The sequence below is a fragment of the Arachis hypogaea genome, chromosome 4 (assembly GCF_003086295.3).
Source record: "Arachis hypogaea cultivar Tifrunner chromosome 4, arahy.Tifrunner.gnm2.J5K5, whole genome shotgun sequence".
Classification (NCBI taxonomy): domain Eukaryota; kingdom Viridiplantae; phylum Streptophyta; class Magnoliopsida; order Fabales; family Fabaceae; genus Arachis; species Arachis hypogaea.
In genome coordinates, this window is record NC_092039.1 from 30,935,592 (window position 1) to 31,007,680 (window position 72,089).

The 72,089-nt window shown below is 38.0% G+C and overlaps 1 protein-coding gene and 1 non-coding gene across 9 annotated transcripts in view; both read left to right on the forward strand.

Annotated features, from left to right (window-relative positions):
- The window catches only part of LOC112794785 (uncharacterized), a 14,847-nt gene extending 3,287 nt beyond the window's left edge, over positions 1–11,560 (forward strand). For 4 of the 8 annotated variants that reach the window (XM_072235487.1, XM_072235490.1, XM_072235488.1 and 1 more), the window contains 3 exons: positions 4,236–4,686; positions 4,914–5,040; positions 5,536–6,110. In XM_072235487.1, coding sequence (XP_072091588.1) covers positions 4,238–4,686; positions 4,914–5,040; positions 5,536–5,550 — 591 coding nt within the window. In that variant the 5' untranslated portion in view covers positions 4,236–4,237 and the 3' untranslated portion in view covers positions 5,551–6,110. Of the gene's footprint in view, positions 1–91; positions 4,687–4,913; positions 5,041–5,535; positions 6,111–10,511; positions 10,620–10,715 lie in introns of those variants that run through there. The other 4 variants (XR_011881059.1, XR_011881060.1, XM_072235486.1 and 1 more) reach the window with 3 other exon arrangements.
- A 29,449-nt stretch (positions 11,561–41,009) lies between these two features.
- On the forward strand, positions 41,010–41,113 carry LOC112798761 (small nucleolar RNA R71). Its single transcript, XR_003200358.1, has one exon. It is a non-coding gene; the product is annotated as a small nucleolar RNA R71 (small nucleolar RNA).
- The last annotated feature ends 30,976 nt before the right edge of the window (positions 41,114–72,089 follow it).

Sequence of the window (72,089 nt, forward strand, 5' to 3'; positions counted from 1 at the left end):
ATAAATTATATTGATGATAAGATTTTAATTTATTGTGGTTTCTCATTGAATAAAAAAATTAAAAAGTGAATATTATCCTTTTGATATGTAGGAAATTAAATTCATTAATAATGGAAAACCAGAACCGAAGTTGGATGTATGATAGAACGTATGATCAGAGGCGGGGTCTTAAACCCAGTTTTATTAAAGGGGTAAATGAATTTGTGGATGTGTGTACTAGAACTCATGAATTTCTCAGAGGAGGTTTAGTTAGGTGTCCATGTGCCAGATGTCAATGTGGAACGTTTAAACAGTTGATTGACATTAAGATTGATCTATATACTCATGGGTTTAAACCTAATTATTGGGTTTGGATAGAGCATGGAGAAGAGATACCCACAGAGAATCAAATTAGGATAGAAGAAGATATTGAAAGTAGCTCTGAATTAGGTGGTGTTACATGGGAAGAAAATTTTGATCGTTATCATGAGATGGTTGTTGATGCTTTGCAACCTGAGTTTCACATGTACATGCAACCAACAGTGGAGGAACCAAATCAAGATGCTAAGAGATTTTATGACCTCTTAGATTCAGTTAGTAAACCCTTGTGAGAAAATTGTATCCATTCACGATTGTCACTTGCTAGTAGGATGCTGAGTATAAAATCAGAGGGAAACCAATCCCAGGGATCTTTTGACCAGTGGACAACTTTGTTTAGAGAAATACAAACAACTCCAAATGAAATTCCTGCTGATTACTATGAAGCTAAAAAAATTGTTTCCCAACTTGGGTTTAAGGAGGTTAAGATAGATTGTTGTGTCAATGGTTGTATGATATATTACAAAGAGGACAAAGATCTTAGTCAATATAAATTTTGTGGGGAGCAGAGATTTAAGCCTAGGAAGGGAAAAAATAAAGAGGTGCCATATAAAAGAATGCATTATTTGCCATTGATTCCAAGGCTACAAATATTGTATGCATCAATGAGTACTGCCCCTCATATGTTGTGGCATCACCAAAATCGCAGAAATGACGACGTGATGACACATCCTTCCCATGGTGAAGCATGGAAACATTTTGATACCAAGCATCCTCATTTTGCAAGCGAACCGCGTAATGTTAGACTTGGACTTTGTTCTGATGGGTTTTCTCCTAATGTTCATTTTAGCATACCGTACTCTTATTGGCCTGTTATAGTTACCCCTTATAACTTTTCACCTCATATGTGTATGAAAGACCCTTTTTTGTTCCTAACGTGCATCATACCTGAAAAAGAAAATTCCAAAGAAAAAATTGATGTTTATCTTCAACCATTGATAGATGAACTTAAAGAGTTATGGGATGAAGGCGTCCTAACATACGACATTCATAGCAAGAGGAATTTTCAGTTAAAGGCTACATTAATGTGGATAATTAACGATTTTCCTGCTTATGGAATGTTGTTTGGTTGGAGTATGGGGGGAGATTAGCGTGTCCAGTATGCATGGAGGATACCAAGGTCTTTTGGTTAGATTATGGCAGAAAGAATTCGTGGTTTGACTGTCACAGGAGATATTTACCTGAAGGTCATCCTTATAGGCGTAATAAAGTTGGTTTTAAGAAGAATGTTGAGGAGGATGAAGAACCTCCTATTAGACTTAGTGGCAAACAGGTCTGGGAAAGAGTTAGACACTATCCTAAAATAGTTGACACAAGAGGACAAGTGAGATTAAGCGGATATGGGGTGGAACACAATTGGACCAAAAGGAGTATATTTTGGGATCTCCCATATTGGAAAGATCATTTGGTTCGTCATTGTTTGGATCTAATACATATTGAGAAGAATATTTTTGATAACATAATGAATACCGTTATGGATATTGAAAGAACAAAAGACAATGAAAAGGCAAGGTTAGACATGGCTGTGCTTTGTAAGCGACCATATTTGAATGTGGTGCAGGTACGCGAAGGTCATTAGGCAAAGCCTAAGGGCAACTATGTCTTGACACTCCAACAACAAAAAAATGTTTGTAAATGGGTACAAAAGTTGAAAATGCCAGATGGATATGTTTCAAATTTACAAAGGTGTGTCGATGTCAAGGGAGGAAAATTGTTTGGGATGAAAACTCATGATTGTCATGTATTTATGGAGTGTTTGCTTCCGTTAGCCTTCAAAGAGTTGCCAGACCACGTGTGAAAACCGTTGACCGAAATAAGTCAATATTTTAGGGACCTTTGTTCATCTACTCTTCGGGTTAGCGATCTTGTACAAATGGAAGCTAATATTCCTGTTATTTTGTGCAAGTTAGAAAGAATTTTTCCACCTGCCTTTTTCAACGTAATGGAGCATCTACCAGTTCATTTGGCATATGAGGCACGTGTTTGTGGACCAGCTCAGTATAGGTGGATGTATCCATTTGAGCGTGAAATAGGCACGTATAAGAGATCAGTGAAGAATCGGGCTAGAGTAGAGGGTTCAATTTGTCAAGCATACTTAGCTAGAGACATCAAGTTATTGTTCTTATTACTTTGAGCCACATGTCATGTCTAAGAGAATAAGGCTAAATCGGAATGATGATGGTGGTGTAAGTTCATCTGAGCCTACCCTTTCTATTTTTGATCAACCGGGTATTGCTGGGGGAGCCAACAAAGACAGATGGTTAACTAGTATGGAAATAAAAGCCGCTCACTTACATATCTTGTTGAAAATTGTCCTGAAGTCGATACATTTAGAAGTCAATACAAGCAGATTCATGGGAGCAATAATTCTTTATCCAACTTTCCATCATGGTTCCATAAGCATGTAACTTTTTACATTTTGTTGACTGTATCAAAATATGTCAAAGTAAATCTTGTTTTTCTAAATACTATATTTTGTTTGACAAAATCAGGTAAAAAATCCCAATAATGGCATAACTTGTCCTCATTTATTGAGTTTAGCATTCGGGCAAAAAACTAGGGCCACGAGTGTTGGTATGTTCAAGGTTAACGGGTATAGATTTCATACTCCTGAGCATGCATCTGGAAAGAAGACAGATAATACAGGCATATATGTTAAAGGTGATGAAGGGAATGATGCATCTGATTGGTACGACACTCTTAAAGAGATTTTGATTGTTGAATATCCAAGTCTTATAGTCTTGTTTTATGGGACTCGAGGAACACGTAGATACAAAGACTACAAAATAATTGAAGTATTACCCACTAGGAGAAATGGGAGTTACGATCCATTCATCCTTGTGCAAAAAGCTAGACAAGTGTATTACATGCCATATCCACAAGGCTGTAAGTCTAATTGGAAGGTTGTGATTACATGTAAATCACGAAAAATAATGGAGGAGGCATAAAATGAATATGAAAACGAGGTGTATCAGAATGATGAGCCTCCACATGCTAGGATCATTTCAGAAACCGAGTTTTCACCATCATTAGCATCTACGTCAGGAGATGTTGATATGATACAACTTCAAGTAGCTGACCTCCAGGTTCCTAATGTAAATAATGAGGAGGACGATGATGCTTACATTGATGATGATGGAAGTTCAGAATTCTCGGATTGAGGTTTTAGTTGTAAATTCTTAGTTTGCAAATTTGTTAATTTACTTTTAAATAAATTATATTTTAAATATTTGTTGCTGTTTCATAGAAGATTAGAATCAAGTAGGAGTTGGTAAATTCTTCTCTTTATGTTGATTTGGCTGTAACTTGATTTCATACTACTTTTCTATTGCCATTTACACTTTGATTTTGGTCCAAAGGGACGAGTGTTTATGTATAGGAGGAACAAATTTTTCTTTGCTATTGCCTTGTATTTATTTTCACTTATGTATGAAAAATAGCCTTAATTAAAACTTAAAAAAGGATTTAAATGGAAAATTTCAATAGCTAATACTCCTCTTACTGCTGCTGCTTCAGTTATTTTATTTCTTTCAATAGCTAATACTCCTCTTCTTGCTGCTGCTTCAATGAGCTGGCAGTGCAGGGTTAGTATATGCTGTAAAAAATCATGCAGCCATTGATTCCTTTAAACTTTGAAGCATGCATTTTCTTCTCATCTTCCTACTCTTCCTTCCCATGCATTTTCCTTCCTACTCTTCATACTCTTCCTACTTTTTACTGAATTCAAATCCGCAAAAGCATTTTACTACTAGCTAATGACACTACTAGCTGATTTTACTTTAATTGCATATTTCTAATAAATTTGTTAATTTGTTAATTCATATATCCTGTATCGGTTATGTTCTGGATAATAACTTGCTTATTTTAACGTGTACAAGATATGGTTGGTAGAGACGGAGATCGCGGTCATGGCCGTGGCCGTGGCCGAGGTCGAAAGGGGAGGCCTAGGCTTTCTACTGGTCATCCCCTTGACTTGCATGCGGATCCATACTCTCTCGTTGGGTCATCATCCGACATGACTGCTCTGACCAATGGGAAACCGCCATCTATTGCTACTACTACCCCCTCCCGTCAGGAGCCTCAGATACACATGATGCCTACTCCGGGTGTGCCAAGATCATGCACTCAACAAGCCAATGAACCTTCCAACACTGCCTCACATGGTGTGCAGAGTGATCCAGCTATTGTAGCTCCCAGTCGAGCAGGATCTTGTGGGGAAAGACAAACCACATCTAATAGTACTCAAGATGCTCAGGGTCAAGGAACATCCACTATCACTGGTCACTCTAGCACAAGTGCTCCGAAGCTTAGATATGATGGTGCCAAATGGTTTGTTATTTGCTTTAAATTTTATGAACTAAGCATGCACTTTAAATGGTGTGCTTTTATTTGTTTAGTTGGATATTTGTTAATGAAAATATTTGCTTAACTATTTGCTTTGATTCGATATGCCTATCTTCTTAGTTCCTTTAGTTGTTATCAAAGCTAGCTTAACTATTTGTTTCCTGTGTCCAAGATCCATATATTTAAATGGTGTCATTTGATTTTTGATGTAGTTGGCACCCACTTAAGCCTGGATTGAAGCGTATTTCTCAGGTTTTTAGGGAAAACTACAACAAGCCTTGGCTGAGTTTTGATGAGGCAGATGATGATACTCGAAAAATATGGTGGACTGAGTGGAGGGTAAATTCTATCTCCTTATGCTCCTTATGAATAATTTATGCTCCAATCCACATGTTACACCAAGTGCTTTCATTTTTGTTACCATAGTTAAAGGCTTGGATTGGTTAGTTTAGGACTCAATGCTACTGGCATGCATTGCTTACACTCATCAATGTATTTTGCTTTTTTATATATGGATTTTGATTTTACATTATTGCTTTGCTTTCATTTGGATCATCAGCTTTTGATTTCTCTTCATTCGATAGAATGATTACATAAAAAATATTAAAAGAATGATAATGAGAAAGAGATAAAGCTAGCAACATGGTATACACATATGACTTTGGTGAGAGAAAGTAGGTTGTTGATGAGCGGATATTTTATACGCTTTTTGGAGGTAATTTCATGTAGATTTTAGCATGTTTTAATTAGTTTTTAATAGAATTTTATTAGTTTTTAAGCAAAAATCATATTTCTGGATTTTACTACGAGTTTGTGTGTTTTTCTGTGATTCAGGTATTTTCTGGCTGAAATTGAGGGAGCTGAGCAAAAATCTGATTTAGGCTGAAAAAGGACTGCTGATGCTGTTGGATTCTGACCTCCCTGCACTCGGAATGGATTTTTTGGAGCTACAGAAGTCCAATTTGCGCGCTATCAATTGGGTTGGAAAGTAGACATCCAGGGCTTTCCAGAAATATATAATAGTCCATACTTTGCGCAAAGATAGATGACATAAAATGGCGTTTAACGCCAGTTCCATGTTGTAGTCTGGCGTTCAGCACCAGAAACAGGTTACAAGTTGGAGTTCAACGCCAGAAACAGGTTACAACCTGGCGTTCAACTCCAGATACAGCCCAGGCACGTGAGAAGCTTAAGTCTCAGCCCCAGCACATACCAAGTGGGCCCCAGAAGTGGATTTCTGCACCAATTATCTTAGTTTACTCATTTTCTGTAAACCTAGGTTACTAGTTTAGTATTTAAACAACTTTTAGAGACTTATTTTGTATCTCATGACATTTTTAGATCTGAAATTTGTACCTTTTGGCAGCGTCTCGATGAATTAATGCAATTATTTCTGTTTTCCATTCAAACATGCTTGTTCCTATCTAAGATATTCATTCGCGCTTCACCATGAAGAAGGTGATGATCCGTGACACTCATCACCTTCCTCAATCCATGAACGTGTACCTGACAACCACATCTGTTCTACATCAGATTGAATGAGTATCTCTTAGATCTCTTAATCAGAATCTTCGTGGTATAAGCTAGAATTGATGGCGGCATTCATGAGAATCCGGAAAGTCTAAACCTTGTCTGTGGTATTCCGAGTAGGATTCAAGGATTGAATGACTGTGACGAGCTTCAAACTCGCGATTGCTGGGCGTGATGACAAATGCAAAAGGATCAATGGATACTATTCCAACATGATCGAGAACTAACAGATGATTAGTCGTGCTGTGACAGAGCATTTGGACCATTTTTACTGAGAGGATGGGAAGTAGCCATTGACAACGGTGATACCCTATATACAGCTTGCCATGGAAGGAACTTTGCACTTTTGCATGTAAGAAATTATTATGTTGTAGGAATTCAGAGGACAAAGCATCTCCAAAACTCCAACATATTCTCCATTATTAAGTAACAATTATTTATTTTATGCTCTTTTATTTTTCGTAATTCAAATTGATAATTATAATTGATATCCTGACTAAGAATTACAAGATAACCATAGCTTGCTTCAAGCCAACAATCTCCGTGGGATTCGACCCTTACTCACGTAAGGTATTACTTGGACGACCCAATGCATTTGCTGGTTAGTTGTGTGGATTGCAAAAGTGTGATTGCAATTTTGTGCACCAGTTGTCCATTTTAGACTTTAATTTATATATAAGAATTGGAATTACACACATGATAAATGAATATTCCAGAAAGAGATGGTGAATAACTCAATTGGATTCATGAATTGGAGTTATTTGTGCATGACAAAAATGGAAGGACATAATAAATAAAGGTTTCTTCTGCTTAATAATGAAAATAGTTTTGATAAGTTCTATCTAATGAATATTGAATTTATGTCATATATGTCTATGTGTCTACCCAATAACCCAAAAGGGCATTTAGGGTAGTTATGATGTGAAAAAAGAATAAAAAGAGCTAGTCTTTTTAGTTGCTCTGATCCTGGGACATGTTGCACAAACGCTTCTTCTAGTATTAGGGTAGTTTTAATTTTCTACTACTACATATTCTGTACCCCTTGAGCTAGTCGTTCTTGACATTTTGGGACCCTCTAGAGAATTTAAATATTATCTTAGTATAGTTGATGCTGACACAAGGTATACTTGTTTATATTTACTTTACTCTATATCTCAGTTCTTACAAATCTTAATGCAATATAAGAATCTCATGGAAAATGAAACTGGTTGTAAACTCAAGCGTATATAAATAGATAATGCTAAAGAATTTTGAAAAGATACCTTCCTCACTGCCACATTTAAAGAAAGCTTTACTTGCTAAAACTGGCCTTGCTTTACTTGCTACTGCTGATTTACCTAAACAATTTTAGGAAGATACCTAAATAATGTTAAACCTGATTATACTATTCATAAGGTTTGATTCATACTCTACAATCTATATCTTAGCATATGTCGATGATATTCTCATTACATGTGATAATGATTCTACATTCTGCACTCTCATTGCTGATATAAAGTCTTTTTTTGCATTAAAAGATCTAGGCAGTGTTAATTTCTTCATAGGCTTAGAATTTAATATCTTATCTGATCATGATATTCACATCACTCAATCTAAGTATGTTAGGGACTTACTTGAGAGAGCAGGAATGTTATGGTATGTGATATATTACTAGTAGTATACTTACTAGTTAGTTTGGCAGTGTTTCTATCTCAACAATATATAAGCACATCACTACTGTCAAAGCTTTTATGGTATGTGATATATTACTAGTTAGTTTGGCAGTGTTTTTGTCTCAACAATTTTAACATTTATTTTAAGTGATATTGTAAATTGTGATTTTTTTAAATAGAAATGCTTTGACATTATTGATACGGAGGAGGATGATATCTATCAAGCTTGGAGGTTTAGGGATGCCAAGCGCTTGCGAGGTATGCTCCATGCCATTCGCAAAAAAGGTGCCCGTCCATATTGGATCCCACCAGAAGTTCTTGGTGAATTGATGAGACATTGGAACACTGATGCATATAGACAATTACAGGCGAGAAATACAGCTGCCAGGAAATCAACTCGAGGTACTTCCCTTCACACTACAGGAGGCACCACCTTTCCAGAAGCGAGATTACTGGTAGCGCGAAATTGTGATCAATACTTTTCACAAATCAAATAATCCCCGGTAATGAATCCAAAAACTTGGTGTTCAATACCATGGCGTAAACACAACTTCGCACAACTAACCAGCAAGTGTACTGGGTCGTCCAAGTAATAAACCTTACGCGAGTAAGGGTCGATCCCACAGAGATTGTTGGTATGAAGCAAGCTATGGTCACCTTGTAAATCTTAGTCAGGCAAACTCAAATGGGTATGGTGATAAACGAATAAAACATAAAGATAAAGATAGAGATACTTATGTAATTCATTGGTAGGAATTTCAGATAAGCGTATGAAGATGCCTTCCCTTCCGTCTCTCTACTTTCCTACTGTCTTCATCCAATCCTTCTTACTCCTTTCCATGGCAAGCTTAAGCAAGGGTTTCACCGTTGTCAGTGGCTACCTCCCATCCTCTTAGTGGAAATGTTCAACGCACCCTGTCACAGCACGGCTATCCATCTGTCGGTTCTCGATCAGGCCGGAATAGAATCCAGTGATTCTTTTGCGTCTGTCACTAACGCCCCGCCCTCAGGAGTTTGAAGCACGTCACAGTCATTCAATCATTGAATCCTACTCAGAATACCACAGACAAGGTTAGACCTTCCGGATTCTCTTGAATGCCGCCATCAGTTCTAGCCTATACCACGAAGATTCCGGTTAAAGAATCCAAGAGATATTCACACAGTCGAAGGTAGAACGGAGGTGGTTGTCAGTCACACATTCATAGGTGAGAATGATGATGAGTGTCACGGATCATCATATTCATCAAGTTGAAGAACAAGTGATATCTTAGAACAAGAACAAGCGGAATTGAATAGAAGAACAATAGTAATTGCATTAATACTCGAGGTACAGCAGAGCTCCACACCTTAATCTATGGTGTGTAGAAACTCCACCGTTGAAGATACATAAGAACAAGAGTGATCATTGGCTTCGGTCCCAGAGAGGGAACCAGAAGAACCAAGATCTGATCTAAGAACTAGATGTCCCAAGATGAAAATACAATAGTAAAATGTCTTACTTATAGAGAACTAGTAGCCTAGGGTTTACAAAGATGAGTAAATGACATAAAAATCCACTTCCGGGCCCACTTGGTGTGTGCTTGGGCTGAGCATTGAAGCATTTTCATGTAGAGACTCTTCTTAGAGTTAAACGCCAGCTTTGGTGCCAGTTTGGGCGTTTAACTCCCATTCTTGTGCCAGTTCCGGCGTTTAACGCTGGAATTCCTGAGGGTGACTTTGAACGCCGGTTTGGGCCATCAAATCTTGGGCAAAGTATGGACTATCATATATTTCTGGAAAGCCCAGGATGTCTACTTTCCAACGCCGTTGAGAGCGCGCCAATTGAGCTTTTGTAGCTCCAAAAAATCCACTTCGAGTGCAGGGAGGTCAGAATCCAACAGCATCTGCAGTCCTTTTCAGTCTCTGAATCAAATTTTTGCTCAGGTCCCTCAATTTCAACCAGAAAATACCTGAAATCACAGAAAAACACACAAACTCATAGTAAAGTCCAGAAAAGTGAATTTTAACTAAAAACTAATAAAAATATACTAAAAACTAACTAGATCATACTAAAAACATACTAAAAACAATGCCAAAAAGCGTACAAATTATCCGCTCATCAATTACGCTTGGTAAGTTGCTTATAGAACCCTCTTTTTTACTTAAAGACAATCTTTACTTTGATATTTGCTGTTCTAAAAATTTCTTAAGGCCAAACAAGTAAGAAAAAACTCACAGCAATTCTAATATGTTTGTTTACCTTATTTATTTCATTTATAATTTTTCTTATTGGAATATCTGAGTTTTAAAGGTCATGGTTCATCAATTATAATCCCTTGTCCATACCCTGCATGCTGTTATTTCTGCTTGTGTTATGATTTATTGAAACAAAATGAGCTTGATAGATTATTAAGTTGCAACTAAATGTGAGTTTTAACCACTGATTGTGATCTTGAAGTCCATTAAACCATGTCTAGCTTCTTATTGTCACGTCTCCCATTGAGGTTCTAAATAAAATGAGCTTGTTCTATTATGCTTTTGCTTTTATTCTGCTTTTTAATTATTTTTTCCTCATTATGCAACAGTACTATATGCAATTTTTTTCCTCAATCAGTGATAATGTGTCATATTGTTTCTCTCATTATGTAGAATCATTCGCTTGGAAAACCATCACATATGGATGAGTTTTTTTAGCACACTCATACTCGTAAAGAGGATAGGACTCAATGGGTTGAAGAACACTCTCGAAAGACAAAGGTAACTTACCTTTATTAATTGTAACTATTTTGTTATCTAATTGCTATGCCTTATTAATACTTATAGTAGTTTATCAATCATTTCTCCTCATTGTAGGATATATTTCAAGAGCGTATGTTTCAGGCTAAGCAAGAGCGGCAGGCTGCTATAGAGACTGGTGTAACTGATCCACCGCCTGTCTTTGAGGAAAGCATATGGATTGAGATAGTGGGTGGAAAACAAAGAGGTAAGGTATATGGTATGGGTGAGGTAAGGGACTCTTCTATGGTGCGGCCTCGAGTTGATGGGCCAACCACGACCACCAGCGCTGATGTTTTGGATCTTAGAGAACGAATCATAATACTCAATAGGGAAGTTGAACAACATGCCGCTAAATATAGAGAGCTTGAAGACCGCTACCAAAGGGAGAAAAGAGAGTAGCAATAGACAGTTGAATCCTTGCGTGAGGATCTCAACACCAGTAACTCACAGATGGATCAGTTTAGTCATCAATTGAGCAGCTTGACTGAGTATGTGAGGGCCATGGGTTCTAGTAGTTTTGGATCACGTGTTCCCCCACCTCCTCCTTTTACTTTTTCAAGCTCTCAGAAAAGCACAACTCTAGCCCCAGTCCCAACCCCAGCCTCAGGTAGAAAACTCCCACCTATTATGCAGCGACCAGGACAACCACAGAGTTCTCAAAAGGAGGATGATTCTGACGATTTTGATGACTCAGATGATTATTTAGACGAGTATGAGTAGGTTATTTAATTACTTTACTTGGAATATTTTGTATTATTAGTAGATTGCAATTTAAACGAATATAAGTCTAAGTTTAGTTATTTATCTTGTCTTGAGTCTTTATGTTAGAGGATTATTTATTATTTTGATAAGTTTATAAACTTATTATCTAATATTTTGTATAAATTTTATTTTTATATTTAAAAGTTTATTTGTCTTGTTATCTATATTATGTATAAATTTTATTTTTATATTTATTTGCATTAATTATTTATTATTTTTCAAATAAAAAAATAATTAAAACATATCTATTAAAATCGACGGAATAGTTGTCACTTTTTAATTTTAAAATAGACAAGCAAATCCAAATACAGACATAGAATTTGTCGGTATATGAATAATAAAATCGACGGCAACTGCGTCGATTTTATTGGATCCAATATCGACAGTAAAGTTGTCGATTTTAGTAAACATATTATAGACAAAGGTTCCGTCGATTTTATTTGTATCAAATATCGACAGCAGTAACGTCGATTTTATATAATAATATCGACGCCCTTGTTGTCGATTTTAGTAAGAATATAAAATTATCAAACTCATAATATCGACGGCCTTGTTGTCGATTTTTTTAAATTATTATCGACGGCCAGGCAAGCCGTCGATTTTATTAGCATTTTGAAAAATCAACAAGCTTTATAGCGACGAACTCCGCCATCTATTTTGCCGTCGAATTTCAATATTATCGACGGCTTAGCCGTCGATTTGGCCGTTGATTTTAACGACGTTTCTTGTAGTCTCTGTTGCTTAGTACTTTCGTGCTCAACCAACTTGAAAGCAGTTTAATTTTTGTGGTGACCAAGTTATTTATTTATTTTTTGTGGTGAATTCCAGCTTAATCTTTGCTAGATTCACTTGATATTGAAAAGTTAAAATAATTTATGCTCCATTTAGCATGACTTGCAAATTTGTGGTTCTAGATTACATTGTTAACATTTTTTCATGTCAGGGTTAATGCATTGTCTAACTAACCTTGTTGCAGTTTCTAAGGTTGATGGTGATTCATGGTGCAGTTTGCTTTAAGTTTAGTAGCAGGTTTGCTTTATTTATCTTCCGGCTTGCTTGAGCATGAATGGGAGGTTAGTTAGTCTTTGGCATCATATAATGAACCTCAACCATCAAAAGATTTCATTCAAACTTAGGTTGACCACAATCATAACTTAGGCCCTGGCTTATCATGCTTCTTCCATATCTCCATTTTTGTTCTTTCTTTATTTTCTTCTTTAACATGCTTGATAAATTATTTGGATTTTATATTATTTTTAGTATAGATGATGACTAATGGAACTTCTTAATTTCAAGCCTAACCTGTGATTTTAAACTTCTCTAACCAATTCTCCTATTTTGTTAACCAATGATTATCTCTTACAATTCCCTTTACTTTGTTGTAGGGAGCAGCGTTGGTGGTCCTCGCTGGACTTGTCGGGGTCATAAAATTGGTCGAGAGAAACTTAGCTTATCACAAGTTCCTCTTCCTTGTGGCTGGAGAGGTAAAAGTTTAATTATGAGATTGCCTCTTTATGTTTAGGAATTTATGATTGCAATAACAAGATCTTAAGTGAGTTACTTTCAGAATCCTCTAATGATTTTCTTAATCCTGTGACTCGCACAAAATATGGATGAGATTAAGGCATGTAATGAAATGTGTGCTATTGTGTCAGGAAGAGTCACATGCTGCCTTGAATCTTGCATCATATAGAAGTAGTCATGCTTTCAAACTAACTAAGGAAGATATTGTTTTGTATTCGGCCAAGGTATGATAAAAGTAAAGCTATTTAAAGTGTTTGCATTTTGCTTTGTCTAAAGGCTAAAACACGTCTGATATATATAAATAACTAAATCAGTTGGAATGAAATCATATATAGTGATGTTTGTATTCGTGAGCAGAGCACCATTTTTTATTCATATGTTGATTTTTTATGCATTAATTAATGATATGTCCACATGTACAATATATGGTAATATTATTTAAGAATGATAAGAGTTTCTTTTTTTTCTTTTTTTTATTTTTATATTTTATGACTGATTCATTGGGCACAGTGTTCGTAACTTCGTATAGTGCAAATAGACACAGGCAGTATACGGCTGAAGCTATTACTACAACTATGGAATTTCTAGACATACATCACATAAGTATGTCTTCCAGGCTTCTTAGTTAATTTGATCATCATTCTCTTGACATTTAATTTTATTTTTTTCATTTATCTTTTACTTAGGCTTAAGTCTGAGATTGAAGAATGTTTAGAAAAGATCTTTTTATATTGGCGTGTGTTTGGTCTATTTAGTTTCATTCAATATTAATAGATAGTATAAATGTGTATTGTGTTGTGAATTGTTGAACCTTTTAAGTTTTTTTTTCTTCTTTAGACTTTGCTATTGAGATATTTGAAACAGTGTCATCGGCATATGAGCTTTACTTCTTCATTCTTTTATTTCCTTTTTCATTTTTTTTAAAATTATTTCCATATATGTTTGGCAAAAATCATGCATTTAAAGAATGTTTTTCAATTTTTTAACAATGAGAGCATGCATTGAGTTAACTCTTACATGCCCCTATAAGTGGAACATGGTTAGTTAATATGATTTTATTTCTCTTACTGAGTGTAATGGTTATATGAAGTTAGGGTTGCAAACATTGAAAATACTTATATAATTGTGCAGGTATGAGTTCCAAAGTTCACCAGATGCATTTTCTGCTTTAGTTCATGAATATAAAATACCCATAAAGGTCTTTTGGGATTCCATTCATATTTTCATTTTGAGACTTTTATGTAATTAGATGATATTGAAATATTGAAGTTATTGTTTTATTTTACTTTTTAAAGAAAAATAGTAATAGGTATGTAGAACAATACCATATGCAATTATGTTTGGAACTATTGACATTGAATTTTTTTTATCTACACAGTTATACCTTATATCGAGAAATTGTGTTATAAAAGATTTAGTTTTTAAATTTTGATATTAAAAAATAAATTTCTAATTTGAGAATATGTAAATGAAATGATATTAATGAATGATTTGAAATTAAAATAAATAAATAATTACAGGATTTGTGGAGGTTTGAAAATCTCACAAAATAGTTAATTTTTGTTAAATTAAAAAATTAATTTGTGGGAGTTTTAAACTGCCACAAAAGTATGCACTAATTTATGTCAAAATTTTGAACTAATATAAAATTATATTTATGCTCTAACTAAACCAATTTCTGATCCCAAATTTTGCCTTAACATAAAATTAGATTTCTGCACTAACAAAACCAATCTCTGCATCGAAATTCTGCACTATAATCTCAATGCAAAATTGAAACAAAATCCTAAATTTTGCACTAACATGAACTCAAATTCTGCATAAGAAATCTGCACTAATAAAAATTCAATGCAAAATTTAAATTAGAACCACATAACTAAATGTATCACATGTCACATCCTAACGCACAAATTACACATAAAACATAATATTGATTTCAGTAATTTATTTCTTGAAAAGAGATTAACTCTAACTATGCAATATAGCTTTGGCAAATCCAGCTTTCTAATTATGTCCCAGTGACCAAAAATTTTCTCCAGCTAAAATTTTGTGGAGAACTTGAGTGCAATAGAAATAATTTCGTCATTTGTCAAGCCAATTTCGCTAAGCATGTCACCAACCTTTTTTTCTTCATGAGTGTTTATCATAGGCTGAGCAAATGCATCCAAACGATTTTCCTATAGATCAAACACATATTTTAGGGTCTCAGTTAGCTCCTTCATCATGTTGGTGTCCTTCATCACCTTTGATGAGTATGGCTTCTTTCTTTATTTTCTCTCAGAAGATGAAGCCACAGATGTAAAACCCGATTAATTAGCGGCTACTTAACCCATAAATGAGAATTTATTCTAGAAAGCCAAAAATGTGATTTTTATGGCTAAATGTGATAGAGGAGACCGAGACAAGAATTTTGGTACCAATTTCATAGAATTCGGACCAAGATTGGACCGAACGGGCCAAACCGGGCCAATTAGACCCAAAGTGGGCCCTTGGCCCAACACAACTTAACCAAAACCCTAGTTTTCAGCACTCTCTCTCCTCATTTGTTACACACACAAGCTGAAATTAGAGAGAAAGGGAGGAAGAACACTTTCTCAAGTTCTCTCCCTTGCTTAATCTTCAAACCACCATAACTTTTGATCTAGAGCTCCGATTGCCGCTCCGTTTGCGGCCACGCGTTCACCGCGAAGAGCTCTACAAAACTCATACCATAAATCTTGAGGTAAGCCACACTTTATTGTTCGAAATTTCAGCCCTTATTTTCGATTTTCATGGGTGAAATGTTGAGATTTTGGGTTCTTTGATGTTATAGGACCCAACTCTCTTGAAGGAGAAGGTTAATCTTGTCTCCTTGGACCTTGGGTGTGGTAAGATTCTCAACCCTAGTATAATTTTGTTGTTTTATGATGTTTGGATTTTGAGATATTGTGTATGGGTATGATGATTGTGGCTTAGGTTGTGTATATGTGAATATTGGAGCTTGATTGGTGATTTTGAAAAGCTTGGAAAGGGTTTGGTGGTGAAAAATCTGTTCTTGGAGGTGTTGAGGCCTTGAGAGCTTGTGGATAAGTGATTTGGAGGTGCTCCGGTGGAGCTTGGGAAAATCGGCTAAGGTATGGTTTCGGTTTCCCGTATCTAATATGTAATGTGGTAGGAAATACTTAGGCTAGAGGCCCTAAGATAGGCATTGAATGGTTGGTGTTGTTGAATTGTTGATATATATGATGTGGTCATATATGTGATGATGATTAATGATGCCTTGGTGGTATGATGTATGAGAAATATGCATGTTGTGATATATGCTTGATGATTGGTTATGGTTGAATTGTGGGTTGAACCATGTTTATGGTAAGTATGATGTTGATTGTGTATAATAATGAATTATTGGGATTGGTGTTGTTGGATTTGGCATGAGGAAGAGTATATGATATGTCAATATGTTTGAGTTTGAGCCACTTGGGTGAAGTGGGTTAAAATGATGAGATAGTGATTTTGTAATTTGGGGTAAAGTGTCAATGTGTGAGTTGAGGAGGCTTGATGTTGAAATTGATGTATTTTGATTGATTTCAAAGGAAAGGGATGAAAATGGCATGTTTTGATTGATTTTGAAAAGAGTTGGAAATGGCTTGTTTTGAAAATGGCACTTTGTGGTTTTTATGAAAAACATGGTTTTTGGGCATACTTTGGCGGGACATAACTTGGACTACGGATCTCTGTTTTGTACCAAATATTTTTAGAAATGAAATTGGATCCGGAATGTTCGTGCCGTTCGAAGAACGGGTGAAAAACGATTTAAAATGAGAAAGTTATGTCCGTTAGAAGATTGGGATTTAAATTGGTGAATTCTGCAGCTTTTAACTTAGAAAATTTTTAGCAGAATGACCCCTCGCGCGTGGGCGCGCTTGGCGCGTGCGCGCCGTTCTTCCCGAAAATGCCATCCACGCGTGCGCGTGATGTGCGCGGGCGCGCTGATGGTGCTGCACCCAATGCCCAGCCATTTTCCAGAGAGTCATGCCAGAACTGTGCCAGTGTTGTGCTTGGGGCACGAGAACACCCACGCGTACGCGTCGATTGGCAAATTTTTAATCCACGCGTTAGTGTGCTTGACGCTTGCGCGTCGATGAAGTTTTTGAGGCCATCCGCGCGTGCGCGTGGAGTGCGCGTACGCGTGGCCCTGTTTTCGTCCCAAAGTTGATTTTTGAGTTTTAAAAGCCAAATCTCATACTTCTAAGCCTCCGATCTCACTACTTATATCTTAAATCATTATGATATGCCTTGCTATTAGAAAAGGGCTAGCGAATGAGGTAACTTGCGAGTGAAGCAAGGGGAAAATGAATAATCAATGAGGATCATTGATGATTATGTGAGATAGGGAGGATGGTGGTGGAAGTGCTTGTTATGCCATTGGCCGAAGGGCCGTAATTGTTTATGAATTGGCTGGTTCTGGATTGAACCGTGAGCCGGAATAGCTGTGTATGCTATGAATATTGGCTGGTTATGGATTTAACCGTGAGCCGGATGGCTGATATGGATGTTGATCCATGGATGAGAATTCATGCATGTTTATGCTGAATTATTGATAATTGTGATTTGCACTTCCACTATCTGAGATACGAGTTTCCCTGGGTAGTAGCAGTGGCTAGCCACCACGTGCTCCAGGTTGAGACTTGATACTCTGTTGACCTTATGTCGTAAGTGTGGCCGGGCACTGTGAAAGACCCAGATGAGCTCGCCCCCGTATATATTCACCAGTGAGGGTGATGGATATAGATCATGATTATGATCAAGTTTATGACGAGTATAACTCGAGTTGGGGATGCATGACAGAGGGACAGTCCAATGGTTAGCGACCAGGACTTGTCGGGTTGGCTCTATAACCGACAAGATGATATCATCAGCCACTAGGGACAGGCATTCATCATATGCATACTATATGAATTGTTTGAGATTGCCTATTTGACTGCATAATACTTGCTAATTGTCTAAATGCCTTAACTGTTCCTATTTGCATATTCTTCGTTGAATATAACTGTGTTTGCTACTTTATACTCCTGCTGGTGGTTGGGAGGTCTGAAGGAATTGGAAAGGGAAGTGTTAGTTAGACTGAAGAATCTTTAGTCAGATGCCCTTTATGGTTTAGCTTGTTTATAAGCTTTGATATTATCTGGAGGAAGTTCTAGGATTGCCTTTGGCTTTCCTCCATTATTATGTATTATATATGTGGAAGCTGTTACCATGCTGAGGACCTCTGGTTCTCACCCATGCGGATTTTGTGGTTTTCAGATGCAGGACGTGAGGTTTCTCGCTGAGGCATGCTGGAGACTTCTAGATTTGCGAAGATCCTTTGTTCTCGGGGCTATGTTTTGGTTTATATGTTTTGCTTAGATACTTTTATCTCCATTAAATAATACAAACTGTGATGACTCCTCTTATGGGAGAATTTTGGAGAATAGGTTTATGTATTGGTGTCCCTTTGGGTTTCCTTGGGGTTTTCCTTATTTTTATCATATGTATATATTGTTATGCTCGGACCGGTTATCTTCGCAGCCGGATCTTGAGTCTTGATATTCCTGTTTTTGACACTCCTTTGTATATATACATAATCACACGTTGGTTATCCTTGTTCGTTACGTTATCGATCGGAGTGTTGCGCTTTCGAGTTGCGGTTTTTGTTTACCCCTTTTTCTACAAAGGCTCCTAGTTATAATCAATCATTCATACTACTATATGTACTAAACTTTTATTTTAGAGGTCGTAATACCTTGCCATCTTTGAATTATGACTTAAGCATAAGACTCTGTATGGTAGGGTGTTACATTATGGTATCAGAGCAGTTCGTTCCTGTAGAGCCTGAGGGATGGACTGACTATGCTTCTGTGCATTCTCTGTATGTGTGTTATGTGCTATTAGTATATCTGCTTGATATAATTGGCATAAACGTTCATGAGCATGCATTTGGGACTTTGAAGCACTAGACTTCCGATATTGAGACTGATCAACTTAATATCGATTGTTTGGTGTGTATAGGAACCAGATGGCGCCTCGTGGACGCGGTAGAGGTAGTGCGAGAGGTCGTACGAATGCTCGTGCATCGGAGAATAACCCTAATGACCCGGTGAACTTTATGACTGCATTGGAGAACATGGCTGCTGCTATGCAAGCCACTGCTGAGGCTCTTGGTCAACAGATGAACAACCATGGTAATGATGGGGGTGGAGTTCAGGGTCCGATGACACTGGCAAACTTTCTGAAGGTTAATCCACCTAAGTTCAAGGGAACTACTAGTCTGACTGAGGCTGATACATGGTTTCAGGCTATAGAGCGAGCACTGCAAGCACAAGTGGTACCTGAAGGACAGCGTGTCGAGTTTGCTACCTATATGCTCACAGGTGAAGCGTCGCATTGGTGGCAAGGTATCCGACGTCTTCTGCAGCAGGGTGATGACTATATCACCTGGAATGTCTTCCAAGAGGAGTTCTATAAGAAGTACTTTCCGACTTCTGCTAGGACGGCTAAGGAACTTGAATTGTTACAGCTGAAGCAGGGTACTATGTCCATATCAGAGTATACTGACAAGTTTGAGGAGCTGTTCAGGTTCTCTCGTATGTGCCAAGGGACTCCAGTGGAATATGAAGAATGGAAGTGTGTTAAGTATGAAGGAGGACTCCGGAGTGATATTTTCAGTTCAGTGGGACCAATGGAGATTAGGACCTTCTCCGAGCTGGTAAACAAGTGTAGGGTTGCTGAGGAGTGTGTGAAAAGGGCAACTGCTGAGAAAGGGATTCACAGAGGATCATTCCCACAAAACCGAGGGAAGAGTTTTGCACCTAGAGGTCCGTCTTTCAAGAGGGGAAGCTCTTTCAGGAGGCCCAACAACAACAACAATTTCCAAGGGAAGAAGTATGGGAAGCAGCCTCAGAATGATCAAGCTTGTACTAGGTGTGGAGGTCACCATCTGGGAGCACCATGCAAGACCGGATGGGGTTTGTGCTACAATTGCGGAAAAGCGGGGCATAAAGCCGCAAGTTGTCCGGAGAGGCAGAAACAAGGTGCTGGGAAGGCACAACAGACTGGTCGGGTGTTCACCACTTCAGCTGTAGGAGCTGAGGGATCTGAGACACTTATTCGAGGTAACTGTGAAATGGCTGGACAAACTTTAAATGCTTTATTTGATTCGGGAGCATCACATTCATTCATTGCATTTGAGAAAGCCCATGAGTTAGGATTGAAGATTGTAACTTTAGGATATGATCTAAGAGTGTACAATGCTACCCATGAAGCCATGGTAACTAGGCTAGGATGCCCGGAAGTCACCTTTAGGTTCAAGCAGCGTGATTTTGTTCATAATTTAATCTGCTTGCCGATGATCGGTCTTGATCTTATCTTGGGATTAGACTGGTTATCTAAGAACCATGTTCTGCTAGATTGTTCTACAAAGTCGGTGTACTTTATGCCGGAAGATACTGAAGGGCCGGTCGTGGTAAATAATTATTACTTGAATTCGATGATGGTGAACTGTTCCGGAACCGAATGTCAGGGTATCATGTTGTTAACCGCGGGTGTTTCGGGTGATGATCAAAGGTTGGAACAGATTCCGGTTGTGTGTGAGTTTCCGGAAGTGTTTCCTGATGATATTGATGAGTTTCCACCTAACCGAGAGGTTGAGTTTGCTATTGAGTTGGTACCCGGGGCGGGACCAATCTCAAGTGCTCCTTATAGGATGTCACCATTAGAGATGAACGAGCTAAAGTCTCAGTTAGAGGATTTGTTGGGAAAGAATTTTATACGACCAAGTGTCTCTCCGTGGGGTGCTCCAGTGTTACTGGTGAAGAAGAAGGATGGGAGTATGCGGCTCTGTGTGGATTACAGGCAACTGAACAAGGTTACAATAAAGAATAAGTACCCATTGCCGAGAATTGATGATCTCATGGATCAGTTACAAGGAGCTGGAGTTTTCTCCAAGATCGACTTGCGATCCGGTTATCACCAGATAAGGGTGAGGGGTGAGGATATCCCTAAGACCGCTTTTAGGACTCGTTATGGTCATTACGAGTACACTGTAATGTCTTTTGGGTTGACGAATGCTCCTGCAGTGTTTATGGATTACATGAATAGAGTTTTCCGTCCGTTTTTGGATAGATTCGTTGTTGTCTTCATTGATGACATACTTATTTATTCCAAGACTGAAGAAGAGCATGCGGAACACTTGAGGACCATGTTGCAGATTCTAAAGGAGAAGAAAATCTATGCAAAACTGTCTAAGTGTGAGTTTTGGAAGAGTGAGGTGAAGTTTTTGGGCCATGTGGTGAGTAAGAAGGGAATAGCCGTAGATCCAACTAAGGTGGAGGCTGTGATGGATTGGAAGCAACCAACCACCGTAACAGAAATAAGGAGTTTCCTGGGTTTAGCTGGCTATTACCGAAGGTTTATCAAGGGCTTTTCACAGATAGCTTTGCCAATGACAAAGTTAACCCGCAAAGACACTCCGTTTGTTTGGACTCCTGAGTGCGAGGAGAGCTTTCAGACATTGAAGAAAAAGTTGACCACTGCACCTGTGTTAGTGTTACCCGAGCCGAATGAGCCATTTGAGGTGTATTGTGATGCCTCATTGAAGGGTTTAGGGTGCGTGCTGATGCAACATCATAATGTGGTGGCGTATGCCTCACGACAGTTGAGACCTCATGAAGTTAGTTACTCTACGCACGATTTGGAACTCGCTGCGGTTGTGTTTGCCTTGAAGGTGTGGAGGCATTACCTCTATGGGGTTAAGTTCCAAGTTTTCTCTGATCATAAGAGCTTGAAGTACCTCTTTGATCAGAAAGAGCTTAATATGAGGCAGAGAAGGTGGATGGAATTGTTGAAAGACTACGACTTTGAGTTGAATTACCATCCGGGAAAAGCGAATGTAGTGGCGGATGCTTTAAGTCGAAAGTCATTATATGCAGCTTGGATGATGCTTCAAGAGGAGAAGTTGCTCAAGGGATTTGAGAGTCTGAAAATTGGTGCTCGAGAAGTATCCGGAACTTTGTGTTTGAGCCGATTAGAGATCTCAAGTGATTTTAAGTCCGAACTCCTAAAGGCTCATCAAAATGATGAAGCGTTATGGAAGGTGTTACCGGCTATTGAGCAAGGAAAACAATGGAGAGTGTCGGAAGAAAGAGATGGGTTATGGAGATTCAAGGGTAGGATCATTGTGCCGGATGTTGGCACTTTGAGACAAGATATTTTAAAGGAGGCACACAAAAGCGGATTCTCCATTCACCCGGGAAGTACTAAGATGTACCATGATTTAAAGGCGATGTTTTGGTGGCCGGGTATGAAGAATGATGTGGCGGAATATGTATCAAAGTGCTTAACTTGTCAAAAGGTAAAGATTGAACATCAAAGACCTTCCGGGATGTTGCAACCTTTAGAGATTCCACAATGGAAGTGGGAAAGTATTGCAATGGACTTTGTGTCGGGATTGCCAAGGACTAGGGCTGGTTTTGATGCTATTTGGGTGATTATGGACCGACTGACAAAGTCAGCTCACTTTTTACCCATTCGGATGACTTACACCCTTGAGGAGCTAGCACGGCTATACATAAAGGAGATTGTGAGACTTCATGGTGTACCTGCTACTATAATCTCTGATAGAGATCCTCGTTTCACTTCAAGGTTTTGGGGTGCATTTCAGAAAGCTTTTGGAACCCGATTAAGCTTGAGCACGGCTTACCATCCTCAAACAGATGGTCAATCTGAAAGGACGATCCAAACACTAGAGGATATGCTGAGAGCTTGTGTTTTGGACCAACCGGCGAGTTGGGATCGGTATATGCCATTTATGGCTAAATGTGATAGAGGAGACCGAGACAAGAATTTTGGTACCAATTTCATAGAATTCGGACCAAGATTGGACCGAACGGGCCAAACCGGGCCAATTAGACCCAAAGTGGGCCCTTGGCCCAACACAACTTAACCAAAACCCTAGTTTTCAGCACTCTCTCTCCTCATTTGTTACACACACAAGCTGAAATTAGAGAGAAAGGGAGGAAGAACACTCTCTCAAGTTCTCTTCCTTGCTTAATCTTCAAACCACCATAACTTTTGATCTAGAGCTCCGATTGCCGCTCCGTTTGTGGCCATGCGTTCACCGCGAAGAGCTCTACAAAACCCATACCATCAATCTTGAGGTAAGTGGTGGACGAAATTGTGATCACTATTCTTTGTGCTTATATGGATTTATTCAAAAATTGTCTTTATTTGGATTCACAACTCCGTTCAACTAACCAGCAAGTGTACTGGGTCGTCCAAGTAATAAACCTTACGTGAGTAAGGGTCGAATCCACAGAGATTGTTGGTATGAAGCAAGCTATGGTCACCTTGTAAATCTCAGTCAGGCAGATTAAAATAGTTTATGGGTTTTTCGAATAATAGAAATAAAGGATAGAAATAAAAGGGATAGAACACTTATGCAGATTCATTGGTGGGAATTTCAGATAAGCGGATGGAGATGCTGTAGAGCTCTCGGACGCCTGCTCTCCTACTTCTTCTACTCAATCCTTCTTACTCCTTTCCATGGCAAGCTTTGTATAGGGGTTCACCATCAACTGTGGCTACTTTCATTCCTCACGGGGAAATATCCTGTGCGGCTGTCACTCGCACAGCTAACCAGTCTGGAGGCATCACCCATGGCTGATGGCTACATCCCATCCTCGCAGTGAAAACTATGCTAACGCACTCTGTCACAGTACGGCTAATCACCGGTTGGTTCCCGCTCCTACTGGAATAGAATCCCTCTTTTGCGTCTGTCACCAACGCCCAGCAGGTTAAAGTTTGAAGCACGTCACGGTCATTCATTACCAGAATCCTACTCAGAACACCACAGACAAGGTTGGACTTTCCGGATTCCCAGGATCCTACTCGGAATACCACAGACAAGGTGAGACTTTCCGGATCCTCATAAATGCCGCCATCTATCTAGCTTATACCACGAAGATTCTGTTGGGGAATCTAAGGGATACACATTCAAGCTCTGTTGCATGTAGAACGTAAGTGGTTGTCAATCACGCGCGTTCATAAGTGAGAATGATAATGAGGGTAATCTGACTCATAACATTCATCATGTTCTTGGGTACGAATGAATATCTTGGAATAAGAATAAGATAGAGATTTGAATAAAAGAAGATAGAATTTCATTAATACTTGAGGTACAGCAGAGCTCCACACCCTTAATCTATGGTGTGCAGAAACTCCACCGTTGAAAATACATAAGCAAAGAGTTCAGGCATGGCCGAATGGCCAGCCCTCTCTAACGTGATCACAGGATTCAAAATACAATCCAGGATGCCTAATACAATAGATAAATGTCCTATATATACTAGACTAGCTACTAGGGTTTACATGAGTAAGTAATTGATGCATAAATCCACTTCCGGGGCCCACTTGGTGTATGCTTGGGCTGAGCTTGATCATTCCACGAGCTAAGGCATTTCTTGGCGTCAAACTTCAGGTTATGACGTGTTTTGGGCGTTCAACTCCGGATCATGACGTTTTTCTGGCGTTTAACTCCAGACAGCAGCGTGTACTTGGCGTTTAACGCCAAGTTACGTCGTCATTCTTCGAATAAAGTATGGCTATTATATATTGCTGGAAAGCCCTGGATGTCTACTTTCCAACGCCGTTGAGAGCGCGCCAATTGGAGTTCTGTAGCTCCAGAAAATCCATTTCGAGTGCAGGGAGGTCAGATTCCAACAGCATCAGCAGTCCTTTTGTCAGCCTTCTTCAGAGTTTAGCTCAAATCCCTCAATTTCAGTCAGAATTTACCTGAAATCACAGAAAAACACACAAACTCATAGTAAAGTCCAGAAATGTGAATTTAACATAAAAACTAATGAAAACATCCCTAAAAGTAGCTTAAACTTACTAAAAACTATATGAAAACAATGCCAAAAAGCGTATAAATTATCCGCTCATCACAACACCAAACTTAAATTGTTGCTTGTCCCCAAGCAACTGAAAATCAAATAGGATAAAAAGAAGAGAATATACTATAAAGTCCAAAATATCAATGAATATTAATTTAATTAGATGAGCGGGGCTTGTAGCTTTTTGCTTCTGAACAGTTTTGGCATCTCACTTTTTCCCTTGAAGTTTTAGAGTGATTGGCTTCTCTAGGAACTTAGAATTTCAGATAGTGTTATTGACTTTCCTAGTTAGGCATGTTGATTCTTGAACACAGCTACTTTATGAGTCTTGGCTGTGGCCCTAAGCACTTTGTCTTCCAGTATTACCACCGGATACACAAATGCCACAGACACATAACTGGGTGAACCTTTTCAGATTGTGACTCAGCTTTGCTAAAGTCCCCAGTTAGTGGTGTCCAGAGCTCTTAAGCACACTCTTTAGCTTTGGATCACGACTTTAACCATTCAGTCTCAAGCTTTTCACTTGGACCTTCATGACACAAGCATATGGTTAGGGACAGCTTGATTTAGCCGCTTAGGCCTGGATTTTATTTCCTTGGGCCCTCCTATCCATTGATGCTCAAAGCCTTGGATCTTTGCTAAAATTTTCGCCACTTTTTTTTTTCACTGCTTTTTCTTGCTTCAAGAATCAATTTCATGATGTTTTTCAGAACATCAATAACATTTCTCTTTGTTCATCATTCTTTCAAGAGCCAACAATTTTAACACTCATAAACAACAAGATCAAAAATATGCACTGCTCAAGCATTCATTCAGAAAACAAAAATTATCGCCACCACATCAATATAATTAAATTAAATTTACTAATAATTTCGAAAATTATGTACTTCTTGTTCTTTTGAATTAAAACATTTTTCTTTTAAGAGAGGTGAAGGACTAATGGATTTATTCATAACTTTAAGGCATGGTTACATACTAATGATCATGAAATAAAGACACAAAACATAGATAAACATAATATTAAAAACCGAAAACAGAAAGAAATAAAGAACAAGGAATGAATCCACCTGAGTGAGGGTGGCGCCTTCTTGAAGGTCCAATGGTGCTTTTTGAGCTCCTCTATGTCTCTTCCTTGCTCCTGTTGAATGATTTATAGTGATTTTGGTGCTCCTATCCATAGTTGCTCCCAATAGTTGTGTGGAGGATTATTTATTCCCTGAGGTATCTCAGGGATTTCTTGATTTGCAGCCCCATGTTATACCACTGAGCTATGACGGCTTATATTTTCCATCTCCCAAGACTCAGAGGTGGAAGCTTTTGTCTTCCCTTTGAGGTTTTTCTGGCCTTAGGTGCCATTAATGGTAATGGAAAAGCAAAAAGCTTATGCTTTTACCACACCAAACTTAAAATATTGCTCGCCCTCGAGCAAGAAAAGAAAGAAGAGAAGAAGAAGAAGAAGATGGAGGTGAGTGAGGGGAGATGGATTCGGCTATATGGGTGGGGTTGGGTGGGAAAGAGGAGGTTGATGTGAATGGTGAATGGGGTGATTGATGAAGAAGATTGGGAATTGTGACATGGGGAATTCAAATCACAAAAATAGGATTAGGAGGGAAGGTGGGAATATGGTAGGTGGGGATCCTGTGGGGTCCACAGATCCTGAGGTGAAAAGAAATACCATTCCTTCACCATATAGGTGTGTAAATTGCCTTCATGCATCATTCTGGCATTCAAACGCCCATTGGTGCATGTTCTGGGCGTTAAACGCCCATGTGATGCATGTTTCTGGCGTTGAACGCCAGTTTCATGCTTGTTCCTGGCGTTCAGCGCCAGTTTGTCCTCTCTGTGCACCATCCTGGCGTTTAACGCCAGGTTGTTGCTTGTTTCTGGCGTTCAGTGCCAGAATGGTGCACATTCTGGCGTTAAACGCCGGCCAGATGCACCTTTTGGGCGTTGAACGCCAGCCCGTGCGTCCTCCAGGGTGAAAAATTTTTTTCTTCTGTTTTTGACTCTGTTTTTAATTTTTTTGATTTTTTCGTGACTCCTCATGATCATGTACCTAATTCAACACAAAAATAACACTAAAACAAAATAAAATAAAATTAGATAAATAAAATTGGGTTGCCTCCCAACAAGCGCTTCTTTAATGTCAATAGCTTGACAGTGGCTCTCACGGAGCTAAAAGGTGATCAGGTCAATTTTTGTGTAATCCCAACACCAAACTTAGAGTTTGGATATGGGGTCTTAACACCAAACTTAGAGTTTGGTTGTGGCCTCACAACACCAAACTTAGAGTTTGACTGTGTGGGCTCTTCTTGACTCTGAACTGAGAGAAGCTCTTCATGCTTACTCTCTTTTGTCACAGAAGGATGGTGGTGGACGAAATTGTGATCACATCAATATAGCATTAATATATTTATTGTAGGATTGTGGAACTTAGGATTTTTGGTATGAGTGGGCACAATTCCGTTCAACTGACCAGCAAGTGTACTGGGTCGTCCAAGTAATACCTTACGTGAGTAAGGGTCGAATCCACAGAGATTATTGGTTTGAAGCAATCAATATTTATTTTATTGATCTTAGTTAGGATATCAATAGGATTATTTGGATTAAAAGTGAAATTATTGGAATTGATAAAAGAGGGAACAATATTACTTTGATTTGCAGCACTAGGGATTATGTTGGAGTTTTGGAGATGCTTTGTCCTCTGATTTCAACTCTTCCTTGAGATCCTCTTCTCACACGCAGGTTCCTTCCATGGCAAGCTCTATGTAGGGTGTCACCGTTGTCAGTGGCTACTTCCCATCCTCGCAGTGAAAACTATGCTCACGCACTCTGTCACAGTACGGCTAATCACCGGTTGGTTCCCGCTCCTACTGGAATAGAATCACTCTTTTGCGTCTGTCACTAACGCCCAGCAGGTTAAAGTTTGAAGCACGTCACAGTCATTCAATCCCGGAATCCTACTCGGAATACCACAGACAAGGTTTAGACTTTCCGGATTCTCATGAATGCTGCCATCAATCCGGCTTATACCACGAAGATTCTGTTGGGGAATCTAAGAGATATTCATTCAATCTGATGTAGAACGGAGGTGGTTGTCAGGCACACGTTCATGGGTTGAGGAAGGTGATGAGTGTCACGGATCATCACCTTCTCCACAGTTAAGCGCGAATAAACATCTTAGATAAGAACAAGCGTGTTTGAATGGAAAACAAAGGAATTGTATTAAATCATCGAGACGCTGCAGAGCTCCTCACCCCCAACAATGGAGTTTAGAGACTCATGCCGTCACAAAGTATGTAATTTAGATCTGAAAATGTTATGAGGTACAAGAAATGTCTGTAAAAGTTGTTTAAATAGTAAACTAGTAACCTAGGGTTACAGAAAATGAATAAACTAAGATAATTGGTGCAGAAATCCACTTCTGGGGCCCACTTGGTGTGTGCTGGGGCTGAGATTAAAGCTTTCCACGTGCAAAGGCCTTTCTTGGCGTCAAACTTCAGGTTATGACGTGTTTTGGGCGTTCAACTCCGGATCATGACGTTTTTCTGGCGTTTAACTCCAGACAGCAGCATGGACTTGGCGTTTAACGCCAAGTTACGTCGTCTATCCTCGCTCAAAGTATGGACTGTTATATATTGCTGGAAAGCCCTGGATGTCTACTTTCCAACGCCGTTGAGAGCGCGCCAATTGGACTCCTGTAGCTCCAGAAAATCCATTTCGAGTGCAGGGAGGTCAGGATCCAACAGCATCAGCAGTCCTTTTTCAGCCTAAGTCAGATTTTTGCTCAGCTCCCTCAATTTCAGTCAGGAAATACCTGAAATCACAGAAAAACACACAAACTCATAGTAAAGTCCAGAAATATGATTTTTGCCTAAAAACTAATATTATTTTACTAAAAACTAACTAAAACATACTAAAATCTACATGAAATTACCCCCAAAAAGCGTATAAAATATCCGCTCATCACAACACCAAACTTAAACTGTTGCTTGTCCTCAAGCAACTAGATGAATAAAATAGGTTCTAACAGAAATAAAGAAGTAATAATATTCTCAAGTTTTAAATGAAGCTCAAATTCTTATTAGATGAGCGGGGCTTGTAGCTTTTTGCTCCTGAACAGTTTTGGCATCTCCCTGTATCTTTAAATTTTCAGAATAATTGGCATCCTTAGGAACTCAGAATTCAGATAGTATTATTGACTCTCCTAGTGTAGTTTGTTGATTCTTGAACACAGTTATTTTATGAGTCTTGGCTGTGGCCCTAAGCACTTTGTCTTCCAGTATTACCACCGGATACATAAATGCCACAGACACATAACTGGGTGAACCTTTTCAGATTATGACTCAGCTTTGCTAGAGTCCCCAGTCAGTGGTGTCCAGAGCTCTTAAGCACACTCTTTTGCTTTGGATCACGACTTTAACCACTCAGTCTCAAGCTTTTCACTTGGACCTTCATGACACAAGCACATGGTTAGGGACAGCTTGGTTTAGCCGCTTAGGCCTGGATTTTATTTCCTTGGGCCCTCCTATCCATTGATGCTCAAAGCCTTGGATCCTTTTTATTCTTGGCTAGTGCCCATGGCTTGTGAATATTGTGTTATTTAAAATTTTTTTTTTTGAACTGCTTTTTCTTGCTTCAAGAATCAATTTCATGATTTTTCAGATCATCAACAATATTTTTCGTGTTCCTCATCCTTTCAGGAGCCAATATTCATCAAATTCAAAGTACATCTTATGCACTGTTCAAGCATTCATTCAGAGAACAAAAAGTATTGCCACCACATATAATTAATTATAATTTTATTTATTAAGAACTCGAAAAATATAAATTACTTCTTTATTCTAAAAGAAAATCTACTACTTTATTCATGCCTAATGATGATGAGAGAAATAAATTATAACTTAATTGGAAATAAAATCAAAATAGACATCCTAATTACTACTAAATATCTTCTAAGGTCAATTTCTAAAGGGAATAATCACTGCTAAGTTAAAACAGAGAAATTGGAACTCAGCAACCTGTTGTTTTGAGGAGTGGATGCTCCTCTAATTCTTTGGGGTGTGGTTCAAGGATTAATTTTTGCCTCTTCAACTCCCTTAGATCACGCCCTTGCTCCTCCTGTTCCTTTAGCAGTTTGCAAATCATGCTACCTTGATTATTCTGTTCTTCCTTTATTTGATCCATAGCTTCTTGCAATCTGGAAACAGAAGCCTCAAGTTGTTCCCAATATTCGAATTGGGGCAGTTCTGGGAGGGCTTCTTGTGCTCTCCTTCTGACAGGATCCTCTTGTTGCTGTTGCCTGATCATTGATGTTCCAGTAATGGGCTTTTCAATTGGGATATATTCAGTTATTCCCATCTTTACTCCAGCATCTTTGCAAAGCATAGAAACTAGGCTTGGATAAGCCAATTTGGCGTCCTTAGAATTCCTGTTTGCTACTTTATATAGCTCACAGGAGATCAACTGATGGACTTCCACTTCTTTTCCCAACATGATGCAGTGAATCATGACAGCTCTTTTGATGGTAACTTCTAAATGGTTGCTGGTGGGCAATATGGAACGACAGATAAAGTCCAGCCAGCCTCTGGCTACTGGTTTTAGATCTTCTCTTTTGAGTTGAACTGGGATGCCAGTTGTACTGGTAGTCCACTTGGCTCCAGGGATGCATATGTCCTCCAGAACCTTGTCCAACCCTTTATTGACCCTCATCATTCTCCTATTAAAGGAGTCTGGGTCATCTTTCAGTTGAGGGATCTTGAATATCTCCCTGATCCTGTCAGCATTGGTATGAATGATTTTTCCTCTGACCACTGTCTTATGGTCAAAGATAGCAGCTCCAATGATTCTTTGCCTTTCTGTCTGCCATAGATTAGCATAAAATTCCTGAACCATGTTCTTCCCCACTTTCGTTTCAGGATTGGCCAGAATTTCCCAATTCCTGTTTCGAATTTGCTCTTGGATTTCCGGATATTCATCTTCTTTCAGATCAAATCTGACTTCCGGGATCACTGATCTGTGACTCATTATCTTGTAGTAATGATCTGAATGTTCTTTAGTTAAGAACTTCCCTTGGTTCCAAAGTGGCTTTGGAACGCTTTCTTTCTTTCCTCTTGGGGCGGTTTGTTTCCCTTTAGGGGCCATGATCAAGAGACACAATAGTTTTTGTGATCACGGGAAAACACACCAAACTTAGAGCTTTGCTTGTCCTCAAGCAAAAGAGAGGAAAGAAGAGGGATAGGAGGAGAGCAATGTGGAGTGGTGAGGATGAGGAGGGGCCGAACACAAAATATAGGGGAGGGGGTGGGTAATTTTCGAAAAAAATAAGAATGAGATAAGATAAAAGATAAGATAAAAGATATAATTTTAAAAGATATGATCAGAAAAAGATATAATTTTAAAAAGGAAAAGATATGAATCAGAAATTAAAAGATAATTTTGAAATTTAATTTTTGAAGAAGATTTTTAAAGGGAGTTAAAGATGTGTTGAAAACAAATTTGAAAAGCTGATGGCTTAAATTGGAAAGCCATTTGGCTTTTGGGTTAAGATAAATCTAAAAAATTTGCAATCATTGGATTTTAGAAATTAGGATAAAAACTTTTTGGAATTGAAAGTGATAATTTAAAATATTTTTATGCAAGAAATCATGAATTGAAACATAAAAATTTTGAAAAAAAAATGCAAAGAAAAACGAAATTGTACCTCCTCCCATCATCCTGGCGTTAAACGCCCACATGGTGCATGGTTTGGGCGTTTAACGCCCACATGTTGCTTCTCCTGGGCGTTCAACGCCCATGTGATGCTTCTTCCTGGCGTTGAACGCCAGGAGGTCCTTCTTTACTGGGCGTTTTTCTAAACGCCCAGAATGCTAGCAGATTGGCGTTAAACGCCCAGAAGGTGCATCTTTCTGGCGTTTAACGCCCAGAAGATGCTTCTTCTTGGCGTTTAACGCCCAGAAGGCTACCCTTACTGGCGTTAAACGCCCAGTGGGTGCTTCTTTTGGGCGTTTAACGCCCAAAGTATTTCTTACTGGCTTTTTCATGCCAGTGAGCTTCCAAATTTCTCTGTAACTCTTGGGACTTCAATTAATTACTAATTCACCTTTGAAGATACTTGGACTTAAACCTGTAAAGAAAAGAAAATTTATTTAATCAGTGCATAAACTTTGTAAATGGCTGGGTTGCCTCCTAGCAAGCGCTTCTTTAATGTAATTAGCTGGACTGACACTGATATTCAATGTAATCTCAGTCTTGAGCATTCTTGCTCGAAATTGTCTTCAAGATAGTGTTTAACTCTTTGTCCATTGACAATGAACTTTTTGTTAGAGTCACTATCCTGAAGTTCTATGTATCCATATGGTGATACACTTGTGATCACATATGGACCTCTCCACCGGGATTTTAACTTTCCAGGGAATAATCTGAGCCTAGAGTTGAATAACAGAACTTTTTGTCCTGGTTTAAAGACTCTAGATGACAATTTCTTATCATGCCATCTTTTTGCTTTTTCCTTGTAGATTTTCGCATTTTCAAAAGCATTGAGTCTAAACTCCTCTAGCTCATTTAACTGGAGCAATCGTTTTTCTCCAGCTAATTTGGCATCAAGATTCAGGAATCTGGTTGCCCAGTAGGCCTTGTGTTCCAGTTCCACTGGCAAGTGACATGCCTTTCCATACACAAGCTGGTATGGAGAGGTTCCTATAGGGGTCTTAAATGCTGTTCTGTATGCCCACAGAGCATCATCCAAGCTTCTTGCCCAATCCTTTCTACGGTTAATTACAGTCCGTTCCAGGATTCTTTTAAGTTCTCGATTTGAGACTTCAGCCTGCCCATTAGTTTGTGGGTGATATGGAGTAGCCACTCTGTGGTTGACTCCATAACGTACTAGAGCAGAGTAGAGCTGCTTATTACAGAAATGAGTACCCCCATCACTGATTAACACTCTAGGGATACCAAATCTGCTGAAGATATGTTTCTGGAGGAATTTTAACACTGTTTTAGTGTCATTAGTGGGTGTTGCAATAGCCTCCACCCATTTGGATACATAATCCACTGCCACCAGAATATAGGTGTTTGAGTATGATGGTGGGAAAGGTCCCATGAAGTCAATGCCCCATACATCAAACAACTCAATTTCCAAGATTCCTTGTTGAGGCATAGCGTAACTGTGAGGCAGGTTGCCTGATCTCTGGCAACTATCACAGTTAAGCACAAATGCTCGGGAATCTTTATAAAGAGTAGGCCAGTAGAAGCCACTCTGGAGGACTCTTGTGGCTGTTCGTTCACTTCCAAAATGTCCTCCATACTGTGATCCATGGCAATGCCAAAGGATCTTCTGTGCTTCTTCTTTAGGCACACATCTACGGATTACTCCGTCTGCACATCTCTTAAAGAGATATGGTTCATCCCAGAGATAGTATTTTGCATCTGTGATTAATTTCTTTGATTGCACCTTACTGTACTCCTTGGGTATGAATCTCACTGCCTTGTAGTTTGCAATGTCTGCAAACCATGGCACTTCCTGGACGGCTAGTAATTGCTCATCCGGAAAGGTTTCAGAAATTTCAGTGAGAGGGAGGGACGCCCCTTCCACTGGTTCTATTCGGGACAGGTGATCTGCTACTTGATTTTCTGTCCCTTTTCTGTCTCTTATTTCTATATCAAACTCTTGCAGAAGCAGCACCCATCTGATGAGTCTGGGTTTTGAATCTTGCTTTGTGAGTAGATATTTAAGAGCAGCATGATCAGTGTACACAATCACTTTTGATCCTACTAAGTAGGATCTGAATTTGTCAATGGCGTAAACCACTGCAAGTAGCTCTTTTTCGGTGGTTGTGTAATTCTTCTGTGCATCATTTAGCACACGGCTGGCATAGTAAATGACATGCAGAAGCTTGTCATGCCTTTGTCCCAACACTGCACCAATGGCATGGTCACTGGCATCGCACATTAGTTCAAATGGTAATGTCCAGTCTGGTGCAGAGATGATTGGTGCTGTAACCAATTTAGCTTTCAGAGTTTCAAATGCCTGCAAACACTCTTCATCAAAGATAAATGGCGTGTCTGCAGCTAGCAGGTTGCTCAGAGGTTTGGCGATTTTTGAAAAATCCTTTATAAACCTCCTATAGAACCCTGCATGTCCCAGAAAGCTTCTGATTGCCTTAACATTAGCAGGTGGTGGTAAGTTTTCAATTACTTCTACTTTAGCTTGGTCCACCTCTATCCCCTTGTTCGAAATTTTGTGCCCAAGGACAATTCCTTCAGTCACCATAAAGTGACATTTTTCCCAGTTTAAAACCAGGTTAGTCTCTTGGCATCTTTTCAGAACAAGTGCTAAATGGTTAAGGCAGGAGCTGAATGAGTCTCCAAATACTGAAAAGTCATCCATGAAGACTTCCAGAAATTTTTCCACCATATCAGAGAAAATTGAGAGCATGCACCTCTGAAAGGTTGCAGGTGCATTGCACAGGCCAAATGGCATCCTTCTGTATGCAAATACTCCAGATGGACATGTGAAGGCCGTTTTCTCCTGATCCTGGGGATCTACTGCAATTTGATTATACCCTGAATATCCATCCAGGAAGCAGTAGTATTCATGACCTGCTAGTCTTTCTAGCATCTGGTCTATGAATGGTAAAGGAAAATGATCCTTTCTGGTGGCTGTATTGAGTCTTCTGTAATCAATGCACATACGCCACCCTGTAACTGTCCTTGTAGGAACCAGTTCATTTTTTTCATTATGAACCACTGTCATGCCACCCTTCTTAGGGACAACTTGGACAGGGCTCACCCAGGGGCTGTCAGAAATAGGATAAATAATCCCAGCCTCTAGTAATTTAGTGACCTCTTTTTGCACCACTTCTTTCATAGCTGGGTTCAGCCGCCTTTGTGGTTGAACCACTGGCTTGGCGTCATCCTCCAACAAGATTTTGTGCATGCATCTGGCTGGGCTAATGCCCTTGAGATCACTAATGGACCACCCAAGAGCTGTCTTGTGCGTCCTTAGCACTTGAATTAGTGCTTCCTCTTCCTGTGGCTCTAAGGTAGAGCTTATAATTACAGGAAAGGTTTCACCTTCTCCCAGAAATGCATATTTCAGGGATGGTGGCAATGGTTTGAGCTCGGGTTTTGGAGGTTTCTCCTCTTCTTGAGGGATTTTCAGAGGTTCTATTATCTTCTCTGATTCCTCCAAATCAGGCTGAACATCTTTAAAGATGTCCTCCAGCTCTGATTCGAGACTCTCTGCCATATTGACCTCTCTTACCAGAGAATCAATAAGATCAACACTCATGCAGTCATTTGGGGTGTCTGGATGTTGCATGGCTTTAACAACATTCAACTTGAACTCCTCCTCATTGACTCTTAAGGTCACTTCCCCTTTTTGGACATCAATGAGGGTTCGGCCAGTAGCTAGGAAAGGTCTTCCTAGAATGAGAGTTGCACTCTTGTGCTCCTCCATTTCCAGCACCACAAAATCAGTAGGAAAGGCAAATGGCCCAACCTTGACAATCATGTCTTCAATTACGCCTGATGGGTATTTAATGGAGCCATCAGCAAGTTGAAGACATATCCTGGTTGGTTTAATTTCTTCAGCTAAACCAAGCTTCCTGATAGTAGATGCAGGTATTAGGTTGATACTTGCCCCAAGATCACATAAAGCTTGCTTGGTACAAACACCTTCTAATGTGCATGGTATCATAAAGCTCCTAGGATCTTTAAGCTTCTTAGGTAAGCTTTTCAGAATGACTGCACTGCATTCTTCAGTGAGGTAAACTTTTTTAGTTTCCCTCCAATCCTTCTTATGACTTAAGATCTCTTTCATGAACTTAGCATAAGAGGGTATTTGCTCAAGTGCTTCTGCAAACGGGATCTTTATTTCAAGAGTCCTGAGATAGTCTGCAAAGCGGGCAAATTGCTTATCCTGTTCCGCTTGGCGGAGTTTTTGGGGATAAGGCATTTTGGCTTTGTATTCCTCAACCTTAGTTGCTGCAGTTTTATTACCTACAGAAGTGGGTTGGGAAGCCTTTTTGGAAAGGTCAGCATTTGTATGTGACTGATTCCCCACTGGCATTTGAATGCTAGTGGTGGGAGCTGGAGTGGCGTCAAACGCCACTTCCTTGTTTGTTACTGGCGTTTGAACGCCAGAACCATGCTCCTTTTGGGCGTTCAACGCCAGATCCATGCTTGTTTCTGGCGTTGAACGCCAGGAATAAGCATGGTTTGGGCGTTCAGCGCCAGCTTTATCCCTTTCTGGGCTCTGCTTGTCCTCAGAGGGATTTTTAGTAGCCATTTGTTCATTTCCTGTCTTCTTGCTACTTTGAAGTGAGGTATTTAATGTTTTCTCACTTCTTAATTGAACTGCTTGGCATTCTTCTGTTATTTGTTTTGACAGTTGCTTTTCTGTCTGCTTTAATTGTACTTCCATGTTCCTGTTAGCCATTCTTGTTTCCTGTAATATTTCCTTGAATTCGGCTAGCTGCTGAGTTAGAAAATCTAATTGCTGATTGAATTCATTAGCCTGATCCACCGGACTGAGTTCTGCAGTTACTGTTTTAGCTTCTTCTTTCATGGAAGATTCACTGTTCAGATACAGATGCTGATTTCTGGCAACTGTATCAATGAGCTCTTGAGCTTCTTCAATTGTTTTTCTCATATGTATAGATCCACCAGCTGAGTGGTCTAGAGAAATTCGAGCTTTTTCTGTAAGCCCATAGTAAAAGATGTCTAATTGCACCCATTCTGAAAACATTTCAGAGGGGCATTTTCTTAGCATCTCTCTGTATCTCTCCCATGCATCATAAAGGGATTCATTATCTCCTTGTTTGAAGCCTTGGATGCTTAGCCTTAGCTGTGTCATCCGTTTGGGAGGGAAATAGTGATTCAGGAATTTTTCTGACAGCTGTTTCCATGTTTTTATGCTGTTCTTAGGCTGGTTATTTAACCACCTCTTAGCTTGATCCTTCACAGCAAACGGAAACAGTAGTAATCTGTAGACATCCTGATCCACTTCCTTATCATGTACTGTATCAGCAATTTGCAGAAATTGTGCCAGAAACTCTGTAGGTTCTTCATGTGGAAGACCAGAATACTGACAGTTTTGCTGCACCATGATAATGAGTTGAGGATTCAGCTCAAAACTACTAACTCCAATGGAAGGTATACAAATACTACTCCCATATGAAGCAGTAGTGGGGTTAGCATATGACCCCAGAGTCCTCTTGGACTGTTCACTCATACTTACTTCCATAATGGAATACAAGTTGAGAATTTATAGTTTGAAATATAGTAATGGAATAAATAAAAATGGAATAAATAAAAAAGAAGTAAAAAAAAAAAAATTTTTTTTCAAAAAAAAATGAAATTAAAATCTAAAAATTTAAAAAAAATTCAAAAAAAAGTAGTTGGAAAATATAAAATTTTTGAATTTTGAATTTTATGATGAAAGAAAGAAACACACAAAAGACACAAGACTTAAAATTTTTAAATCTAATGCTCCTTATTTTTCGAAAATTTTTGGAGGGAAAACACCAAGGAACACCAAACTTAAAAATTTTAAGATCAAGACACAAGAAAAACTCAAGAACACTTTGAAGATCCACAAGAACACCAAGAACACAAGGAAGAACACCAAACTTAAAATTTTTAGAAAACTTTTAATAAAAATTTCGAAAACTATAAAAAGATTAATAATAAAACACCAAACTTAGAGTTTGGCACAAGATTAAATCAAGAAAAATTATTTTTGAAAGAGATTTTCAAAACTACTGGTGCTCCCTTATCAAGAATATAAACCAATGCTTTAGCCAATTGGGAATAAATATGACACTCGATGTAGATGTGCAATTGACACCAAACTTAGAACAAAACACTAAAACTTCACGAAAATTAGCAATTAATTAAAAGAAAAATAATAAATTTTGAAAAGAAATTTTTGAAAAGAAACTATCCTATCAAGAATTAAAGACTCTATAAAAATAAGAATAAAAATAAAAATAAATTATTCCTAATCTAAGAAATAAAATAAGCCTTCAATTGTCCAAACTCAATAATCCCCGGCAACGGCGCCAAAAACTTGGTGGACGAAATTGTGATCACATCAATATAGCATTAATATATTTATTGTAGGATTGTGGAACTTAGGATTTTTGGTATGAGTGGGCACAATTCCGTTCAACTGACCAGCAAGTGTACTGGGTCGTCCAAGTAATACCTTACGTGAGTAAGGGTCGAATCCACAGAGATTATTGGTTTGAAGCAATCAATATTTATTTTATTGATCTTAGTCAGGATATCAATAGGATTATTTGGATTAAAAGTGAAATTATTGGAATTGATAAAAGAGGGAACAATGTTACTTTGATTTGTAGCACTAGGGATTATGTTGGAGTTTTGGAGATGCTTTGTCCTCTGATTTCAACTCTTCCTTGAGATCCTCTTCTCACACGCAGGTTCCTTCCATGGCAAGCTCTATGTAGGGTGTCACCGTTGTCAGTGGCTACTTCCCATCCTCGTAGTGAAAACTATGCTCACGCACTCTGTCACAGTACGGCTAATCACCGGTTGGTTCCCGCTCCTACTGGAATAGAATCACTCTTTTGCGTCTGTCACTAACGCCCAGCAGGTTAAAGTTTGAAGCACGTCACAGTCATTCAATCCCGGAATCCTACTCGGAATACCACAGACAAGGTTTAGACTTTCCGGATTCTCATGAATGCTGCCATCAATCCGGCTTATACCACGAAGATTCTGTTGGGGAATCTAAGAGATATTCATTCAATCTGATGTAGAACGGAGGTGGTTGTCAGGCACACGTTCATGGGTTGAGGAAGGTGATGAGTGTCACGGATCATCACCTTCTCCACAGTTAAGCGCGAATAAACATCTTAGATAAGAACAAGCGTGTTTGAATGGAAAACAAAGGAATTGTATTAAATCATCGAGACGCTGCAGAGCTCCTCACCCCCAACAATGGAGTTTAGAGACTCATGCCGTCACAAAGTATGTAATTTAGATCTGAAAATGTTATGAGGTACAAGAAATGTCTGTAAAAGTTGTTTAAATAGTAAACTAGTAACCTAGGGTTACAGAAAATGAATAAACTAAGATAATTGGTGCAGAAATCCACTTCTGGGGCCCACTTGGTGTGTGCTGGGGCTGAGATTAAAGCTTTCCACGTGCAAAGGCCTTTCTTGGCGTCAAACTTCAGGTTATGACGTGTTTTGGGCGTTCAACTCCGGATCATGACGTTTTTCTGGCGTTTAACTCCAGACAGCAGCATGGACTTGGCGTTTAACGCCAAGTTACGTCGTCTATCCTCGCTCAAAGTATGGACTGTTATATATTGCTGGAAAGCCCTGGATGTCTACTTTCCAACGCCGTTAAGAACGCGCCAATTGGACTCCTGTAGCTCCAGAAAATCCATTTCGAGTGCAGGGAGGTCAGGATCCAACAGCATCAGCAGTTCTTTTTCAGCCTAAGTCAGATTTTTGCTCAGCTCCCTCAATTTCAGTCAGAAAATACCTGAAATCACAGAAAAACACACAAACTCATAGTAAAGTCCAGAAATATGATTTTTGCCTAAAAACTAATATTATTTTACTAAAAACTAACTAAAACATACTAAAATCTACATGAAATTACCCCCAAAAAGCGTATAAAATATCCGCTTATCAGATGGCCATGTGCCTTAAACACCAGGTAGTCCCCATTCAATTGAAGGACTAACTCACCTCTATTGACATCTATCACAGCTCCTGCTGTGGCTAGGAAAGGTCTTCCTAGGATGATGCATTCATCATCTTCCTTCCTAGTGTCTAGGATTATGAAATCAGTAGGGATGTAAAGGCCTTCAACCTTTACTAGCACGTCCTCTACTATTCCATAAGCTTGTCTCATGGACTTGTCTGCCAATTGCAGTGAGAACAAAGCAGGTTGCACCTCAATGATCCCTAGCTTCTCCATTACAGAGAGTGGCATAAGGTTTATCCCTGACCTAAGATCTCACAGAGCTTTTTCAAAGCTCATGGTGCCAATGGTGCAAGGTATTAAGAACTTGCCAGGATCTTGTTTCTTTTGAGGTAGAGTTTCCTGAATCCAAGTCTCTAATTCACTAATGAGCAAGGGAGGTTCACTTTCCCAAGTCTCATTACCAAATAGCTTGGCATTCAGCTTCATGATAGCTCCTAGATATTGAGCAACTTGCTCTCCAGTCACATCTTCATCCTCTTCAGAGGATGAATAATAGTCAGAGCTCATGAATGGCAGAAGGAGATTTAATGGAATCTCTATGGTCTCTATATGAGCCTTAGATTCCTCTGGATCCTTATTAGAAAACTCCTTCTTGTTTGGAGGGCGTCCCAGGAGGTCTACCTCACTGGGATTTTCGTCCTCCTCCTCCTTGATGCATTCGGCCATGTTGACTAAGTCAATGGCTTTGCATTCTCCTTTTGGATTTTCTTCTGTATTGCTTGGGAGAGTACTGGGAGGAGTTTCAATAACTTTCTTACTCAGCTGGCCTACTTGTGCCTCCAAATTTCTAATGGAGGATCTGGTTTCATTCATGAAACTGAAAGTGGCCTTTGACAGATCAGAGACTATATTAGCTAAATTAGAATTATTTTGTTCAGCATTCTCTGTCTGTTGCTGAGAAGATGATGGATATGGCTTACTATTATTTAGCCTATTGCATCCACCATTATTAAAGCCTTGTTGAGGCTTTTGTTGATCCTTCCAGGAGAAATTTGGGTGATTTCTCCATGATGGGTTATAGGTGTTTCCATAAGGTTCACCCAAATAATTAACCTCTGCCATGGCAGGGTTCTCAGGATCATAAGCTTCTTCAGAAGCTGCCTCTCTAGTACTGTTGGATGCATGTTGCAATCCATTCAGATTCTGAGAGATTATGTTGACCTGTTGAGTCAACACTTTGTTCTGAGCCAATATGGCATTCAGAGCATCAATTTCAAGAACTCCTTTCTTCTGAGGTATCCCATTATTCACGGAATTCCTCTCAGAGGTATACATGAACTGGTTGTTTGCAACCATGTCAATGAGTTCTTGAGCCTCTTCAGGCGTTTTCTTCAGGTGAATGGATCCACCTGCAGAGTGGTCCAATGACATTTTCAAAAATTCAGAGAGACCATAATAGAATATATCTAATAGGGTCCATTCTGAAAACATGTCAGATGGACATCTTTTTGTCAGCTGCTTGTATCTCTCCCAAGCTTCATAGAGGGATTCACCATCTTTTTGTTTGAAGGTTTGAACATCCACTCTCAGCTTGCTCAGCTTTTGAGGAGGAAAGAACTTATCTAAGAAGGCAGTGACCAGCTTATCCCATGAGTTCAGGCTATCCTTAGGTTGTGAATCCAACCATATTCTAGCTCTGTCTCTTACAGCAAAAGGGAAAAGCATGAGTCTGTAGACTTCAGGATCAACTCCATTCGTCTTTACAGTCTCACAGATCTGCAAGAACTCAGTTAAAAACTGATAAGGATCTTCAGATGGAAGTCCATAAAACTTGCAGTTTTGTTGCATTAATGCAACTAGTTGAGGCTTAAGCTCAAAGTTATTGGCTCCAATGGCAGGAATGGAGATGCTTCTTCCATCAAACTTGGATGTTGGCTTTGTGAAGTCACCAAGCATTCTCCTTGCATTATTATCATTATTATTTGCGGCTGCCATGTCCTTCTCTTGTTCGAAAATTTCTGAAAGGTTATTTCTGGATTGTTGTAATTTAGCTTCTCTTAATTTTCTCTTCAGGGTCCTTTCAGGTTCTGGATCAGCTTCAACAAGAGTGCCTTTATCCTTGTTCCTGCTCATAAGAAAGAGAGAAGAAAACAAGAAAAGAAAGAGGAATCCTCTATGTCACAGTATAGAGATTCCTTTATGTTAGTAGAAGAAGAAGGGGGTAGAAGAATGAAGAGGAAAAGAAACACAACTGTGAGGATGGCAGAGATGTGAGATGAGATGTTAGGATATGAATGGAGAGAGGTGAAGAGAAGTGTTAGTAATTAAATAATTAAATAGAATAAGAGAAGAGAAAGAAATTTTCGAAAATAATTTTGAAAAGAGGTTAGTAATTTCGAAAATTAAAAACAAAATATAATTAAAGTTAAAGTTTAAAATAAAAAGAATTTTTGAAAAAGAGAGGAAGAATTTTCGAAAATTAGAGAGGGAAAAGTAGTTAGGTGGTTTTGAAAAAGATAAGAAACAAACAAAAAGTTAGTTAGTTGATTGAAAAAGAGTTGAAATCAAATTTTGAAAAAGATAAGAAGATAAGAGGTTAGATAAGATATTTTGAAGTCAAATTTTGGAAAAGATAAAAATTTTTTTGAAAAAGATAAGATAAAAAGATAAAAAGATTTTTAAGAAAAAGATATTTTGAAAAAGATTTAATTAATTTTTTTTTTAAAATTACTTAACTAACAAGAAACTACAAGATAAGATTCTAGAACTTAAAGATTGAACCTTTCTTAACAAGAAAGTAACAAACTTCAAATTTTTGAACCAATCACATTACTTGTTAGCTAATTTTCGAAAATTAAATATAAAAGATAAGAAAAAGATTTTGAAAATATTTTGAAAAATAATTTTTGAAATTTTCGAAAATTATATAAAAAATGAAAAAGATATGATTTTTGAAAAAGATTTTGAAAAGATAAGATTTTTAAAATTGAAATTTTGATTTGACTTGTAAGAAACAACTAATTTTGAAAATTTTTGACCAAGTCAATCCCAAAATTTCGAAATTTTGGAGGGAAATGAGGAAAAGATATTTTTGAAATCAAATTTTGAATGAAAAACACAAAAATGACCCAAAACATGAAAATTTTGGATCAAGACACAAGATGCATGCAAGAATGCTATGAATGTCAAGATGAACACCAAGAACACTTTGAAGATCATGATGAACATCAAGAACATAATTTTGAAAAATTTTTGATGCAAAGAAAACATGCAAGACACCAAACTTAGAAATCTTTGATGCATGAAAAATATGAATGCAAAAATGCACATGAAAAACAACAAAAGACACAAAACAAGAAATCATCAAGATCAAACAAGAAGACTTGTCAAGAATAACTTGAAGATCATGAAGAACACTATGAATGCATGGATTTTCGAAAACAATGCAAGAAAAATTTTAAAAGCATGCAATTGACACCAAACTTAAAATTCAACACAAGACTCAAAAAAAAGAAACACAAAATATTTTTGGTTTTTATGATTTTCTAATTTTTTTGTATTTTTATTAAAAAAAATTTTCGAAAATAAGGTTTGTAAAAACGAAAAATAAAAGAAAAAAAATTTTTGAAAAAGATTTTTGAAAAGAAAATTACCTAATCTGAGCAACAAGATGAACCGTCAGTTGTCCATACTCGAACAATCCCCGGCAACGTCGCCAAAAACTTGGTGGACGAAATTGTGATCACTATTCTTTGTGCTTATATGGATTTATTCAAAAATTGTCTTTATTTGGATTCACAACTCCGTTCAACTAACCAGCAAGTGTACTGGGTCGTCCAAGTAATAAACCTTACGTGAGTAAGGGTCGAATCCACAGAGATTGTTGGTATGAAGCAAGCTATGGTCACCTTGTAAATCTCAGTCAGGCAGATTAAAATAGTTTATGGGTTTTTCGAATAATAGAAATAAAGGATAGAAATAAAAGGGATAGAACACTTATGCAGATTCATTGGTGGGAATTTCAGATAAGCGGATGGAGATGCTGTAGAGCTCTCGGACGCCTGCTCTCCTACTCCTTCTACTCAATCCTTCTTACTCCTTTCCATGGCAAGCTTTGTATAGGGGTTCACCATCAACTGTGGCTACTTTCATTCCTCACGGGGAAATATCCTGTGCGGCTGTCACTCGCACAGCTAACCAGTCTGGAGGCATCACCCATGGCTGATGGCTACATCCCATCCTCGCAGTGAAAACTATGCTAACGCACTCTGTCACAGTACGGCTAATCACCGGTTGGTTCCCGCTCCTACTGGAATAGAATCCCTTTTTTGCGTCTGTCACCAACGCCCAGCAGGTTAAAGTTTGAAGCACGTCACGGTCATTCATTACCAGAATCCTACTCGGAACACCACAGACAAGGTTGGACTTTCCGGATTCCCAGGATCCTACTCGGAATACCACAGACAAGGTGAGACTTTCCGGATCCTCATAAATGCCGCCATCTATCTAGCTTATACCACGAAGATTCTGTTGGGGAATCTAAGGGATACACATTCAAGCTCTGTTGCATGTAGAACGTAAGTGGTTGTCAATCACGCGCGTTCATAAGTGAGAATGATAATGAGGGTAATCTGACTCATAACATTCATCATGTTCTTGGGTACGAATGAATATCTTGGAATAAGAATAAGATAGAGATTTGAATAAAAGAAGATAGAATTTCATTAATACTTGAGGTACAGCAGAGCTCCACACCCTTAATCTATGGTGTGCAGAAACTCCACCGTTGAAAATACATAAGCAAAGAGTTCAGGCATGGCCGAATGGCCAGCCCTCTCTAACGTGATCACAGGATTCAAAATACAATCCAGGATGCCTAATACAATAGATAAATGTCCTATATATACTAGACTAGCTACTAGGGTTTACATGAGTAAGTAATTGATGCATAAATCCACTTCCGGGGCCCACTTGGTGTATGCTTGGGCTGAGCTTGATCATTCCACGAGCTAAGGCATTTCTTGGCGTCAAACTCCAGGTTATGACGTGTTTTGGGCGTTCAACTCCGGATCATGACGTTTTTCTGGCGTTTAACTCCAGACAGCAGCGTGTACTTGGCGTTTAACGCCAAGTTACGTCGTCATTCTTCGAATAAAGTATGGACTATTATATATTGCTGGAAAGCCCTGGATGTCTACTTTCCAACGCCGTTGAGAGCGCGCCAATTGGAATTCTGTAGCTCTAGAAAATCTATTTCGAGTGCAGGGAGGTCAGATTCCAACAGCATCAGCAGTCCTTTTGTCAGCCTTCTTCAGAGTTTAGCTCAAATCCCTCAATTTCAGTCAGAATTTACCTGAAATCACAGAAAAACACACAAACTCATAGTAAAGTCCAGAAATGTGAATTTAACATAAAAACTAATGAAAACATCCCTAAAAGTAGCTTAAACTTACTAAAAACTATATGAAAACAATGCCAAAAAGCGTATAAATTATCCGCTCATCAGTAAGCCACACTTTGCTGTTCGAAATTCCAGCCCTTATTTTCGAGTTTCATGGGTGAAATGTTGAGATTTTGGGTTCTTTGATATTATAGGACCCAGCTCTCTTGAAGGAGAAGGTTAATCTTGTCTCCTTGGACCTTGGGTGTGGTAAGATTCTCAACCCTAGTATAATTTTGTTGTTTTATGATGTTTGGATTTTGAGATGTTGTATATGGGTATGATGATTGTGGCTTAGGTTGTGTATATGTGAATATTGGAGCTTGATTGGTGATTTTGAAAAGCTTGGAAAGGGTTTGGTGGTGAAAAATCTGTTCTTGGAGGTGTTGAGGCCTTGAGAGCTTGTGGATAAGTGATTTGGAGGTGCTCCGGTGGAGCTTGGGAAAATCGGCTAAGGTATGGTTTCGGTTTCCCGTATCTAATATGTAATGTGGTAGGAAATACTTAGGCTAGAGGCCCTAAGATAGGCATTGAATGGTTGGTGTTGTTGAATTGTTGATATATATGATGTGGTCATATATGTGATGATGATTAATGATGCCTTGGTGGTATGATGTATGAGAAATATGCATGTTGTGATATATGCTTGATGATTGGTTATGGTTGAATTGTGGGTTGAACCATGTTTATGGTAAGTATGATGTTGATTGTGTATAATAATGAATTATTGGGATTGGTGTTGTTGGATTTGGCATGAGGAAGAGTATATGATATGTCAATATGTTTGAGTTTGAGCCACTTGGGTGAAGTGGGTTAAAATGATGAGATACTGATTTTGTAATTTGGGGTAAAGTGTCAATGTGTGAGTTGAGGAGGCTTGATGTTGAAATTGATGTATTTTGATTGATTTCAAAGGAAAGGGATGAAAATGCCATGTTTTGATTGATTTTGAAAAGAGTTGGAAATGGCTTGTTTTGAAAATGGCACTTTGTGGTTTTTATGAAAAACATGGTTTTTGGGCATACTTTGGCGGGACATAACTTGGACTACGGATCTCTATTTTGTACCAAATATTTTTAGAAATGAAATTGGATCCGGAATGTTCGTGCCGTTCGAAGAACGGGTGAAAAACGATTTAAAATGAGAAAGTTATGTCCGTTAGAAGATTGGGGTTTAAATTGGTGAATTCTGCAGCTTTTAACTTAGAAAATTTTTAGCAGAATGACCCCTCGCGCGTGGGCGCGCTTGGCGCGTGCGCGCCGTTCTTCCCGAAAATGCCATCCACGCGTGCGCGTGATGTGCGCGGGCGCGCCGATGGTGCTGCACCCAATGCCCAGCCATTTTCCAGAGAGTCATGCCAGAACTGTGCCAGTGTTGTGCCTGGGGCACGAGAACACCCACGCGTACGCGTGGTTGACGCGTACGCGTCGATTGGCAAATTTTTAATCCATGCGTTAGCGTGCTTGACGCTTGCGCGTCGATGAAGTTTTTGAGGCCATCCGCGCGTGCGCGTGGAGTGCGCGTACGCGTGGCCCTGTTTTCGTCCCAAAGTTGATTTTTGAGTTTTAAAAGCCAAATCTCATACTTCTAAGCCTCCGATCTCACTACTTATATCTTAAATCATTATGATATGCCTAGCTATTAGAAAAGGGCTAGCGAATGAGGTAACTTGCGAGTGAAGCAAGGGGAAAATGAATAATCAATGAGGATCATTGATGATTATGTGAGATGGGGAGGATGGTGGTGGAAGTGCTTGTTATGCCATTGGCCGAAGGGCCGTAATTGTTTATGAATTGGCTGGTTCTGGATTGAACCGTGAGCCGGAATAGCTGTGTATGCTATGAATATTGGCTGGTTATGGATTTAACCGTGAGCCGGATGGCTGATATGGATGTTGATCCATGGATGAGAATTCATGCATGTTTATGCTGAATTATTGATAATTGTGATTTGCACTTCCACTATCTGAGATACGAGTTTCCCTGGGTAGTAGCAGTGGCTAGCCACCACGTGCTCCAGGTTGAGACTTGATACTCTGTTGACCCTATGTCGTAAGTGTGGCCGGGCACTGTGAAAGACCCAGATGAGCTCTCCCCCGTATATATTCACCAGTGAGGGTGATGGATATAGATCATGATTATGATCAAGTTTATGACGAATATAACTCGAGTTGGGGATGCATGACAGAGGGACAGTCCAATGGTTAGCGACCAGGACTTGTCGGGTTGGCTCTATAACCGACAAGATGATATCATCAGCCACTAGGGACAGGCATTCATCATATGCATACTATATGAATTGTTTGAGATTGCCTATTTGACTGCATAATACTTGCTAATTGTCTAAATGCCTTAACTGTTCCTATTTGCATATTCTTCGTTGAATATAACTGTGTTTGCTACTTTATACTCCTGCTGGTGGTTGGGAGGTCTGAAGGAATTGGAAAGGGAAGTGTTAGTTAGACTGAAGAATCCTTAGTCAGATGCCCTTTATGGTTTAGCTTGTTTATAAGCTTTGATATTATCTGGAGGAAGTTCTAGGATTGCCTTTGGCTTTCCTCCATTATTATGTATTATATATGTGGAAGCTGTTACCATGCTGAGGACCTCTGGTTCTCACCCATGCGGATTTTGTGGTTTTCAGATGCAGGACGTGAGGTTTCTCGCTGAGGCATGCTGGAGACTTCTAGATTTGCGAAGATCCTTTGTTCTCGGGGCTATGTTTTGGTTTATATGTTTTGCTTAGATACTTTTATCTCCATTAAATAATACAAACTGTGATGACTCCTCTTATGGGAGAATTTTGGAGAATAGGTTTATGTATTGGTGTCCCTTTGGGTTTCCTTGGGGTTTTCCTTATTTTTATCATATGTATATATTGTTATGCTCGGACCGGTTATCTTCGCAGCCGGATCTTGAGTCTTGATATTCCTGTTTTTGACACTCCTTTGTATATATACATAATCACGCGTTGGTTATCCTTGTTCGTTACGTTATCGATCGGAGTGTTGCGCTTTCGAGTTGCGGTTTTTGTTTACGCCTTTTTCTACAAAGGCTCCTAGTTATAATCAATCATTCATACTACTATATGTACTAAACTTTTATTTTAGAGGTCATAATACCTTGCCATCTTTGAATTATGACTTAAGCATAAGACTCTGTATGGTAGGGTGTTACAACAGAATTAGATTGTTGGAGAAGAGATTCACTGAAATCATGATTTGAGTTAAACATAAAAAATTTTTTGTCATCCATTTCTTCATCTCCATCTTTTTTACTTCTTCTTCAGCGTCATTGCCACTTACAACATCCACTCCACTTGCTCTTTCTTTACAAAATATTTTCTTCAAATGTAGATACAGGGGAAAGGGTTTTCTTGGAGTGTACAACCTTTGTCCTTGTTTCTAGGAAAAGGAATTACAAAAATATCATAGAAGGGTGAAAATAGATATTGAGCAGAATATAAATAATTTATTAAATTCAAACTAGTAAACCAACCTTCAAATATGCAGCTAGGATCTCTTTATTGTCTATAATCACATATTGCTTCACATCATCCCATCTAAAACCGCTACAGGCTGCCATGTCAGCTGCACATTGATACTTCTCTTTTAACTTTTTAACCTTATTCTTACAATGACTTATTTGAAAGCTACCACCTGAAAATGTTTCATTTATTTTTCTAGTAAGATTCTCAAAAAATCTAGGTCTAAACTGACCCGTATCAACTCTTCTTCCTTTGATGACAAGCTTCTCTATAAAACCGACAAATGCATCTGTCTCTTCGTCAGTCCAGACATGTCTGTCTATTTGTCCTTATAATCTAGATTAACTCAATCAAAATTCAAATAAACATTGCATATAAATGATGTCATCATTGTAATAACTTATAAAATATAATACATTTAATAAAGTGCTACATGTAGTTCATATAATTTAAGTTTTACAATTAGCTCTTACAACAAATGTCCAACCAAACAAATTGAAAGATTCGAATAAAACACACATACAACAAATAAATTAACTAATTGATTCAGAAATTCATCCACTCGCTGTACATTTTGTTTGTTAAATTGTCTCACTAAGCAGTCCAATTATTGCTGCCCTCTACACTAAATTATGTCATCATTTCCATCTTCGTTACCACCATGCTTCTCTCCAATAGGCACTTGCTCCTCTTCAAGTAGTGTGTCCTGTTCAGGGTTGAATTTCATATTAACCCGAATAAAATTTTGTAATAGATAACAAGCAATAATTATTCTATTTTGTGTCTTAATTTTGTAGAAACAATGACTCTTCAAAATTTTCCATCTCTTCTTCAGTAAACCAAAATAGTGCTCAATAATGTTCCTAGCATAAGAATGATTCTTGTTAAAATATTCTCAAAAATTCCTAGGAGCATTTCTACCATGAGTCTATTCTTGTACGTGGTATCGAGTATGCCTATATGATGCTAGAAATCCATTGCAATTAGTATAACCCGCATCCACTAAATAATAATTTTCTATAAATTGAAAGAGATACATTATGAGGACTATGGAATTTGAATGAACTAAAAATATTGAAATGTTTTTGGTACCTAAAAATTAAGAATTACATACCAATTAGTATCTTGAGGTTATTACAACGTGAAATGACATCTCTAAGGATTCTTGAATCCAAAGCAGATTCTTCCCATCCATTAAGTATGTACACAAAATTCATATCTCGATTGCATACGCCTAGGACATTAGTTGATATTTTACCTTTTCTTGTTTGGTATCTTAATTTATCTTTTTAAAAGACAGTCGCATCTATATATGTTCTATCTAATGCTCCTAAACAATCCTAAACCAAAGAAATTAAAGTGTCAAGACTATTTCTATACAAAATTATAGATTATACAAAACCAATACCTCAATTATTTACTACATTTACCTTGAACCATTTTCATCTGGTATTTATGCAGTCATCTGGAACAGGAGCAACTCTTGCAAATAATAGACTTTGCACACGTATGACCAAGGATAACAGCTTATTGAAAAACCTACTTATTGTTTCTCCTTACCTATAAAATCCAACTTGAAGCGTGCAATTCTTTTTATGATGAGCTAGTATTATTAAAAACGTAATCACTTGCTCAGGTATACTTACACGACATTCATCTCTTAATTCACCTTGATCTTTTAGTAAGTCACACAATCTTTCTAATATATCTATGCCCGTCCTTAGTTCCCAAATATAATTTTATTGCTCCCTCCTATTATGCGGTTTAATACATTCCATCTTAATGGATTAGTATTAATTTCTCTATTCCTAATCAACAAATGTTCTCTTCTCCTATTTTTCAAATACAAAAATACAAACATCAAAACTAATATCGTAACTACTTTAAGCTCAGCCTGAATCATAAAATAAAATAAAATAATTGTCTAAATTGCTCAGAGCGGTCCAATGGTTCCATTCTTCCCTAATCAACACATAAAAAACAATTTATATAATTAACACATACTAAAAATTATCAGCAACAATAAAAACAGCAGCCATAAGAGCAACGACAACATAACTCACTAATTATTTTAATTTTTAGTTCAAACTAATAACAAGAGATAAATTCAATACAATTTTTTCATTCATTCTTTCATTATGAACCAAATACATCAACATATTAAAATTCAGAATATTTTTTATTCATTCATTCACACTATCATTGTAAACATTTAAGATTCTGTCAAAAAAAGAATGTATCTCTTCTTCTTATATGATTTTTAGATTGAAAAATTATAAAAAATTAAAAACAAAAAAAAGACAAAGCAGAACAAAATTCTTTTGAATAGAAAAATAAAACAAAAATAAGAAGCAATAAGAAAAGAGGCAGAGCAATACTTGGTTATGTGACTGATAAAGAGAAGAACAGGCTTCCAAAAATTGTAATAAGAACAAACAGTAATTGGCTGTTAGAAATATTGTTATTAGATTAACTGCACACAAAAAACCAATGAAAAATAAAAAAGAGAAGAAAATACAAAATCAAAAGAGAGAAAAAAATAAAAAAATAAGAAAAAAATAAGAAAGAGAAAATAAGATACATAATCAGAAAAAGAAGAAGAAGAAGAAAGAGAGACAGAAATAGAGAGAACAAAAAGAAGATATTACTGTGAAAGAAGTGAAAGAATAGGAAGAACAGCACAAAATAGAAGACAATGACAGATAGAGCAAGAAGAAGACGAAGAATAGAAAGAGAGAGCAAAAAGAAGAGAGAGTACCTGGAAACGACGATGCAGAAAAGCTTAGGTTAGGATTTTTCACAAGATAATAAAAATGGGTAATAATGGAATAATAAAAAATATCTATGGACAAAAATAAATTTTCATTAAAAATCTCGTGTCCACTTTTCTATTTTCGTGTCTATCAGTGTCTTTCATTTAGAAGTGGACACAAAAATAAAAAAAAAAAGTGTCCTAAAGACATTCTGTCCAGTGTTCATGTCTCTTTGTCCAAATACTTTTACATATGTACTACTGTCCATGTCTCTATGTCCTGTCTATAGAAACAAATATAGCCTGACAAATGTGTGTTCAACATATATAAAATTGAGTTGTCAAAAAATATATATAAAATTGCAATTTGTAAGTTTTAGTTAAGTTACTCAAATTCATGAATGATCGGTTCAATTAGACTAATCAGAATTAATAGCCACACTGATTTAGTTTAAAATAAAAATTAGTAAAAAAAATGATATACGGATTGAATTGACTTGAGTTTTAGCGATTAGTCAATTTAAAATAATAAAATGATTTTTTTTAAATATTATATATAAATATATTATTTTATTATATCCAGTGTAATCACAGTTAAATTTTAATCAAACATTTGAATTTTTGAACATTTATCTTTTTCGGTTCAATTTTCATAGATTTACTCAAATCATTAAAAAAGTTATTTAGACTCTGTTTTACATTGTCATAAATAACATTTAAGGCATTGTAAAATATTTATTTTTTCTTCATAAGAAATTTAAAAATTTTGATATTTGTGTTTTTTAATTAAATGTTTGCATTTTTCATATCAGAATTGATCACATTATCATTTAATTCGAAATATTAATTTTAAGAACTACAGAAGATAAAATAAAAATAATTTCAGAGCCAAAATTAAATTTAGAAAATTTTCAAAACAAAACAAAAGATATATGGCTGATTTTTTTTCTATATGAAAAAATATTGGTGTATATAAAATATTTATATTGCTATAATGTCAGTGTAAAATATATTCTGTGATTTAATTTTATCTCTTTTGTTATCTTAAACCTGTAAAACACAGGTTGTAAATAGAATTTTATTATTTTTTAACATGCAACCTGCAAAATGAAGGTTGCATTTTACTCTTTTCCTTTTTTGTAATATTAATATTTTTATTATAAAACCTACAAAACACATATTATACTTTGTAAAGCGCATATTGTATTTGATTAAAATAAAATATTTTAATCTGAGAACCTTGTCTATAAATACCATTATCATTCATCTCTCTTTCGTATTTGTGATTTTTTTGGTGACAATTAGTAGAGTCAGTGAGGTGAAGTTGAGGATATGGAAGGTATTACAAATTTACAAGTGTATTATAACGGTGAGATCATAGCAAACACACACGAGGGAGTGACTTTTATATGTGAATATTCGTTGTCTTTTGTTATTCCATACACCATGAATTTTGTAGAGTTGCGAAATGGTCTTTGTGTGAATATACAAAGTCACGTTTTAAAGAGGGTTAGCAACATTTTATACAGGAATCCTATACTAGTATTTTGGTGGGCTAATACAGTTTTAAATAATGTCATCATTAACGATAAATGTATCCAGCAGATGCTATATAATCATCAACAAACCTGATTTTAACGTGCTCATGATAGAGTTGTACGTTGAGTTTAAATAGCATTTGGGGCTAGATGCGGTTGACGAGGAGCGAGGTGAATATGGATGAACTCGAGGATATAGATTGGGAAGGAGATAATAATGACAGTGAAGAAAAACTCGAAGCCAACTATGAAGTCGATGATGAAAACGAGGTAGGCAACTCGGCGGTGCAAAATAAAGCAGATGCAGTTGTCAACCAGCACCCTTTGATGTTCTGTCTTTTATACAAACTCTAGATCTCGCAGTCATGCATGTTCCAAAATTTTCTAGATGTGAGAATTTGGGTATGTTATTAATTAAAGTCACCATTACATTTCTTTATTTAGCCTTGACTGACTAACGGTGATTCACATTTCATAGGTGAAGGTAATATTGCGGTATAATAATAATAATAATAATAATAATAATAATAATAATAATAATAATAATAATAATAATAATAATAATATCAAACAGTACTAACAATGTAACACTTTACCACACGGAACTTTATGCTTAAATCGTAAATCAACGATGGTGAGACACATTATGACCTCTAAAAGAAGGATATACATATAGATATAGAAGGATAATGTTATAACTAAGAGCACGTGAAGAAAAGATAGACCTCAAAAGACGATTAATCACACATGAACATGTCAACACGAGCAGTATACCGAATATAGAATGAAATACATAATAAGTACAAATCTTGACTCGCGAAAACAAGGTCGGCTATAAATATATATATTAAAAAACCAAAGTGTTTAAGATACATCCTATTTCTCCATAAATAAAAATCTAAAAGGGATATACAAATACATATTTAAAAGTGGAGAAAAATACTATGCAAGATAAATTTCAAAAGTAAAGTCTTTGCTTTTGCCAAAAGGACTCTAACATACTCAGCGAGGTGCGTCACGTCTTGTATCTGTAAAATAGATAATTTTCACAATAGGTGAGAACATCATCCTTTCAAGTTTTCAGTAGGGTAATAATTCTGAATAAAGACTATGTAAAACTGTATGAACCCACTAGACAATCCTAATCTCCAATCACACAAGGTTCGAGCCTAGGATTCTTTCTAATTCAAACAAGGTACATAACTAAATCTCAACTACTTTAGTGATATCTAAATCTCAGTTCTTCTCGATACAAGTCATCATCTCTCTCAATGACATAGTTTTCCAATTTCAGTAATTCGCTATCAGAACTTAGTTTTAATTGTATCAATTCATTCTCAGTTTTTTACAAAATCTCAATCACTACAATAGAAACAACCCTCAGTGTCACCACCACCAGCATAAGAAATTTCTCAGTTGTTCAAACACAGACGAAATAATACAAAAAATGCACAAATAGAGAGAACAATTAAATTAATTAGGTCAATTAGCATATAGATACAATTATTCAAGAAGGCAAGCCAAATATAGGATGCACACCAAATCAATACACACATATACAAATGATGTATGTCTGTCCTACTAGTCATGAGCTCACATGTCAGTTAAACTGCTAGAACTCGAGACATCCGGTAGCTAACCTGGACATTATCTTTCTGTTGTGCATCTCCAGGAGGCCTATAATCGAAAGAGAGTACCTTTCCACATATGAAGGAGTGTGCCTTTCCACCTTCTCCTAGAGGAATTACGAAGGAGAATGCCTTTTCACATACGAAGGAGTGTGCCTTTCTACCTTGCAACCAAAGAGAGATGTAGGAGAAATTATACGAATGAGAGTGCATTTCCACCTTTCATTGATGTAAGGGTTTAATAAGAAAGAAAGTGCATTTCCACATTCTCCACATCCAAACTGCGACAAGAGAGAGAATCTGGCATCCTCAACTTGCTTGAACCGTGAGCAAGATGAAACCACCGTCCTCACCGCGAGCGGGATAAAACCACCATCTCCACTAAGTGACTAACACACTGAGTAAGCAGGATGACACCACCGTCCTTGCCAGTCCAGCCATCTAGGCCATACTCAGTCAACATTAATATTTTTTAGCAATTTCAGAGTTTTTAAACTCGCTAACCCTAATTCATTATGAATTCCTCACATTTAGATTCCTAAATCCCCAATTCCTTATCAATTTATCCTTTCCATTATCATGTGAGTGAGATAACATCACCGTTCTCACAACATCAAGCATAATCACAACGCAAGAGAGAGAATTGTTCATCCTCAACTTGTATATCACCGCAAGAGAGGGAATCCTTCATCCTCTACTCGTCTCTCCGCGAGTTCAAATACCAACCAGAAACAAGCGGGACAAAATCACAATTCTTGCATCTACCCCAGAAGTTCAAATATCAATCAAACTCATTCTTATCATCCAATCATATCAACTCATTCTTATCATTCAGTCATATCAACTCATTCTCATCATTCAATCATATCAATCCATTCCTTCAATCATTTTCAACTCACTTCAACTCGATAGGTTCTTTTCCAACACTTTCTACCCTCTAATCCACCATCTCTATACTCGTTACAGGATTTACGAAAGTTTAGAAATTTAAGGAAATAATTTAAAAGCATAAGATCCATTCTAACTCCTAAAAATTAGTTATCAGATCTCAAATAAGAGTTACAGAAGTGAAAAAATAGAGTGGAATAAGCAAAACAGTTAAAATAAATATTCTTAGTAAAACAAGACATTCGTACATATGCATGCCTCGTGCATATGCACGAGTTCCCTTTTGTGCATGCGCATGGTACGCGCATGAAACCATTTCACTTCTCTAAACTCCCTTCATGTGTGCGCATGGGTCGTGCGTACACATGACCTCAGTTTTCTGCAACTTCTGCAGAATTTAATTTTTAACCCCCAAATTCAAACTCTCATAATTTTTTCTACAAAATTTTATTTTCCTTCATCCTTAGATGGTTTTAAAGATCTTTCAACTAACTTTAATTTAAGACAAATTCTCATCCAAATCTGAACTCTGAGTGCCAAGTTATGGCTCGTCGAAGTTAGCTCAAAATCTGTTTTTACCAATTTCACATAATCCTTCAATTTCATCCATTCTCAATTCAATTCAATCCTAAACCATTCCAAAACCATTTCTACACATTCTAAACACTTATTCATCAATTCTAAACCATTCCAACCCTAAATTAACCCACTTTCAACTTATTTAACCCATTCTATCAACCTATCCATATTCATTAACAATATACAACATTCATATATCCAATTCTTTAATCAACCAATAATCAATCATCTCATTCTCATATAACAATTCACACCACTTACTTAACTTACCACATAGGGAATTCCTCACCCTATTATGGTCTTTGGCCCAATTCCACATCCATTACCATTATAAATTCAAAACTCATTATTTTTATTCTCAATTTCATGCCAAAACACATCAACGAATACAATACTCATACTAACCATTATTCAAACATATCAACAATCAATCCATTCAACTTATCCTAAGGACAAGTAACCTAGGTTTTCACATAACATTACATAATGCTTACTTGAAACTAAAACTCGTACCTTAATATCAGAATTCCAAGATTCCAAACTTTCTTTTCTGAATTTTTCAAGCCTCAAGTTAGTTTATACCAATGTCCAAGTTTTAATTCCACAATTTCACCAAGCTAAGCTCCTAAATACTCAATCTAACACTAAATCATACAATTTGGTACAATATCAAAAATTAGAATTTACATAAATTGATGAACCAAAAAGAAAAAATGGTTCTTTACCTTTACTCACTGAAATTGGTGATGGATACCACCAAAAACACAAGCTAGAAAACTCATATCAAAATCACAAAAAGTCCTCAATACCTAAACTCAACACACAAAATTAGCTTTGAATGAGAACCTAGAGTTGGAATTTTGAGTTACATACCAAATTAATCAAATAGAATTGAAGAGGAAGAGACAAGCTTCACGTAGCCATAAACGGTGCGACGATTGGAACTCTAGAACAAAAGTTACGATAGATCGAAGATAATGAAGGTTATAGTTTCTTCTTTCTTTTCTCTTTTTTTCACGAGCTGCACTCTCACCAAATTGGGGTGGGGGATGCTGAATTTTGTGAAGTGTTGTGGGTTATATATGTGGGCTTAGACCCGATAAAGGTCTAATTTCATTTTCTTAACCTGTTGGCTCAATTTCGGGTCAAAATTTTTAGGATAAGCGTTTTAATCCGCACACTAAATTAGGGATGGCAACGGGAAAGGACGGGAGCAGAAGATGCCTCCTTGCTCTCCGTCTCTGCCCTCAAATTTACTTCCCATTCTCGCCTTGACCCCATCGCGGGAGAATATTTTCTCCCATCCCATTTTTTGCGGGACCCCAATCTCTACGGGAACCTAATTTTTTATTTTTCTATATTAATAATTTACACGAAAATTTTAATAAAAATTTTTAAAAAATCACAAAACATTATTACAACATATAAATAGAATATTGTCTAACATTACAAGTTCAAAAATATAAAATAACACATTATAGTCATAGAGAGAAGAGACTTAAAATGTGGGATGCTACAGTATTAGTATTATGGAGACAAAAAAAAGATATTTTTTAAATTAAGGTTAGATTTTTCAAAATATATATATATATATATATATATATATATATATTATATATGAAATGACTAAAAAATCTATATTAAAAATAAAATATTAAGAAGTTTTAAATAAATTTAATAATTCAGAGATAAACGGGACGGGAGATCCTCGCTCAGGTCCCACACCTGTTTCGGGAGAATTTCGCCCCCATCTTATCCCCATGAAAAAAAATTTTCATCTTTGAATGTTTATTTGGGATAGTCCCGTAAAAATTTTTGTGCTTTGAGAAGTTTTGTCATCCCTACCCTAAATATTTTTATTTTGTCAAATTTTAAATATTAAATCTTTAATATTTTTTCGCTCTTATTTAATTTATCATAAATTTTTAATTAATTATTTATTACTTTTTCGAGTTTTACAAATGATGATGATGATAAAAGTAATAATAACATCAGTAATAACAATAACAACAATTATAATAATAACTATAAGGTAAATTTTATTCAACTTTTTTTAAAATAAAAGATAAATTATCTTTTATATATATGTCTAATAATTATTGAATAAAATTAATTAACTCATCATAAATAATTTTAATTCTTAATTTAATCTAAATTTTGGTAATCTAACCAATAACAATAAAATAAAAGCTTCAAAAAAAATCCAGAAATATAAAAATTTAAAATTTAAAAATTCTTGTTATGATTACTTTTTTTTTTGTTTTTTAATTTCTTTCAAAAATTTTCTCCATTTCTCTATAAAAACTTCTTTAAGTTTTTCTATTCTCATGTCTCATGCAAATTGATATTCTCTCTTTTTTTATTATTATTTTTATTAAGTCTCTCTTACATATTTTGATTAATTCATCATATAATATAACAATGAAAAATCTACACTAATAATAGTTTAATTTATAACACATTCTAAAAAACACAATTTAAAAAAAATTCTTAATTATTCGTAAGAATCAAATGTTTTGTATGAGTATTATTATTGTACCTCCCAATATATTTATAATCACCTAATAACGATAACAATGATATGAGACAAAATACAAATTTCCAATATATTTATAATCACCTAATAACGATAACAATGATATGAGACAAAATACAAATTTATTGTCTTATGTAAGACCCAAAATCTTTGAAAAGTCTTATTGTGAGCAAGTCTCAAATCCTACAGTTATTTATAGCCTTAATTTCAGAGATTATTTTATTATAAATAATTAAGGCAAGTTTTGATTTATTGGATTTGAGATAAGTTATGATTATTATCCAATTTTATAATTATTGGATTATTCTCTATATTTAAAGTATAAGGTTGATAGTTATGAAATAATAAGGATTTTATATGATTTGGATTAGATAAGTAATATTTTAAATATTATTACTGCTATCTTGGAAAATGAAGAAATTAAGTATATTATTTCTAATTATTTGATTTGGACATTTTATTGAAAATAATTGTGATATTGATGAACAAATAGTATTTTCTATGTACAAATAGTGTTGGATTTAATTTGGGTTTCAATTACTATATTATTCCCAATTTTATGTGAAATTACCATAATGCCCCTAACCCTAATTTTGCTAAACCCATTCCCCTTCCATCTTTCCTCCACGCTGCGCAGCCCAACCCCTTCCTTACTGCCTATGCTGCGCAGCAACAACAACAACACACGCATACAGTGAGACCCAAGGGGAGAAAGAAAACGAAATAGAGGGAGAAGAAGGAAAGAGTTCGCTGGCGGGGGAGGTGAGGAGAGCGACGGAGCCGCCGAGCCCAACACTATGCCGATCGTCTTCATCGCCGCCAGCTGAAGAGAGATGTGATGGAGAGGGAGGGTCCGTGGACGGAGGCGTCGCCGTCCCCCTAAGGCCGCACTGTCGCCGCTGTTTCCATGTCCTCCAACGACGCTGTTGTTGTCACAGATTGAGCCGCCGCGAAGAGGAGGAAAGGGCGTTACTCCACGCCTCGCCGCCGTCGCTGCTCTGAAAAGGGACTGTAGTGGTTGCCATCGAGCTCGAATGAGGAGGGAGAACGATGCTGGGATTGAGAGAGAGGCAGAGGTGGTGTGGCGCAGTGAAGGAGGTGGGCTGTTCAGGTTGCCGTTCGCGCCACCGAAGTTGAGCCGTAGCGCCGCCACCGCGCCAATGACCGCCGCTGCTAGGGTTTACCGCCGCCACCTTACCACTACCGGCAAGCACAGAGGGAACCGGGGAAACGGCGCATGAAGGGTGCTGTGACGGGAAAGAAATCCACCTGCATCACCACTAGGGAAGGACTCGCCGGATGCTGCCCGGAGCCGCCACTGTGACTACCATGGGGACAGAATGGGTATCGGAATCTGACAACCCCACTGCTGTCACCGGAGAACTCTTCCGGTAAGGGTTTTATTGAGGTTTCTGCTTTTTGGATCTTGAGAAGGTTTTGATGTTACGCGGTTTTTTATAGTTTATCCACCGGAGCTTCTGGCCGCCGCCGGAGCTGTGCCGGGGCCGGTTCGAAACCGCAGCTGCTTCGTGTTGTTATTCCGGTAAGAAATTATGTTTCGAAAGCCCTACGTTAGTGTCCCGTACGTGTATTAAAGCCTTTATGGTATTAATGTTCTTAGAGTTAGTAACTGAGGTTGCTTGTTGTAATTTAGAGCTGTTTTATGCTGCTGCGAAAATGGGTGGGGCTGTGCTTTGAAGCTGCCTTTGATTTTGAGTTGAGGCGAAAAGAACTTATGAGGCGTTTGGATTATGGATTTGCGTTTTGAGGTAGGGGCGCTTTTCAAAAACTATGTTTTGTATATTGGAATTATTACATATGGATACTGATGTGAGATATTGTGTATTGGTGATTGTATCTGCCTTATGTATTATTTGATTGACTTGAATGATTATGGACGTTGGTTTGGCTGAGTTGTTGTGCGGCTTTGTGAAATATAATGTTTTGAAGTTGATTCTTTAAAGATTTGAAATTTGAGTTTAAACCGTTGAGGATTGGTTTGAATTGAGTCAATTATTTCAATGATGTGAAAAGTCGAATGCACTTTTGAATTCAGCCTGGTTTATTTTAATTGATTTGGTTTTGGACAAATGATTTGTTATTGAACCGTTTCTTTAAAGCTTTGGAAATGAGTTATATCGATTGATATTGAGTTGATTTTGAATGGTATCATTGAGATACGCCACTGAGGCGATTTTTGGATTTGGCTTGCTTTAAATTGATTTCTGGTTTTGAGCTGTTGAAAAGGAATGAGAAATGGTTTAGTTGGGACCCGAACCGGGTGGCAAAAGTCCAAGTTTTAGGGGAGGTGCTGCCGAAATTTTTATAAAACCTTAGTCTTGTTTGAAAGGTTATTTAAAAAGGGTTGAATTCGAGAAATTGTATTATTTGATTTATTAAGAGGATATTTATGTTTTCAAGCTTAATTTACTTGATGAACCTTATATGTTGAGTTTGGCTTATTTAGAACTGAACTATTGTTACCGTTTGAATCACTGAAGGAAAGAATGATGCTTTAATATTGATTTCAATATAAAAAGGAGTTTTTAGTGATTTTTAAAGGAACCTAGACTTTTGATTGAGTAATCAAGTTTGAGGCATTTTGGAAGAGTTGGAAAAATGGGTTCCAAAAAGAAATCTGAAAGCGGTTTGATTCAAATGAACCGGTTCCGTTTCAATGAGTTGATTTTTGGACCGGGTTGGAACTTGTGATTTTGTATGGCTAGTTTTATAGTAAATTCAGTTTTATTTACTTGAACCGAGAATCTATGATTTTAAGAGTTTCAATGAATTTTAAGGAATTGATATAGGTTGACCTTCCCTAAAGACTTGGGAATCTGCCGAGAAACTTTTGTTATAAAATTCCATTGTTGGATGGGTGATTTTGAATGATTTGAAATAAATCTTTAACTTGCCATGGTTTGGAAGTTTGGAAAGAGAATGCCGAGAGTGGCTCTGTTTTAAAAAGGGAACTGACTTTGAGTAAATTTGGCTTATGAGCCTGAGATGATTTGAGAAACGAGATTTCTAAAGCCAAGGCTGAAAAGAGTTGAAACTTGATTTCAAAGTGAAATGAATTGAGAAAATGATTTATGGCTTAAATGCCGATTTCATAATTTGATGATTTTGAATGTGGAAGTGCTGTTTTGTTGTGAGCCGGAATGGCTTTGAATGATATGAATATTGGCTGGTTCTGGATTGAACCGTGAGCCGGAATGGCTGTGTGTGATTATTAATATTGACTGGTTCTGGATTGAACCGTGAGCCGGATGGCTGAGATGGATGTTGATCCATGATTGAGAATGAAAGCATTTATGCTGAGAGATTGATAAGTTGTGATGTTTGCACTTCCACTATCGGAGATGAGGGTTTCCCTGGGTAGTAGCAGTGGCTAGCCACCACGTGCTCCAGGTTGAGACTTGATACTCTGTTGACCCTATGTCGTAAGTGTGGCCGGGCACTGTGAAAGTCCCGGATGAGCTCGCCCCCAAAATATTCACCAGTGAGGGTGATGGATATGGATCATGTTTATGATCAAGTTTATGATGAGTATAACTCGAGTTGGGGATGCGCGACAGAGGGACAGTCCAATGGTTAGCTACCAGGACTTGTCGGGTTGGCTCTATAACCGACAGATGATATCATCAGCCACTAGGGACAGGCATGCATCATATGCATCTATGTGACATTGTTTGGGTATGCATATTGTACTTGGTTTGCCTATGTGATTAACTGCTAATTGTTCTACTTGCAATAACTGTTTGTTTGTGTTTGCATCTTCCTACTTGTGTTTGCATCTGGAACTCTGTTGGATTGTAGTGGATTGGTTGTGGTTGGATTGTTTGGGCCTAGGGCCGTGGTTGAATGAGATGGACCGATGGTTGATTTCGGTTTTGTGGTTTTGGTTTGGAATAAGATATGAAAGGTTATTTTGGTTTAGTATAGATAAACCTTTTTGAAATGCTTTGATGTTCTGAGAATTTAATAGTTCCTCTTTCAGAAAAGATTTCTGACTTTACTTTTATTGTAAACTATTGTTTTTGAAAAGAGGCATAAGATGGTTATTAATCACTGGTACGGTTTATCTTCATGTATCCTATTACAGTAATTCCCAAAAACCCTCTACTGAGAACCCTTTCGAGGATGATGTTCTCACCCCTTACATTTTTCCCCTTTCAGGATTTGGGCGCAGAAGTTATGGAGAGTTTAATTATTTGTTATTGAGATGCTCTGTATCGCTTTAGATTATTATTTTTGTACCCTCGCCTTTATCTTGATATATTCTGTGAGAGGGATAGGAATTGTACTGGATAATGTTTGTAATATTATTTATATATGTGTATGTATATATATATGGATGTACTCCTTATGAGTTTCTGTAAGTTGTATGGTATGTATGGACGTACGTTGTATGGCGCAAGTATTTTTGGGAATGGTAAGTTATTTAAACAGGCTCATATTTTAGTATTAAATAGTATAAGTGTCGTCGTAATGTGCGAGCTATCAGAGTTGCGCAGCCGGAAGCGTGAGCTTTGGTAGTTAGGGTGTTACATCTTATACTCACTAACATTATTATCCTTTAATTTTTGGATGTAAAAGATACAATTTTTAATTTTTTTGTCACTATAATAATCTTGATCATAATCACCAGCAACATCAACATATGGATAAAAAAATTATGATTAACCACTATAAGAAATAATTTATTTTTTATTTTAGAGAGAATTTGAATTTATCTAATAATAATAATAATAATAATAATAATAATAATAATAATAATAATAATAATAAGGGCAATTTACTTAAATAAATAGAATAGCAGAATCGTTTACCTAAATGTGCAAAACTGTTTGTTGTTACGTGCATGTGCAAAAATCCATTTCTATGTAATCCGTGGCAACCCACCACGATTTCAAAATGTGCATAAACCGTGGCAGGTCCCAGCGGTTTATGGGCAAAATTTTTAGAGTGTAAACCGTGGTAGGTCACCACGGTTTACGAAGGAAAGATGGCTTGCATAAACCGTGGAGAGTCACCACGGTTTATGAGGAAAGTTAATTGCACATAAAATCCATGTGGGTTACCACGGTTTATGTAGGGTAAATAATGGCCAGAAAACCTTGTAGGTTTCCTTGGTTTACTATGACGGGAAGTCTATATATATGTGGGTGATTCAAACTCCATAAGAGATCATTCTCACAATGGCTAGTGAGGAAGAGAGTTTTCTTGCCCTAGTACATTGCTCTGGGAAAATAAAAAAAAAAGCAAAAGCCAAGGTGTGAAGTTTACCGACAGAGAACCACTAAGTATTTTTATCAGTTCGTCGATGAGTTTGTCAGATTTGAAGAACAGCATCTTGGAGAAGCTTGGCGTGTTGGGTAGCAAGTGGGTGAAGAAACTATTCTACAAGATTCCCATGGCGGTTGTCTCGACCGGTGTTCAGTATGAAACCTTTGCGGTTAAGGCTGATGAAGATATTAGTGTTCTGTTCTACTGTGTAAGGAGTTTTCCGGAGATCAGAATCCATGAGTTGTTCGCGAAGTTGGAGGTTGGTGTCGATAGTTCTGGGGCATCCGCTCCAGTTCCTTGCCCAGCTGCCGCGGGTGGTGCATCTAGTTCGATGCCTGCGGTCAGACCGTATCTTCCGCCGGTTCAATCACCTTCGTTTGCGGCTGATTTAGACCGAGCGGAGGTTGTTGGTTCTGTACCTTTGGAGAATGCAGCAGTCATTGAGCCTCCCAATGTTGTGGGCACCGGTGGTGGCCTCGTACCTTATATCGAAGACTTTGGTGGACCTGATCAAGTAGAGAATGCAATGCGTGACGATGAGTCTGACCAGGAGCCTTTTGATATCGATGGTGACAGCGACGATGACACAGGTGGCGATCCACATGTGCAGCATCGGCTTTCTAGTTCTGGTTCTCATCAGTACCCTCCACACTTCTCCACACTAAACTTGGAAGCTATTGGTCAACAGGAAGACAGTGGTAACAGAGTGGGGGAATCTTCTACAGAATTTCATATTGGGCAATCATTCCAGAGTAAAGATGAAGCTGTGCTGATTGTAAAGGACTATAGCATCCGGTGAGGTGTTGAGTACAGAGTCATCGAATCGGATCATTTGAAGTATCATGGAAAATGCAAGGAATTCGGCAAGGGTTGTACTTGGTTGATTCGTGTAGCGCTTCGTGCACGAAAGGGGACTTGGGAGGTTAGGAGGTACAACGGGCCACACACATGCCTCGCAACTTCTATTTCAAGTGATCACCGTCAGTTGGATTACCACGTTATATGTGCGAGGATTCTTCCTATGGTCAGGGCCGATGCTGCGGTTACGGTAAAGGTACTTCAACAAGCGACAGAAGCTGATTACGGTTTCAGGCCTAGTTACAGGAAGGTTTGGATGGCTAAGCAGAAGGCAGTGGCACAAATATATGGAGATTGGGAAGAGTCTTACGCGGAGTTGCCACGTTGGATGCTAGGGATCCAGGCGACAATGCCAGGAACAATCACGGTGCTGAAGACGTCTCCTGTTCGGATTGGTGGTGGGGTTGATGAGTCGACGGTGTACTTTCACCGGCTTTTCTGGACATTTCCACCCTGTATCGAGGCATTCTGGCATTGCAAGCCGCTCGTCAGTATTGATGGTACCCACTTGTATGGGAAGTATGGAAGGACGCTGCTGTTGGCGATAGCTCAGGACGGGAACTCGAACATCCTGCTGATAGCATTTGCCCTTGTGGAGGGCGAAAATGCAGAGTCGTGGTCATTCTTCTTGTCCAATCTCCGAGAGCATGTGCTCCTCAGGAGGGTATCCTTGTAATCTCTGACAGACATAATGGGATCAAGGCAGCGCTTGAGGCACCTGAGACTGGATGGCTGCCTCCTCGGGCTTTCCGGGCCTACTGTATAAGGCATGTGGCTGCGAAGTTCGCCCTAACGTTCAAAGGTAAGGACTCAAGGAGGTTGCTGGTGAATGCTGCCTACGCAAAGACTGAGGCAGAGTTTTACTACTGGTTTGATATCATGCGGACTGAGAATCCAGCAATGTGTGAGTGGGCCAACCGTATGGAGTATGACAAATGGACCCAACATGAGGATGCTGGTCGACGGTTCGGGCACATGACCACAAACATCAGTGAATGTGTGAACTCCGTGCTAAAGGGAACTCACAACCTGCCGGTCACATCGTTGGTTAAGTCAACCTACGGGAGGTTTGCTCAGCTATTTGTGGTACGGGGACAGACAGCAAAGGCACAACTCGGATCTGGCCATGAATTCTGTCAGGCATTGGTCAAGGCTATTGATCGGAACCTAAGAGACTCTAGGTGCTTCACTGTGACATTATACGACAGGCATCAGTCCGAGTACACCGTCGCTGAGACAACACCAACGGGGACCTTCTCGCTGGGTAGCTATAGAGTTTCCCTTAAAGATCACCGATGCGACTGTGGCCACTTCCAAGCGCTGCATTATCCTTGTTGCCACGCCATTGCGTGTTGCGCCTACTCCCGGCTTAACTGGGCGTCATATGTTCACGAAGTGTATCGTATGAGTGAGGTGTTCAACGTTTACAACCAGGGGTTTCTCCCACCTATCCCTGAAGGACTATGGCCTCCATATGCTGGGCCAACTATCATTCCTGACCCTAATATGCGGCGTGCAAAGGAAGGTCGTCCGAAGGCAACTAGGAGCCGTGGAAGCATGGATCAGTCTCAGGAGAATCAGCCGAAGCGTTGTGGGCTATGCCGTCAGCCTGGGCATATGCGGAGGAACTGTCACCAGCGAAGACAAAGTAGTGGAGGGGATGCGTAGATCTCATGTCGTGTAACATGCCGTCTATGCTGTTTGAGTTGTTTCATGGTCTAGATAATCTTAGTAATGTATGGTTGGTTAAGTATGTGACTGTCAACATGTTTCTTTAACACAAAAATTTCACATGAATAAACTCCTGTTATTTTACCTGTTTGATTAAACCACTTTGGACATCTTTCATATTGTGTATTATAATATAAACCGTAGAGGAACACATCAAATAATCTGAAACCGGTTAAACTACTTGGTCAAAAGATAAATAATATTTAACATAAGTCTGAAAGCCATAAATACTAAGTAGCATGCTCAATACATAAACTAACAAAGTCCCTACCGGATAGGAACAAATAACATAACTAATCAGAATCCTTAATGGTGTCACTGTCATCATCGTCGAACTGGCCAAGCAGGTGACCTCCGGTGCCACACAAAGGAGGACGCCGAACCCGCCTAGGTCTGTGATCTGCCGCTGGTGCTGAGGGGTGTGCGGGAACCGCGCTGAAAGCAGAGGCAGGTGTCCCTCCTAACACAAACCATGGGTCAGACAGCGATACTGCCGGCTCGTTGAGGTCAACTGCCAACTGAGCCTGAACATCGTCACTCCGTGGCTGCTGATCAGCAAACTGGGCATGCTCCTCAGGCATCTGTGGCCTATAATGGGTATCATCATCATCCCTAAGCATGTCTGCTATGTCCCTGTAGAACTCGGACTCAGTAACAGGATCAACAATGTCCATCCCGACAGCCGCGGTAGTAAACTCAGCAAAAGCATGTGGGCTCACGTTCCCAAACAGCTGAGAGCTAGTACCCACGTCGAACGTCGGCTGATCCATAGCTGATGCTGATCCAACTACCTCCTCAGCGGGCACGTGATCAGTGCCGTCCCCCTGCTCGGATGGTCCTCTGTTAGACGCACCTCGACGGTTAGGCCGCGCAGGTGGCCGTCTGCCTCTACGTCGAGGAACACGGTAGTCCACTGCATTCCCAGGCTCAGCTCCAAGAACGTCCTGCTCCAAACGGTCGGCAAACTCCTTCCACTCGCAATTGGTGGTCCGGGTCCCTATACGGCGACGCCGATCGACTCGTCTGTTATCTGGTCTGTCATAAACGTGCACTCTAGGAGGTGCCTGGGACGACCCTCTGTGACGCGCTTCCTCAGTCAACACAATCGGCCTCGGATCCTGAAATGCTACATCTGGGGATAGGAACCTGTGCGCCACCCGGCACCACCACTCCAGGTAATCTGTTGATGGACCGGGGTCGAGGACTCGATCGACCCATATGACTGACTGAAGCCTGTCCTCCCAAAGCTGGTGCCACTCCTGATAATATGTAGGAAACCACCTGTCCCCACCCCTACCATCCTTCGCATGTAGCCAATCTATGTTCAGAGCTCCATCTGGGAGATGCTGAACACCGCCGAACTAGTGTAGAATCCTATCGACCTGGTGCCACTCGATCGCAGCAAAATATATCAGGCTAGTGACGGCCATCCATAGCCGTCGGTGCTCGTTAGCTAGTATCTCCGGATGAATAACAGCAGCAACATCAGCAGAAGAATAAGGCTCCCACACAAACTGTATAGAAACAGTAAGAGTTTGATGAGACAGTGACATTTAAGAAAAACTAGTACAAGTATCAGTAATAAATAAATGACTCACATCGTGGACACGTAGTCGATCCAGTGCAAGGCGTGCGGAAACTAATCTCTGTGCCCCTGCATCGTTCCTCGGCACAAACTCAGCCCACCTACAATTTTAATTGAAATGATGTCAAAACAAACCATAACACATCTTGTTTTTACAATTTATGAACGGAAAATACTAAACCATACCTGGAAGCAAGAGGAAACCGGAACCGGTCAAAACCAGTGGGCCTCAGAGTGGGAAACCTCCAGAAAATCCAAGACTGTAGTAGCTGTAGCGGCCCAACCAAGTTAACGACGTTCCTGTTTGTACCACGACAAAGACACCTATACAACAGGCCAGTGCAGCGGAGCCCCAGCTATATCTGCCCAAGTTGTCCAATGATGCCAAATAAGGCAACCAGCGAAGGTATACCCTGTTTGCGTTCTTGTCCGCAAACAGCTGAGACGACAACAGCATCAGGATATAAGCGCGTGCGTATACACGCACGGTCTCATCAGTAGCATCTGCAGGGAGAAACCCGGAACCTCTCGTGGAACCATGTGTAGCACACTGTCATCTGCTTGACTTTACTCTGTGGAGGTAACTCCCCGAACAACTCCTGGAACCACACCTATGCTGGTCTACTGTGTTCCATCAGATTCTCAAACTCAGTCAAGCACCCACTAACGGGCGCACCATCAATCGGCAAACCCAGCTGATACGCAACATCCTGTAAAGTAATGGTGCACTCACTAAACGGCATATGGAACGTGTGGGTCTCCGGACGCCACCGCTCAATAAATGCGCTAAGGAGAGACTCATCAACCCAGAACCACTGACTGTTTAGCCTAGCCAGATGATACAAGCCCGCAGTCTCCAGATACGGTATAATCCGGTCATGTAAGGGCATATTCTGCTGCCGCCTAACGGTGCTAATAACCCTACTAGGCTGCAAAACGTGGGTAACAAAATCCCTTAACATATAACCATTACAAGCAACACCAAACATAATTTTCGTAAAAATTATTAGACTCGTCACATTAAATTCATTGATTTTCTTATTGTGTAATAAACAGTGAAGCTACGAATACTATGCACTCATTATAACAAATTAACAATATAAATACAGAAAAAAAATATTTTTCAATAAAATATTAATATTTATAATAAAATATTTTACAAAAATACTATTAACCACACTAACAAGATAAATAAGCATAATAAAATATGCATTACTAACAATACTGATAATAATATTAACATTTGCGTAGACAATATTAATAAATGCCTCACATTTTGATTGAGAGTAACCATAATAATATCAATATTTATGTAAATAATATTAATCAGAATAACAATACAAATAAACATAATAAAATATTTTTACTAACAATATTCTTAATAATATCAATTACTATATTAGTATGAATTTTAATAACAATAATAATAACAATAATAGTAACTAACCTCTTCGTCGATATATCCTGCCACGTGAGCGACGCCATTTAGTCGGTACAAGCGATCCTCATCCTCCATTGGCTCCACCACCCACTCCTCCTTCACACCTCCAAAGTTTTTCCAAATCCTCTCAACACAACAACAACTTCCTTTTTTTCTGCTGTCTCGAATGATCCGCCCCTGTCTTCAGCGGATTACTTATATAGCTACACACATAAACCGCGGTGGGTTACCGGGTTTTATGTGCAAACAACTTTTCTCATAAACCGTGGTGACTCTCTACGGTTTATGCATGCCATCTTTCCTTCGTAAACCGTAGTGACCTACCACGGTTTACACTCTAAAAATTTTGTCCATAAACCGCTGGGACCTGCCACAGTTTATGCACGTTTTGAAACCGTGGTGGGTTGCCATGATTTACATAGAAATGAATTTTTGCACATGCACGTAACAACAAACAATTTTGCACATTTAGGTAAAGGAATCTCCCATTCTATTTAAATAAGTAAATTGTCCTAATAATAATAATTTAATATACTAATAAAAAATTTAAAAAAATTTATATATTTAAGATTATCCAAATGTTGAATAACATACTTTGCGGCTAATGTAAAATTACGAATAATTTCAATTAAATTAAAATAAAAAAATAAAAACGGATATGTATTCAACCTCTCATTTACACACTCACGAAGCTTCACTTTCTCTTTTATTCAACTTCAAAACGCAGTTTCAGCAACCATATAAAGGCCAAATTAAGGAGAAAAACATTCAAATGAAAGACACGTATCTCACATGCATTTACTTTTAGAGTTATGTTACGCCTTATTTTCACACCTACCAAATACAGTTTATAATTTTCTTTTGGGGCCTGCTACACATACAAGTAAAAAGGCCGTACAAGTTTTACAAGTTATCAGCCCAAACTTCATTAACACGCGCATTAACTCATTTTGAATGGAGCGTAACTACACGCGCCCCACTCAAACGGTTCCTCTTCGTCTTCTTCTTCTTCTTCTTCTCTTCTTCTTCTTCTTCGTCTTCTTCTTCTTCTTCTTTCTCTTCTTCTTCTTCTTCTTCTTCTTCTTCTTCTTCGTTTTTTTTTCAATTTTCATGGTTTCTGAAATTCTTCTTCTTCTTCTTGCTACACGTTCTTCTTCCTCTTACTCTTCTTCTTCTCCTTTTCTTTCGTTTCTGCACGTTGTTCTTCCTCGTTTTCCTCTTCTTCTTCTTCTTCTTCATTTACGTCTTTTCTCTCTGTTTTCTCTTTTTTTTCGATTTTTCATGGTAAAATCGTTTTTGAAGAAGAAGAAGCAGCAGAAGATGAGGAGGAGAAAGAGAAAGAGTTCTGAATTATGCATAAGATGTACTTCAACGAATTTTGGGTGTATTTTTTTAAATCCTTTGGGTGTATTTTCTGTAACCCTTTTGGTGTATTCCTATAATCGTTTGGGTGAACTCTTGTAACCATTTGGGTGTATTTTCTGTAATCCTTTGGGTGCATTTTTGTAATCATTTGGGTGTATTTGAGTGATATCTGACTGATATCTATGGGTGTATCTGACTCATATCTATGGGTGTATCTTACTGATATCTATGGGTGTATTTTTCATTTCAGAAAAAATGGCAAGCATTACAGAAATACACCCAAACGATTACATAAAATACACCCAAGAGATTACAGAAATACACCCAAACGATTACATAAAATACACCCAAGAGATTACAGAAATACACCCAAATGGTTACAGGAATTCACCCAAACGATTATAGAAATACACCCAAAAGATTACAGAAAATACACCCAAAGGATTTAAGAAATACACCCAAAATCATGCATAATTCAGAACTCTTTCTCTTTCTCCTCCTCATCTTCTGCTACTTCTTCTTCTTCAAAAACGATTTTAGAGCTTGATGTCAAAAAACAATAGAAATCGAGAATAACGAAAAAAGAAAACAGAGAGAAAAGCACGTAAATGAAGAAGGAGAAAGAGAAGGCAAGAAACAAAAGAAAAGAAGAAGAAGAAGAGGAAGAGGAAGAAGAACGTGCAGCAAGAAGAAGAAGAAGGTGCAATGAAAACGTGCCGTAACAGTATGTGGAGGAACTAACGTCAACGACGAAGAACAAACCAGTGAGAAAGGAAAAGAAAAGAACTATCGAAAAAGAAGGAGAAGAAGAAGGGATGTAGCGCGTGTAAGGAACGTAGCACTTGCAGCGAATTTTGGGGATTAGAGTTTAATTGGCTTGTAATACTTACAAGCCCTAATCGCTTGTACGCAGAGTTTTTCCCTTTTCTTTTTTGGCCAAACAGGACACGTTTCGAATATGCATCCACCCACATGTCAAGCGCAGCTCGCTTGCGTGTTGTAGCTGTTTTTTTTTAAATATAAATAGATAATAAAAATACTAAATAATGTAAACAATAAATATATTAAATGTTTAATTTATTAGATGTGTGAATAATTATCCTAATATTAAAATTTAAGTGTGTTTAAAATTATAATATATTTTTATTTTATTAAACTAATTTTAAAATCTATTATTTACATTATTCATAAAAATCATTTTTTATTTAGCAATGTCTTTTTTTTTAAATGCCAAGTACAGATTAAGTTTTGTAAGATAGTTTTATTATTTTTTATTTTTTGTCACTGCCAAAATAGGTTCTGTTTTGTAGACCTGTTTATTTGTAGATCTATATTTTTGTATAGGGTCCATTTAGTGTACAGATGTAGATGTACAGATTTTTTATTTTTTTGTAGTTGTTTATTGATTTAAAAATATATCACTAAAAGTGTTGCTTAAAGAGAAAGTGTTACT